General features: G+C 33.7%; 1 protein-coding gene and 2 pseudogenes across 1 annotated transcript; all 3 read right to left on the bottom strand.

Moving 5' to 3' along the window:
• Positions 1–21,143: 21,143 nt before the first annotated feature.
• LOC120157650 lies at positions 21,144–21,723 on the bottom strand (annotated as a pseudogene).
• Positions 21,724–22,158: 435 nt separating this feature from the next.
• Positions 22,159–30,064, bottom strand: LOC120157649 (probable inactive serine/threonine-protein kinase scy1). The gene is given in 20 exon segments (XM_039168720.1): positions 22,159–22,185; positions 22,436–22,507; positions 23,130–23,199; positions 23,291–23,390; positions 23,513–23,588; positions 23,766–23,840; positions 24,190–24,243; positions 25,279–25,368; positions 25,492–25,608; positions 25,750–25,860; positions 25,950–26,089; positions 26,809–26,890; positions 27,495–27,574; positions 28,101–28,209; positions 28,666–28,721; positions 28,724–28,787; positions 29,030–29,102; positions 29,313–29,464; positions 29,676–29,774; positions 29,872–30,064. Coding segments are annotated over 20 exon segments (1,773 nt in total). The 5' UTR covers positions 29,998–30,064.
• Positions 30,065–34,946: 4,882 nt separating this feature from the next.
• On the bottom strand, positions 34,947–36,286 carry LOC120157647 (annotated as a pseudogene).
• Between the last annotated feature and the right edge of the window lie 24,662 nt (positions 36,287–60,948).

Raw genomic sequence — 60,948 nt, 5'->3', positions numbered from 1 at the left:
TCAAAAAGTCAGTTGAATTCAAATGGGGACCACTACAACAAAAAGCTTTTGAACTTCTTAAAGATAAGTTATGTTCTGCCCCTATTCTTCGTCTTCCCAATTTTTCTAACACCTTTGAGCTAGAATGTGATGCTTCAGGCATAGGCATTGGTGCCGTCCTCATGCAAGAAAGACAACCTATCGCTTACTTTAGTGAGAAGTTAAAAGGTGCACAATTGAACTACTCTACCTACGACAATGAACTTCTTGCACTCGTCTGAGCACTCGAAGTGTGGCAACACTATCTTCTCCCTAAAGAGTTTGTCATTCACACGGACCATGAATCACTCAAATGGTTAAATGGACAAGATGGCTTTCTTTTTCGCATGAACAGGTTGTGTATACCACAAAGCTCTTTGCGAGAATTCTTGGTTCACGAGTCACATGCCGGAGGACTTATGGGACACTTCGGTATTCACAAAACACTTGATATGGTCATGGAACACTTCTTTTGGCCGCACATGCGTAAAATAGTGGAAAAGATTTGTGCATCATGCATCACGTGCAAACAAGCAAAGTCAAAGGTAAATCCTAATGGTTTGTATACGCCTTTCCCATATTTCTTCTTCTCCTTGGATCGATTTATCGATGGATTTTATATTTGGCTTACCCCGCACTAAGAAAGGACGAGATAGTATTTTTGTGGTTGTGGATAGATTCTCAAAGATGGAACACTTCATTCCTTGCCATAAAACGGATGATGCCACACATATTGCTAATTTATTATTTCGAGAAATAGTCCGCCTTCATGGCATTCCTCGCACCATTGTGTCTGATCGTGACACTAAGTTTATAAGCCACTTTTGGAAGGTATTATGGGGTAAGATTGGCACAAAACTTCTCTATTCTACTTCTTGTCATCCTAAAACCGATGGATAAACCGAAGTAATAAATCGGATTCTAGGATCTTTGCTAAGAACTGTGGTAGGTAAGAATACCCGTAATTGGGAAGAATGTTTACCTTTTGTTGAGTTTGCTTATAATCGATCCATTCACTCCACAACAGGTTATTCTCCATTCGAAATAGTTTATGGTTTTAACCCACTAACTACTTTGGATCTTATTCCCTTACCTTTAGATCAGGTTGCCAGTTTAGATGGTGAAAAGAAGGCTGCCCTTGTCAAAGACATTCACGCCAAAGCCAAACTCAAGATGGAGAAAGCCTACGAGGCAATCGCAAACCGAGTTAACAAGGGCCGACGACATGTCACCTTTGAACCAAGAGATTGGGTATGGGTTCACATGAGAAAAGAAAGGTTCCCGACACAAAGGAAATCCAAGCTAGACCCATGAGGCGATGGCCCATTCCAAGTTCTTGAACGAATCAATGACAACGCCTACCGCATTGATCTTCCCGGTGAGTATAACGTGAGTGCATCCTTTAATGTTTCTGACTTATCTCCTTTTGATAATTCAGATTCGAGGACGAATCCTTTTAAGGAAGGGGGAGATGATACATGCACCACATGCCCTAAAGCTAAGGATGATGAATTTACTATACCACTTGGCCCTATCACACGAGGCCGGACCAAACTTCTTAAAGACAAGCTTCAAATCGCAGTTCAAGCGTTCATCCGGAAGGGTCTAATAGCAGCAGATTTGAAACAACTTTTTGAAGGGGATCCAGTTGTTATCCGGTCGACATGTCTTCTAGATATACAACCGTCTGTCTCTTATCTTTCCAATGGTTCTTGAATCGCATCAATCCGATATCGGGAACTCAAGATATGATCATTTTACTGAAGACGGTGCATGCAGGAAATCCTATACGGGATTAATATGTTATTTTGTAAATATTACGAATTTTCAATATTTATATTGATTATTTGTAATATAATTTAATATAGGATGATTAATTATCTTTTAGGATCAGATTTATTATTTTATTAGGAATTAAGGTTGGGTTAAAACAATATTTTTAGTTATTATTATTTTATTAGGAATTAGAGTTAAAACATGTTTAGTTTATTAATATTTTATTATTTAGTTATTTAAGACCTTTAGAATTCAGCCCTATATAAAGGAGGCTTCATTCAACTTTGTAAATCAGATTTCTTTGATCAATAATACAACGAGAGTTTGTTTTTGCAAGTGCTGATTGCCTTGTGCCTTCGAAGCTTCTTCTCCTGGAGTTCTTTCAAGTTCTTGTGAGGGAGATTAATCTTCACACTCCAATTTGCCTTTTCATCGCGACTAGGAGGGTTGGTTAGAGCCATATTATCGTGTTTGCCTTTTCATTGCGACTAGGAGGGCTCGATAGGACATTATCCATCGATTTTCCACATCCATCCACGCCATCAATCATCTTTACCGTTCACTTTCATAAGGGAGATCTTTGATTTCTTGGTTATTTTCTCTATTTTTAATTCCTTTATCTTTTGTTTATCTTATTTTAATCTTGTTCCTTTTCTTGTTTCCAGCACCAAAAGAAACCCTAAAGAACCCTAGCTATTACCGTCACCTTCCTCATTCATTCATTATTGTTCTTCATCGAGTCTAGAGCTTTTCTAGGTTTGATTCTTTAACAAGAGCAACGTTCATCAATCCGCCACCGCTTCCCTATCAATTTTTCTCATGAGATTCATTCATTTCTAGTATTTCTTGCGCTTCTTGTTGAATATGAATCTTTGAATTAATTGTACATGATCAATCTTGTAACTTGAGGCTCCATGAGTCACCCATCTTGGTTCAATTTTTCCCTTTTTTTCTTTTTTTTTCAAGTATAATATTTCTTGACAGAATCTGAGTTTATTTGGTTTCTCAGAACTTTCCCATTCATTTCTTCCAAAATTAATGCTCCTCCGGAAAATGCCTATTTTTTACAATATTTGACCCTTCCCAATTAGACATCCATTTCTCACGGAAATCTTTATGTATAGGCAAGATTTTTTTAAACACTAGATCACCCTCTTGGAACTCTATTGGATGTGATCTTTCATCATCCGTTTCTGATGCATATGTCGAGCTTGGATCCCTTCAGCCTCCTCTAATTTTAGCTCCTTTAAGATACAAAGTGATGGTATCTCAAATTGGTATGACTGAACAATAAGGTGTTGCCCCAGTGATGTTTGAACAATATTTTGATATGTATATAAGGCAAAAGGTAGCTTATCGTGCCAATCCTTGTAAGTTTCAGTGATCTTTGTAATGATCATCTTAATGTTCTTATTTGCTCCTTCAACTCCCTCATTCATCTTTGGGCGATATGTCAATGAGTTTGCATGCTTAAACTGTGCACAAAGTTCAGTCGTCTTATACATAAAAGTCTTTGTGAAAAGATATATCTCCAGGGGGATGAATATTCAAGATTAACTTTTATTTACATGAAAATAATATAATTAATGCATCATATATTTATTTAAATCAATCCCTTTTTCTTCTTTGAGTATGCCCCAATCACTCGAAATTATCTTCAATAAATTGATCCACGATGCCTTATCTCGTCTCTTCTTGCAGGAAAATTTACGGATAATTGAAAGTTTGGTTCTTTTGAGGTCATTTGGTTTATGATGGTTTTGTATTTGGAAGGACAAAAGTGCGACTTATGAAGTCGTGTATGTGGTGAAAGGTAGTATCATAAACCAGTAAACGTCTGGAGTTGGTCTCTCAAAAATAGGTAGAGACATTTCTTCAGTCTCATATAATCGTAGTGTCAGGATTTGGTTTTGTAAGGATCAAGTAATTGGCGTTGGATGGGATATGGAAGATATAATTTTACCACTTGCCAAAGATCTATAACTCTTGAAAAATTAAAAGAATATTTAATCTACTTGATACTCAAGAATTTCAAGATTAAAACTTAATTCTTTTCTCATAATCATAAAAGCAACACATGCTTATTTATTGTACAAAAGCACAGAAAGGAACAAGAAAACAAGTTCAAACAAGATGCTGAAAGTAGAAAGGTACTACAGTGGTAGATATCAACTTCCACTTGTTTATCTATCATGCCTCATTATAATGTTAGGTGTGTAATAGGACTAAGGTTTTTGTCCTCATTTGCCCCCCATTTCTTGATCATCTTTTGTGTCAACTTCTTTGGATAAACCCTCAAATGCACAAATCTTTGCTTCTTCCTGATCAGTCTCTATCATCATCTTCTTCTTCCTCGAGTGGAAATTGGGTTCAATTTTATATTCAGAACAGCTTCCTTTGGTGATGAAAGTTTTTTTCTGATTCTGAATGCATCTTGCAACTGTGATTGGAGTAGTATTTACCAGACTCTTTATATTTGCCCACTGCTTCACTTGTCCTCAGAATATCTGATACAAATGTTTGAGGTTTCTTCATAGTTACATTTTCCCATTAATTCTTAAACCGGTAGGCCAATCTCGAATTACCTCTCTTTTCATTTCTTTCTCATTCTTTAGTATCATAGAAGTATCAGGAGTTGAATCTGTCATACATACTTCATATTCCTCAATTTTACCTTTTTTCTTTTCAATATCTTCTGATGTATGATCTTTATTTGCCTTGATCGTGTTAACTTTATTTTGGGGTTTGAATCCCGATTATTTGATCAAAATGGATTCAATGTTAACATCCACTCTTATGATTTTATGAACCAAAAGGTATTGAACTTGTCTTTTGAAGTTACCGTAATTCTCGATGGAGTGTCCTCGGATTCTAGCATGATATTCACAAAAAACTTTCTCATTATACCATCTCGGGTAAGGAGGCAACCAAGGCTTAGCCTGACATGGGCTAATAAGATGGGCTTTGAGTAACTCAGGATATAACTTGCTGTATGAAACTGAAGGAAACTTGGGTAGAATTTCCCCTGACATCACTGTCACATTATAATTATTTTCTTTGCTTTCTTAAAGACCTTGTGACTGATGATCTTGATATTTGCTTTGTTTAGCTTTCTTCAATGGTACTGAAATTTCTTCTATGCTTCTCTTCAACTTGATCTTTGTCTCATCTTCTGGGGTCATATCCGATTTTTGGAGATTTATCGAATTTCCACATTCCCTGGCAAAGTTCTGTTCATTTGTTTCCATTGTATCATCTACATTATTCATAATCCCATTCAAATCTTTCACAACAGGATCCTCTAAGGGTTTCTCTCCATGGATTACAATATTCACCAGGTCCATCAATTTGGTCAGTTGTTCCTTTGAATCCTCCTGGAACTTTTTTACTTGATCAGTCATCTTTTGTTGTGTCTCGATAAATTGCTCTTGTAGTTTCTCGATTCTACCAACCCTTGCTAAAATCTCATTCATGGCTATTATCCCTTCTTTAGGAAGACCAAGTTAACTCCACTTTGATTCTGTCATGGAATTCTGCACGAATTATTCCACGTTGTCATGATTAAATGCATGTAGAATAGTTTGAAATAAAATGTAATTATGCAAATATGCAAATGCAAAAATGAAAATATAAATATAAACTTAAAAATGAAAAAAATGCAAAATGCAAATGTAAATATGTGAATGTAACAAAAAAAATGAAAATTGTGTAATACAAAAGTAAATATAAAAGTATAAATGAAAATGTAAAGATGCAAAATGCAAATGCATGTATGAAAAGGTGTTACTCAAGAGTGATCATCTTAGAACAGATTTCATTGAACACAAAAGTTTTCGTGCATCAAACAAAACTTTTACATGTAGGGGACAACTTTCAGTCCTATCTAAAACTTTACACATAGGGGATAACTTTCCCTCCTAACTTCTCTAAAGCCAAGTTAGTTTCTATTCATGCTCAAAAGTTGAGTTATCAGTCTGCTTTAATTCTTTGTAAAGTCAACTTGGTTTATCAGTTTATGGGTCATATTGCTTGTCTGGGCTGCAACTTCTTCCATGATATTCTGGTGTTCTTTCATCTCCTGTGTCAATTCTCGGAGTTGTTCATTTTCCCTTGTGAGAGAACCTTTGTGTTCAAGAAGTTCTTGGACAAGATCTTTATGTATGTTGCAACTCTTTTTCAGTTTGGTGACCCCTTTTATCCACTCTCTTCTGGGGTGTTTCCTATGCCAGTATTTCGAAAAGCTTGATTGATCTTCTGGAAATCTTCCTGCATGGTTTCCATTTTGATGCTCAATTTATTGTTTTCCATCTTTAAATGACGTATTTGAGCCTCGAACCTCAGTAAATCTTCTTCTTTCTGGGCGTCCCTACTAATACTCTTACCTTTAAAGACTTTTGGTATTAATCTAGTAGGACCTTTGGTCATCAAACTAGGTCAATCATTTACCATAAATTGTAAGGTTCTATGATCCAAAAGACTTTGGACTCGACGTTTGAAGGCAAGACAATTCTCGATGGTATGTCCTTGAACTCCGACATGATATTCACAATGAACGTTGATGTCATACCAATTTGGATATGGAGGTTAGAATGGTTTTATGTAATATGGACCCACTTCTCGTGCTTCAAGTAGCTTTTCATATAACTCCTTATATGATATAGGTATAGCATCAACATGAGAACCGCCATTTGTCTTGGATTGAACCTGATTTTTAGATGCTGGGAGCATAATAAACTTCGATGATTTCAAGTTACATGATTTCTTCTCTTCTCTAGGAGCTTTTACAGTTGTCATCATTTCTTTGGTATCTCCAGACGACTTGTGAATACGAATGATGATTGTCTGTAACTTCTCCAATTGATTAGGATCAGAAGTCCCTTGCATATATGAAATTGCAAGATTATTTTCATTGATCTCTATATCTTTTTGTACAGGAATCTCTTTTCCTTTGGTCAAAACAGATATTCTTTCCATCATCTTGGACATCTACTCTCTTATTTGTCGTATCTCTTTTTTCTCTTCAATGGGCATATGATCTTTGGGTGCATAGCTCTCTTCTATCCTCGGAGTTCCCTCGGGATGCCATTCCTTAACCGCGTCATATTTTGTTCGAACATAAAACTTTTTGTCCATTTATGATTTCTTTCCAATTTGATGAACAATCTTTCAAGTCAACACCTTTTGGTTATGCCATGATCATGCAATGCAGACAAAAGAAATTAATATGAACAAGTTAGAGCAAAATAACATGCAGTAAAAAAGATAAGAAAAAAAATGGTTAGTACAAACTAATGGAAAGAAAAAATTTCTATCTATCAAGGTATAAATCCTAACCTCATGCTTTCTAGTTCCATGCTTTGTTTGGAAAAATTAACCTAATTGCATGATTTTTAGTTCACATGCATTTATTCAGAGAGAAAAATAATAAATTAAATTAAAAGCTAGAGTTTATTTCTCCTTTGTGTACACCTACGGACAGAGGTTCAGTACTGTCTTAGATCAGGAGAATTTCTAGGGTTTACTATATGCAGGGTTTCAGTTCTAGGAGTAAAGGTACTCGAACTGTCCTTGTTAGTGCCCCCTGGGCTGCCAACCCTCAATCCTAGTCCATCTAAAGGGACGAGTTCATTTCTCTATGCCTGACACGGAGAATAAATTCCCACAAAGACATAGAGCATATGAACCCCGAAAGCTACTTGCTAGGTCTAACACGGAGAATAAATTCTCACGAAGACGTCGTTTTCACTCCCACTTAAAAGGGACAAGCTTAAAAAGCTTATTTTATGCAATGTATGTGTTGTGTGTGAGCAGAAATATTCAGACATCTGACAAACAAATAAAAAATGAAATTTAATACCTTTAAATAAAATAAAAACAATCATAAAGAAGAATATATAAAATATTATAAAATAATAAGTATAAAAATTTTAAAAGAAAAGAATTATAAATTAAATATATGAATTTTTAATTTCTAATTAATAGAGACAATTTATAATTCATTTAAAAGCTTGACTGGTCCCCAGCAGAGTCGCCAAGCTGTCGTAACCGGTTTTCGCCCGGGCACGAAATTTTTACTTGGCGGGAAAAGTGATGTGAATAAATGGTTGTAAAATGTTTTAGGAGTCGCCATCGGCCTTTTGGGTCAGGTAGGTCGAATACCTAAAATTATCTTTTAAAAGAGTTTTTAAGAAAACATCAGTTAAAAGATAAACTGGTCTGCGTTTTAACCAAAATTCGTTCTTTTTAATAGTAAAAGGGATTCGTGGTCAATTACGTTTGGGGAAGGATTAGCACCCCACAACGCCCAAAATTGGTACTCATTAATTATAAATTGTCTCTATTATTGGAAATTTAAAAATTCAAAAATATATTTAATTTGTAATCTTGTTATTTCAAATTTATAATTTTAAGAAAATATATTAATTTATATATATAATATATATATATATATATATATATATATAAGATATTTATTATTTAGAATATCATAAAAGGGCTTCTAGGTGCATTAAGACAGCTCATTTTTAATATTAAAAAATAAATAAATATTAATAAAACATTTCTATTAATATATATATAATTGATAAAAGTAAAATATTTATATAAAAATATCAGAAAATGGACATCCAGTTGCTTTAAGACTGTCATTTCTTAATATTTAAATAAATATTAAAAATAATAATTTTCTCTAATAAAACAATATGTTTTTCTGGCTTTTATAAGTAAATATTTATTTATTTTTAAATATCAGAATAGGACATCTAGTTGCTTTAATACTGCCATTTTCTTGATATTTAAAAATAAATATTATTAAAATTATAATATTGTATTTCATGTAAATATTAGTGATAAAACATAAATAAATAAAATACTATATTTAAAGTATAGGATCAAAATAAAATTAATATTATATGGTATTTTATTATTAATATAATATTAAGTAAAAATAATAATGATCAAAATAAAAAGATTGAAAGCAAAATATTAAATTGCAAAATATTAAAACTTATGGTTAAATTTAAATATAAGTGACTAAAATATAAAACTCAAAATCCTAATTCGAAATACATAAAATATGGGTATTAAAAGTATAATTTAAACATAATAATAATATGTGACTAGAATATAGAAAATTAAAACTATAGGTGTAAATAATAAAATAAAAAACTTATGGTAAAAATAATTAATGATTAAATTATAAGCTATAAAACTTAAATGCTCTAACTTGAAATATTATAAAATTTGAGCGCTAACAGTGTGATTTAACATATTAGTTATTCGGGATTGAAATATTAAATATAAAAATATGAGGGACTAAATATGATATTTATCCTAAAATATAAATATTACTGATTAATGACTAAACTATATATTAAAATTTGAATACCAAATTAAAATAAATAAAAATAACTGTTGGTGACTATTTTGTAAAGATTAAAACATGGAACACCGTTAGAAGGGGTTTACCCCTTAGGAAATTACAAAACACCCTCCCCAAAAATGACGTCGTTGGGAAAGGGTATTTAACCCCCAAATGGCTGGCCCTACGGGCCATTCTCATTTCCTCTTTTCTTCATTTCTCTCTAAAAACGAGAGAAGCATTTCTCTCTCGCTTCTCTCTAGTCTCCTCCCACTGGAGGAACGGTGGTCACCGGTCGACAGCCTTATGCCGCCGTTAATTCCGTCGCCAGCCACCGTATCCGGTGGTCGGAAATTACAAAACCCACCCCAAATCGAAGCCTCTATTTTTCTATACTCAAATCTAAAGTTGTTTTAGCCTAAAATCTTACCAAAACACGTAGATCTACCTCCGATGTTTCGATTTCAACGACGTAGGGAGGCTCCGATGAGGTAAATATCTTGGCTTTTCTCTCTTTGTTTTCTGTTTTTGGCTTACTGTTGGATGTGGGTGTTTGTTTATTGCTCTTTGTTTACTCGTTGTTTTGTTCTCTCCGTCGTTGTTGTTGTTGTGGTCTCTTGTTCGAAGGAAACCTCGGTGAGTCACCAAAGCTAGGCTGGTGACTCATCGTAGGGATGGTTGTGTGCCATCTGGCGTTCTGGAGTCTTCCTTGAGGCGGCGGCGTGGCAGCAAGGCATCGGCAGCAGCTGGTTGGACCATCTGGCTTGGGAGGTGTCGGCAGAGGCGGCTGCTGGGAGTTCTTGGAGACTTGAGGCGGCGCCGAGCAGGGCTAGGGTTAGAAAACCTAGCTAAAATGTTACAAACCCTAAAAGGGTTTAGGGTCATCTGTTGAGCCATTCAGTTGGGCCTGGATTGTAAATAGGCTGTGATTTGGGTTTTGTAATATTTAATAAATAATATAATAATAATTATAATAATAATATAATAATAATAATAATAATAATAATAATAAATTTAAATTTAATGGAAAAATTGATGTCTACAGTTCATTTCCTTTTCCCCTTTCTTGTTACAATTGTTCCATTTTGATTTTTCATAGCATCTTCCAAAGAAAATCCATAACAAAGATTAGGAGAAGCTTATTGTATTGCTATTATTGTTGTTCCCTTTCTGGGTTTTTTTTATTAATTGTCTGAGAGAAAAGTTGAAGAGATAATTAAGATATAGTGATTAAGATGAAGAGAAGTTGAAGATATGATCATGCAAGACACATGGCTCTCTAGCATGGCGTCTTATTATTCAAATAAGCTTTTGACGGTCTAGCTCAGGTTCCATCATTGACATTAACGGAGGTTAAAGTCGATTGACTATTTTATTACAAATCGATAATATTAGTGATAAATTTGTAACTTCTAAAAGTTAAGTGGGAAAAAACTTACTCAAAGTTCAGTGACTATTTGTGAAGTTTACCCAAAAAAAATTCAAGTCGTTGCCATCTCTACATGATTTACGCTGTGGTCCATTTGCCTCGAGATTCTCCTAAGCCCTAAACTAATTGGAAAAAATTTCATAATCACAGAACTAAACGTAAATGAGTCGAATTTGATCATGTCAAGGGTATATGATATTTTTCCTACAGCTCAACAATTTCGAACGATCTAGTTAATGTTTAATTTCATGGTAGTCATAAAAAAAGACATCAAGGAACCAGGTTATTTGACAATATTAAGCATTCTTTTTAATAATTCATAGATTAATCAACAAAAAAAACTAGTACATAAAACCCTATGGTTCTGTAATCATTATATAAACTCTCATCGTAGTACGGAAAACTAACTTATCCAAAAACTCAACAAACCCCCAAAAAAAAAACAATCAAAATGAATAAAAATATATTCATTCATATAGGAGAGAGCAGATGAAGCTTTGAACTGATCTGCCTCAGTTGATCTAGGTTTCTATATCGTTGCTTCCTTTGCTAGGTCCAGACGACGGCACCTTGCCGCCCTTGGGAAGCATGCTGAGGTACATGGGACCGTACTTTCCGGCGAGTTTTTGAGTCGGAGACCTCAGAACTCCGACTTCGAAGTTCTTAAATTGAACCTTGTGGTGGTCACATGGCAGAGCTGTCGACTTAGGATCTTGGTCGGGCTTGTCGGAGCCTTCGACGGAGACAGGAAGGCCGAGGTTCAAGGTTGGCTGCGCGGCTGACGGATTACCACCGAGAAGCCTAGATGAAAGCGAAATAGATGAGAAGGAGAAGACGAGGAGTGCTGTGATGAACTGAGAATATTTGTGGGTTTTGTTGGAGGTCGCCATTAATGGGAAAGTTGTGATATTTGTTGGCGATGGATGAACCAGAGGGGTACACTTTTTTATATACAGAGGGGAGGTTGAATAGTTGTCTGTGGAGTTGACGAAGTCGGTTAAGTTGGAGTTTAGGGGTGCTTAAAGTCATCGAACTGTGAGAAAAATGCATGTTTACGCGCTGATTCTCATTCTACACGCTAATACTTGACTTCACTATTATTCTTCCATCTTTATCTTGATTAGGTTTGAATTTATGTTTTTATTAATTTTTTCATAATATTTTCGTAATATAACAAATTATGCATATCATGTCACATATGAAAGTCGTTAGAATATATACTAGGTTTGAATATGTATAATAACTTTATAAAATAATGAAACTTTATTTCACAAGTAAAATTAAATATAATTTTTACAGTTTGTTTGTAAATTAATTTTACTTTTTAGTTGAGATTTGAAATGGTAATTAATGTAAAGAAGAAGTTGGTCAATAATTTTCTAAATATTTGAAGCATGTCCAGTTATCATTGAAAATGGATCAATGGACAACAGAGTCAAATTAAGCAAGTTCCAGGTACTAGTCAAATGGATAAGATGGATAAGGATTTTTAAGACAAATGATTCTAATTGGATTTTTAAATATTAATGTTCTTTTATTAAATTAAATTTAAATTCAGATTAATTTTTAAGGTGATTTTTTTTATTTTGAAAGATGAGGAAATGAGATGGAGTGAGTGAAATGAAATGTAAGCTAAGATGGCATGGACAGCTTTGTTCCACAATTGAACAGACTTGATGCGTTAGGTTAGGCATTGAGCACAAGCCTGTTTCCCACGTTATTCCAACCTCATCTTCCTTGAAGTTGCTTTGCCCCATCTCTTCAATATAATCATAAATATGCTAATTTAGGGTCCAACAACTTCATTTGCAGTTTACAAATCAACCGATTCAATCCTCAAGTAGCCTCGGTGGTTAAGGGGAGTGTTATTCTTTCAGAGAACCTGAGTTCAAGTAGTTGTGTCTATAGCTGTGTTGTCAATGATTAAAAAATTCATACAGATACTACCTTATAATCACCCTAAGAATGAAAAGATTTTTACTATTTCGAAAGGCGTTTTAAAATTTAATCATAAAAATATATTTAATATATATATTTTAAATATGAATTATTAAAAAGTCAAAATGGTAAGCAGTTCAAAATATAACCGTATGTATGTATAGTTATTTTCAACATGTAAGGATCATATATATATATATATATATACACACACACGTACATATGTATGGTAATACATATGAACACTGAATCAATAATAGTACATCTAACAAATCAACACAAACAAGCAAAATAATTATATGCTCTACATCACTTCATGAATTCATACTTTAAAGCCGTCGAATTTGGGGAAAGTGACTAAATGAGGTTAGGTGTACGAAATTTTCAATTATACAAAATTAGGGTATAAAATTTTAAAAGATATTAAATTAAATTATCAATATAAAATATTGTTATTTGATAATTTAAAATTTTAAAGAATTTATTTATATATTTAAAAATAATTATAATAATATATTTTTTTAGATAAAATATAAATCTAAAAAATAACATATTATTATAATTATTTTTAAATATATAAGATAATTGTATTACTATCTTGGATCAGATAAAAAAGTTATTCTAGATCTGAACTCGATAATAACTCAATTTTTTTTCTAAGAAAATCTGATATTACCAGATCAAATTGAGATAAAATCCATCGAACTCGACTCTCAGGACCATCCCTGATCACTCGGAGAGAAACACAAGGAAGATGAAAGAGTTCCATGTACATTTTATATATTATTTCGTAATAATTAATCTAATAATTGTACTTTTAACTCTCAACATATATATATATATATATATATATATATATATATATCACATCGTGGTCACTAACGGGGTTGGTTCAAGTGGTAAGTAACTTGATATGCTTAAGCAATGTCTTATGTTCCAGTCTTTGTATATGTAGAAAATCATCGTTGGGAGACTTCACACCAAAGTCAGATGTACGACCTAAATCGGTCCAGATTAGTTAAAGCGAAGCCTTGGAATTGGAAGGCACAAAAAAAATTAATAATCACATCGTGATCAAAATAGAAGGAAGAGAATATTCCAATGACATCTAGTATTACATTTTTTTTTATACATTTGGTTCATAATAAAACTAGAACGGAGAATAAATTGACAAAGTCCATTAGGCAAGCGAATGAGTTGTTCTATTTGCCTCTCGATGTCCATAAGACACTTTAAGGTTCGAATGATGTTTGAGGGTGTTACGAGCTTCATTGAGCATCAGTTAGATCACCAAAATATCTTCTTGGTTGTGTGATAATCTTTTAATATCTCGTACGCATCTCCTTTAATAACTGCAGCAGTCCATCATTTTCTAGGGCAAATTTTATGCCCTAGGTGAAAGCTTTAACCTCAATTGATTCCAGGGTGTGACATCATTCCAATCTGCGGGCGAAACCACCAAAAACCAGTCCATGATGTCCCTTGCCACAACACCAATGGTTGCAGTTCCAGATCCAATCAACCAAGAGTCGTCCATATTAATTTGACTCTTCTCACTTCTGGTTTGATCCAGAGATGTTTTGGTCTTTTGTTATTTGAGGAACTAGTTGTGGCCATATTCCCATTCACTTCTTGAATGAGACCCAAGAACCCATGAGATATTCACTACTGCTCTTGAATCCTATAGTTCTTCATCGTGAACCCATATGTTGTTGCGGTTCCATATACTCCAAAGAAGGTTGAAAAGGTTGGTAAATCTTCCTAGGTCAAGCGATTATGATACTTTCCAATCGGACTTTGCAGGAGGAAGAATGATCCGTAATTATTGCAGCGTTGAAACCCGAAAGGGTGAGAACTTCTTTAGACATTGCACCATCCGACAGACAGCTTCGGGACAAGATCCTTCATGAGGCATATTGTAGTCCCCTTTGTTCATACGGGTAGCAACAAGATGTACCAAGAGCTCTGACCATTGTATGGTGGCTGAGCATGAAGAGATAAGTGTTCAAATTTTGTTCCTAAGTGTTTAGTGTGCCAACAAGTCAAGGTTGAACATCAGGTTCCCTCTGGATTATTACAGCCAATTCAGATCCCGCAGTGGAAATAAGAGAGAGTAACTATGGATTTCATAACCGGTCTTTCAATGACAAGATTCAGGCATGACGTGGTATGGGTTATAATGGACCATCTGACGAAGTCTGCTCATTTTCTCTCGTTTGTATGGACTACATGTTAGAGATTGGCTTAGTTATACATCCGCGAGATTGTGAGATTGCATGGAGTCCCATCTCAATCATTTCTGAAAGAGATCCACGATTCACTTCCGGTTCTAGAAGGCACTGTATGGAGTCTGATGTACTAAATTACATTATAGTATCACTTTTCATCTTCATTTAGACGGATAATCTGATCGAGTTATTCAAATCTTAGAGGATATGCTTAGGTGCACCATTTGGATCTTGAGGGTAGCTGGGAGGATCATTTTCCTTTGTTAGAGTTTGCGTACAACACAACAACTTCCAGGAAAGAATTCAGATGACTCCGTATGAAGCCTTGTATGGGCGCAAGTGCATAACTCCTTTGTGTTGGACGGAACTCAGTGAGGGCAAGATAGTAGGTATCGACTTAATCTGAGAATCAAATAAAAAGTTTAACTGATTCAGAGTCATTTGAAAGAGGCTTAATATAGGCAGAGATCGTGCGCCGATCTAAAACGCAAGGATATTGAGTTCACTATAGGAGACAAGGTGTTCTCAAGGTTTCCTCGTGGAAAATGTACGTCAATTTGGAAACAAGGGTAAGTTGACCCGCGATTCATTGAACCATGAGGTTTTGAAGAGAGTTGGGCCAGTAGCTTATCATTTGGCATTACCTCCAGATCCAGAGCACATCCATAATGTGTTTCACGTCTCCATGCTTCAAAGATACCGATCCGATCCGTCCCATGTTATTCCCTTGAAAAAGTTGAAATGAGGTAAGACTTAACTTATGAGGAAAAACCAATCTGGATCCTTGCCAAGGACGTCAAGGAATTGTAAAACAATATGATATCGTTAGTAAAGGTCTTGTGGAGGAACCATGGCATAGAGGAAGCGATATGGAACCCGAAGAAGGTATACAACTTCATTATCCGCACCTTTTTATTCAGGTAAATTTCAAGGACAAATTTCTTCTTAGAAAGAAAGAGTTGTAACGCCCTAAAATACGGGTTAGGAGTTTCGGGTTTATTTGATTTGGACCTTAGAATAAATCCTCTTAGCCTAAGAAGATTTTGACCTAAGTGGCATTTAATTTGGTCTTGGGTTGAGCCAACAAGTAATAAAAATGGTGTTTTTAATCTGGACTCTAATGTGAAGGGACTAAGGAAGTAATTAACCTATTTTTCAAATGGAAGGTTGATTTCCCAATTAATGGGATGATATCATGTATGAAACCCCTACCTCTTTTTCATCCCATGCTTTATCTTCTTCCTCTCTTATTCTTCATCCTTTTCCCTTGCAAGTCAAGCTAAAGCTTGAATATTTATGAAACTCAAGCTCATTAGAGAATTCCAAGGTAAGAACTACAACCCTCATCTCCCAAGTTTCCATTTAAGCCATCTTTTGCAAGGTTTGGGTAAGTTAACCAAAAATAGGTTTTAGAGGGGTTTGTGGAATCTGGAAGTTTATCCGTTTTTAGGATTTTTGAGTTGTAGGATCGTTTTAACACCTTCCTAAATTTTAAAATGAGTTAACAACTTATTTTCCATGGTTTGATTAGTGCAAGAGCAATGAGAGAGCTCAAAGGCTAGAGGCAAGGAAAAGTTGGTTCTTGGGGTGATTTGAGAACGTTTTTCAGTCACCTAGCTTCAAGGTAACACATTTCTAACTTGACTATAATGCATGTAAGTCATTGTGTGTGCATTTTGGTATGTTTTGGTTCATGTGAGCATGCTAGAGTATTTTCATGGCAATATTGTATTTGTTTTTTGTAAGCATGAAAGTTGATAACTTTTGACCTTTAAGACCTCAAATAAGACTTTAAAAACATTTGCTAGTCTTAGGATGTGAATGGGAGAGATTTGGGTATGTTTTCGTGCTCAAAATAGAGCTTCTAGTCTGTCAGTATCGGTACAGTAAGAACATTACTGATATTGTTCTTCATGAAAGGCTAAAACCCAACATATTATAAGGGCAATATCGATATCCCTTCAAGGAGTATCGATACTCAGGGTCCAATATCGATACTTAGAGGGTAGTATAGATACTGAGACATTTTTGAAAACATCGAAGCAAATTTTGGTATCGATACTCAAGTGAGTATCGATACCCAAGGGGTGAGTATCGATGTGTTGGTCCGGTATCAATACTTACGTAGATTTTTGGACAATTTTTGTTAAATTGTTTGAGTGTTTGGGCTGAGGTGTTTTGAGTCCGTGTAAGCTACAAGTATCCAATGCAAGTGAAAATAATTAAGATCACTAATTTCTCACCTAGAAAACAAGCAAGTTAGGATATTGTAAGATTTGCCTTGTGTGACGCTTGGGAAACGGTTTTGACACCCGAGTTACTCTAGCATTATAACAATCGTCCTTTGTTTGTAAATAATTTGGATAATGTCTGATAGTACGCATCCGATGCACGTAAATTCCAGATCGTATCGGTACGAATTCTGATGCACGTAAATTTTAGAATTGTACCTTATGCTCTACTAGGTTCGAGGTGTGAGTTTTCGATACACGTAAATTTCGGTCCTCACCCCAACCTCTCGACAGTCTGAGGTAGACTACGGGCTATGAGTTTCGATGCACATAAATATTTGTTCTTACCCGAAGCTATCACTTATAAATAGGCTAGTGTGTTGTCCGAGATGCACGTAAATTCCTCCGACCTCACCGCTCGACCTATCTCATGTTTGTTATGTACTTTTGCATGTTTATGACTCTACATGCCAGCATGTTCATGTAATGAATGTATGTAGTATTGCATAGTTATTCTCGTGGCACTGAGCTTGTGAGCTCAGCGTATGGAATGTATTTTCGTGCGCAGATTAGAAGGGGATCGTTGAGGGGCCTATCACATCCGTACATTTCAGACCAAAAGATTTGCAGAGTATGTCTTGAGTATTTGTAGAGGTATGGTTGTGATGTACGTATTTTTATGTCTTGAGTATTTGTAGAGGTATGGTTGTGATGTACGTATTTTGGAGGACTCCTATATTTTGTAAACGTTGAATTGATTTCCACTGCAATTTATGATGAATTATTTTGATGCTTACAAATGTTTTAAAAAGAAATTTTCGAGTTGACCATTTCGGTGGTTCTGTGGCATCGTAATTCATGGATCTTCAAGTCAGACTGGATTAGGGCGTGACACATAACATAAGTCAGGAGAGCTTGTGCTACGATTTAAGAAATACCTCACGACCACCAAAGGAGAAAAGGTTTTTCGTCCATCCATTGATTCTCTTCACTACTTTGTCTCGAATAAAACCAAAAACATTAGCTTTATTCTTCCCTACAATAAGTGGGAGGCCAAGATAATGGTCGGGGTTGTCTTCTTCCTGAACACCAAGTATCGTAGTCAAAGCTCGACAATCTCCAGGTCTTCTGTTGGTGCTAAAATAGATCATCGATTTGTGGTGGTTAATTTTTTGCCAAGACGATTCTTCGAAAATATCAAGAGCCCTTTTTAGTTTGCATGTTTCTTGTGGGGAATTTTTGATGAAAATGAGGCTATCTTCGGTGTAAAACAAGTGGTTGATTTGAGACCCCCTAAGACTTGCACGAACTCCTTCAATTAATCCTTGTCTTTGTTCAGCCAGGAGCGGCGTCGAGAATCCCTGAGAGAAAAATAATAAAAGGGTATGGGGACAAAGGGTCCCCTTACCGCAACCACCTTTCGGGTTTGAAAATTCCTAAAAGTTTTCCGTTAATTCTTAGGCAGTAATAAACCGAAGGAATGCAAGACATGGTAAGGCAAACAAAATCGCATCACATATTCAATGAAATTCCATTCAACTTTATCGTACGCTTTTTTCTTGTCGAGTTTTAAGGCAACCCCTTTGTTAGGGCCAATTTTAGCTCTTTTAAGGTAAAATTTCGTGGGCACCAAGGAAATTATCCGAGATGTGTCTACTCAGAACAAATGCACATTGATTTTCTTATATGCACAGAGACATAATAATTTTAAGACGGTTAACGATGGTTTTCGACACAATCTTGTAGATGACAGAGCAAAGGCTAATCAATCTAAAGTTTTTCATTAACGGTGGGTATTCAACTTTAGGAATCAGTACAACGATAGTTTGATTAACAGACTCAAAAGACAACTAACCCCTAAGAAGACTAAGACAAAGGGGTATAACATCATCACCAATAACATTCCAAAATTTGCGATAAAACAACCAGGCATACCGTCAATACCGAGGGCTTTGTTCAGGTTGATTTGGGAGAAAGTGACTCGAACTTCCTCAGTTGTGTACTCTTTGCAAAGTTCTGCATTAATCTATGGGGAAATGCACACATCAATGGCATCAAGGATAGCATGATATGGTTCACAGCAGGAAGAATGGAAAAGAGATTTGAAGAAGTCCGTAGCAACGTTGATAATATCTTCGAGTTTATCCACCTAGTCTCCATTGTAGTTTTCGATCCCGTTCACCCAATTGTTTTTCTTTCTTCCGCTAGCTCTTGCATGAAAAAGTTTGGTATTTCTATCTCCACTTTTGAGCCTGGAAACCCGTGATCTTTGACACCAGTATGCTTCTTCTTTATACACGATGTTTTTAAGCTCGATTTATGCCGTAACAAGCTGTTGCACAGTATCAGGTGTGATGGGCGCCGATGTGAGAATGCCTATGTTGTGTCGCAGCTCCTCTCTTTTTTTTGCTTTCGATCTTTTGTCGTGCTGCCAAGACTTCAACCTAGAGCTTACTGCCAGTAGCTTTTCCCATGTCGTCCCATGCGTGTGAATCCAGCGTTCATTAACCAATCTTCCACAATCCGAGTCCTCTTCCCAACATACGTTAAATTTGAAATAATCATCTCTTGCCCGTCTTTGCGCGTTCGTTGTCTGGTTTGTCGTCTCCAAGAGGATAATCGCGTGTCTCCAAGAGGATAATCGCGTGGTCAGATGAGTTTGCATGTTCAGAGGTAACTTTGAATCTTGGAAAACGCGCACGCCTTTGAGGGGAAGCTACATAACGGTCGATCCTTTCTCTGATGTGATTATCAACCGTACGCCGGGTGGACCAGGTGAACCAGCCGCTACTTGGTTTCAAGTCCCAAAGATCACATTTCCTTAGGGCTCTGAATTCTTCCATATCCCGGCGTTCCTTCCCATCTTCTCGTTGTTGAAGAAGATTTCATTAAAATCTCTCAGACGAGCCAAAACAGGTTAGAGGCCAACTTTAGGCATTCCAACATAAGCCAATTTTCTTTCTTCCTTGCACGATCACACAACCCATAAAAAAACCAGTACAACGAAACTGCTCCTGCTTCCAAGTGATTTCAGCATCTATATGAGAGTGAGTAAACCGATGAGATTAACTTGGAGGTTTTCTTTCCACAACATTAACAGCCCGATACATATCTTGTTTTTCCGCAGCAAAAACATCCTCATGCCCAAGCTAATCTTAAGCTTTTCTGCTTTATTCTTCCGAAGTCGAGATTCACAAACAAAACCAGTTGGGGGCACTTAGAGGAGACAAGTCTCCAAAGTTCTCTGATTGTCGTCGGGTTCCCAAGCCATGACAATTCCAGCTGGGATTATCAAGGCTCTCGGTGGGGCTGCTCTGCAGCCTCCACCGTTTGGATGGGCAAGACAGGAGGGCCACTCGCCTCAATGGCCAGATCAGCTTCTTCCGAGGTCCCTGTGCGGGACTTTTTGGAGTCAGGGTGGGTGCTATTCATGCCTGCAGGTCTCTTGAAGCGCTGTGCTTATATCGGACGTATCATTTGACTTTTTTGCTGTTACCATTGCTCCCGTTACAGATAGCACTCGCTTCTTCAGCTTTGTCTTCTCTGTCAACTTGTTGTTTGATGGGTTGTAGGGTTTGGATATCCTCGCAGATACCGAAGTAGCTGGAGTTTGATGCTATATCTTTAGCACAACCACTTCGATAGGATTATTGAATCAGTTGTCATCAATCAGGTTGGTAATGTTGCTTGGGAAACAATCAATTTCACTAAATGATCTTTTCTCTAGATGCTTTCAATCGAAATGATGTTTCTCTTTTCATACGATGGGAGTTCAAATACATGTACATAAACATCAAAGTCGGTTATAGCCACTGAAACTTTCTATTATTCTTTCAAAGGAATACTTCTAAATAAAGCTTAGTCATTCTGTTCCCTACACAAAATACATTTGCATGATCAAAAATACATTTGCATGATCAAAACTGCACACCAGTCTTCTCAAGCACGCAGCACATCAGTACACATTTTGTGCAAAAGAATTGTTACAAATAAAATAATATGTCACAGTACTACTTGCACGCAACATTTTAATGTGAAACCAGTCACCAGATGAAGAAAAGTATACACAACCTTATCTTTTTCTCAATTGTGTTCTGTTCTCTTATGATTTACATCCCAGTTGAGGATGTACGATTATGTCGGCCAATCTGGAAGCAGCTGCTTTAGCTCCTCTGCCTCTTCTGCTGATAAAGGCTTGCCTTGGTTGTTGGAGGGGGAGCTGCAATAGCTGCCCAGGGATCATCATCGTCAACTGCCCCGGCTGTTTTTACATTCAATGGTTTAGAAGCAGATTTTGGAGGAGGAGCTGCTATTGAACCCCATAAGTCATCATCTTCATCTTTATTCACCTTCACTGTACTTTTTGGTCTCAAACTCGTAGAAGCTAAAAAAAAAAAACAGACGCCGAAAATTAAATCTTCAAATTTTCGTAAATATCTGCTTTAAAAGTATTTCCCATCTAGGACCATAAACGTTAAGACTAAAAAAAACTCATTCCTACATTACACAATTGAATGGAGAATACTACCTTGTGGTTTAGGCTGAGAAACTGCTTGTAAAACGGGACGCTTCTGAGCTGCCTGAATATTTGCCAAAACTGGAGATGGCTTGGCTCATCAAGGGGTTCAATATCATCCCATCCATCTTGTCACTGTCATGTTCTTCATGAATGCCGTTTTCAATTTCGCCCCAGCCGTCGGTTGAAGTAGGAGATGGAGGCATGGGTGATCTGCAAAATCTGTACTAGAAACTTACACGGTGGACTGGCACTGTACTTGGAGTTCTATTAGTCCTAAAATGTCATAGAAAAGCAACATTAGAGATGGAATTATTTTTTTTATAGGAATAATAGGCCTCATTAAAAACCTTCCTCTTAGTTAACTCTAGGAAAGAGTAACTAGCGGAAGGAGGAAAAGAGTGCCTTAGTTTATTGAATAGAGAAACTATTACAATAAAGTACACCAATACATTAGAGATGGAATTATTAAATGAAAAAACACATAATCAGGCAAAAGTAAAGACCAAAAGTGCAGAGCATTGTATTAATAATTTCCAATATAATAGGCTCCAAATTTATAACTTGCATAATACAAGAAATACCTGGGCTGGATGTAGATGTTATAGTTGCAGCGTGACGGAATTGGCAGTAGCAACTGGAGCTTGATCAGAAGCTTTGCCTTAAGAGTCAAGGAACTCAAGGCCCATCTGCAAGGTCAGAATCTTAACGGTCAACAACCACAATACAGCCTTGTCAAAGAGTACATCATCCATCAAAGTGGCTATGAGTTTTCGGGACCTTCCTTTATAATTCATTTAACTAAGATAGCTGCTTAAAATTTAATGCACCGTACAAGCAAACAAATTGTAATATAAAAAAGGTCATTGATTCCATCTGAAGCATATTGTAGCATTATAACAAGCAATATTGCCAAATACAGCAAATATTTCAACTAACCCAGTAAACCAGCTTTCCTGGCATTGATGAAATCCCTAAACTTCCAGCATCAGCTGTATCTCCCGCATTACTCTGTGAAGAACAATAGATAAAAAGCATTAGTATAAGAAAATACCATACCAAAGATGATATTGAAGATTTCTTAGAACAGCTGTTAAAGATTAAAATATATAAAAAAAATTATGTTGTATAAAGATAATATGAGTTTGATACTGATAATGTATACAACAATGTTTGATATGCCTACAGTATTGACTAAACCAAAACATCCACACTAAAACCTAAGACATAGAACAACAAAGATGAGAGATAAACGCATAAAAGAAGAAAGACATATTTTGAATAAAAAGAAGAAATAATATTTATCCTGTTCAAACATAGCCATACACTGGTTAAAAGCAAATGAATGAAACCATATCAATCCTTGCAGAAACGAGAGATAAAATCGTTTTTGATAACTACAAAATGTTTTACTGCTTAGAATCTACAAACCAAGAGTTACAAAATGTTTCGTTAAGGATGGAAAATTTTATATTGAATGCATTAGAATGCTGATCAAGAGAAGAAGTAAATGTTATAGATAAATAAATGAAGTATTATTTTTTTCTGTGCTTGATAGCACTGAAATTACATTAAAGTTTGCATTTGCCTAAATTCAATGAAATGAGAGAGATGAAGGCATCTTAAAGCTGACCTTCTCGTTACACTGCTTCACTCTCTGTAAAAATTGATCAACTGCTTGAAATGCCTTTGACCTTACATCACTGTTAAAGAGTCGAGAGCACATTCTTCATGTACACTGATGGTGATAATAAAAAGTTGACAATAAACAAACCATTCAAGAATAACAATAACCTGTCAGGATCAATAATGAGTACAACAATATTCGGAAGAATCCGAGTAGCAATCTCAGTCATGTCATAATAAGAACTGGTGGCACATAAAGCCATAACTCCTGCCACAATATAATTACATGTTAGTTTGATGACACCAAAACCCCAAGAACACGTGCTTTGAAAATCAAAGAAAGCATTTTAAAAACCAAGAGTACCAGAAACTAGCCATAAACAAGTATACCTGCTCCTCGAGCAGGAGAGAAAGTATCACGCAATGCACGAACCGTAAATGCATTTATCAAAACTCTCTTCCGTGTCTACAATGTTAGGGGAAGAGATGACAATTTTTCAACAGGAGACAATTAATTGAACTTTAACAAGGAACATATAACTAGACACTAAAAGAAAGAGGATCACCACTAAACACTACTATCTCAGATGTCAATGTTAGGTAACTCAAAATCTAAACAAGGATTGGACTAGAATCAACTAACCCCTTCGTTTAGGTAGCTTGCAATGTTTCCCAGCAATATTGTGGTATTTGTCCTAATTGCAGGCTCTTCATCAACCTGCACAACATTGTCAAATGTATAAAGAAAATTATTTTAGCATGTGAGAGAACCTCAAACAAATTAAATGAGAACTTAACATTCTCAAAATAGTAATATATATATATATATATATATGGAGAAGCCTTGGTGATTTTCATATGAAAAATTAGACACAATTCCGCCACTAATATACCTTTTTATCCATTTAGATAAAGTACTTTACTGCTATTATAAACTGGTAATGCAGACCTAAGGTTATAGGATTAAAAAACACTTGGTTGTTTCTGTTATTCCCTTTAAGTCACAGATATGTAGCCTGACCAGAAATAAAATAGAACACTACAATGCAATACCATATGATGCATACCTGTAACTTGGAAAGATATTTCAATAATGAGCCTGACAAAGTACGCTGCGAAAGCTGCAATGCAGAATAAGACAACACAAAACTTAGAAAAGATCCAATTGCATTTTTACATAAATAAATAAAAATATATCACGAAGCTGCAACAAAATAGACAATGAAACAAGATAGCAAGACCATGGAGATAATATAGGATTAAAATCACAAACTCATATCAAACTCAACCTCTTTGGTTTTTCATTTTTTTTCCATAACACTTTTCTCCATTGTACTTGAGGCAACATAAATAAGCAATTGAACTTTGCATTCAATAAGACCTTGCACATTATTATCCTACATTGTCAACATCCAAAAATAGGTAAGACCATTGGCATATAACAAGGAATTCATTACTTAATTTATGTATTGGCACTAATCTGAAGATCCTAAATTTTAGCAGTGGTCGCTAGGGAATGATCCCATACCACTCGATGGATCATGATTAGTTATGGAAAACATCTTCGCTTTGTCTCCCAGTTCCAACTATCATTTGACTATCTTATAAAGCCAAGTGATCAAAAGTTTATAAACTCTGCCAGTTCCTTGTACATTCCCGTGAATAACATTGCAAGCTAGCTAATAAGAGTTGAAAAGTAACTTGAATAAGTCAACAACATGACTAAGAACACAATAGACTCTTGAAAGAGATACGACTAACCAGAATGAAGACATTAAAACACGGATTATAAGCTGAAAGAGAACACCCTACTTTCAAAACTTAGCTAGATGGTGCAACTAGGACTCACAACAAACATAAAAAGTCCAAACATCTCTTCCAATATTTTACACCAAGGTATCTCCTATTAAAACAATCTTAATTTCCTTTACTAAAATGGAGTCATGCTACCCAACATTGCACACTCTTGGTTCAGGTGTTGAGCATAGGTGTGCCCAAGACAAATATGTTCAATTCTTTTTTAACTCTTCCTAATTTTTAGGTTGTGTATCTGCAAAAATAATCAAGTTGACTTGTCGACCATGATATTGACATAGATACATTAGGAAATAATAAGTCTAAGTAACATGGCTGCTAACAGCAATAAACGAACATACCTTAGGAGCCAATATAAGCATGGACTTAAGAGTCAATTCTCGGAGAAATGCAGATGTGTCTGCAAATCCAGTAGCAACATGGGGGTAGACCTAGTTGTACAAATTTAAATCAACAGTTAATAATTCGCAATATTATCAGGAGTTTGAATTAAGCAACTAAATCTTCTTGAATGAGGGAGAAACAAAAAAACCACTTTCCCGTGGATTGCATACTTGCTCATCAACAACTTGAGCTAATAAAGATTCCCCATATTGATCAATATGCTGTAGGAGAGCAACCCGAACGGCTCGGTCATTAGACGCAAAAAGTTTCACAACTGTAGGCAGTACCTGCAAGGAGAAACGAAAGTGTTATCCATTCAGCCAAAAGTAATAGAGAACAAGTTACATATTTAAACAGAGTCGGAATCTTCTATTTAAATCAAACATAAAATCATGTCTAAAGTATACTGAAACAGGGAGTAGTATGACCTTCAGACTAAATTCTTCAGCTGAAAGCCAAGAACCCATTTTCAACAGTGCAGTCAAAGCAGTGGCAGCAGCAGAACCAAATTCAAGGGAAGAGGCTAACAAAGAAAGTAACTGCAAAGCAAATTATGAAACCATAAATTGGCGGTTGAAACCATGGATGATTGGTCTTAACTTATAACACTAGAGCTCAAAGATTGTACCTTCTTCAACACAATTTGGCGCGGAAGCTGCTCTGCTAAATTAGGAAGCTTACGGAAGAAAGTATCCTTCTCAACGCTGTCTTTCAAACTAAGAATTTCCATAAAATGTATTGTGTGCACCAACTTGTTTTGAAAATATTCTGTCAATAAAAGCATTTAAGAATACCGTATCAGCACAAAGAAAAAATTTGACAGAGAAGGAATTTCAAAACAAATAAGCTATTAGTGGAAACATAAGCAAATAAGATTGTATACATAAAGAGAAAATGAAACATCAATGATTTCACAAAGCACACTTCAGAACTAAAAAGCCATATGAAACAGAGAATTCCTGGTTGAACCTTATGATAAAAGAAAATTTATTACAATAACAAGGAACATTGAGATCGTTTTTATAATGCATAAAGCTTTCAACATAACTTCACTTTCAAAAAGTGTACTGTCATCTCAAATCATCACCCAAGACAATCATAATCAACCCCTTCCAGCTGCATATCCCTTTTTACGAAAACTTCCCATTACTCAGAATACAGGTCCTCATTTTTTCTATTGTTTCTCCCTATTTTCTATGGAGAGGGGATGCGTTCAGAAAACCTATTGCCCTCTCTTATCTCCCAATGCTTCCCACAAAGTAGTAATAATAGAAACTAAAAGGCTATATGTGGATAAAATGTTTCAAGAACAGAATAACTTCTGTTGCAAGAATAAAGAACACTCCATGCCACTCCAAAGAGATCAATCATTATGTGTAGTTGGTCCAAGAATTGAACATAAAAGGACATGCTTATAAAGCAGATTGTTTTGCTGGATTTCTAATACGTTTGGCACAACCACAAGAGACTCAGCAAAAGGCATTTACCACTATTTTCAATAAGCTTTGATGTATTCAACCTGCGGGAAGGCATGGAGCTCAATAACCGCTGATAATCTGGAAGCAGAGACTGTGAGACGAGAAAATAGGAAGATAAATAAAAAACAATTAACCTTGCCAAGGATCAAAAAGGAAGCACATATAAGCAGTAGCGAACAGAGGAATGCAACCACAAATAAAATAACTCAGGATGGCAGCAAGTGAGATATCTGCAGATTTTGAATTATTACATTCTGAATCCAAAATTTTTCTTAGAAATCCGAATCCATTTTAGCAGAAAATTATCCGAGTATCACTATCCAAATTAGAACAAAATATTATTATGTACCAAATATCTGACTCCACAAAAAGAACGAATTCAAAATTTTAAATCATATGTCAAATATTTGAATCCACATATCCAAATCTATTAAAAGTTAGACCAAGCTTCAATCCCATTATAAGCAAATAAATTATCCATTTTCAATTCCGGTGTCAAATTCAGATATCCAAATCCGCAATCTGTATCTGCATAAGTAATGTGGATTCAGATAATGAATATTTGAGGATGTCTATCAATATCCTCTCCGAGTTCACAACAAATAGTAATTTTAACATCCAAATCAAAAAAAACGGATATCTGCAAATATCCAAATCCACAATCCGAATTGTTATCCCTAATAATAACCACAAACCTTTGGAATAGAAGCAGTGTTGCGCAGCTCCTCGGTTTTTCCCAACTTTGTGCCAGAGAAAATCTCATAAATAAGGCATCCTACCAAATTGAACAAAAGAGTTCAGATTGCACAGAAGATCAGATAGCAGAAAAACAGAAAATGAACCGAATTACATAAATGTAATTATTATTATCTCCTTTTTCACTGGTCCGCATTAGATACATGCATATGTGCATACATTTCCTGAAGTCATTGTAATACACAGAGCACATAATACAGTTGAGAAGATTTTTGAAAACTTCGAAATAAATCTAAACTTATAAACTTAAGCAAATGAATGCCGACTAGAAGCATACAAATGAACATCTAAAGCTAAGAACTTTCTGCCCCTGCGTCCCTCTCAGTCAACCCTAGAGTATAAAAGTGATGAAAAACAACCGGTATCAACTCTAAACCCAAGCAAGAAATATCCCTCTTGTCCGAATAGAATTTCATGATGTAAATACACCTAAGAGATCAATGTGAAAAGAAACTGATACTCAAAGAATTAGTACATATTAAAAGTTTAATCACCAACCCATCTAATTTATTACACCAAAATCAAAAGAAACAATATGAACTCACCCAAACCCCAAGAATCAATAGCCCATGGTGGTGATTTTCTGATTGTGGCCCAGTCAGAGTTTGCCAGCTCCATTGGCTTGTATTGTAATCCAACAAGCCATTCATATTGCTGATGAAAACAGAGGATTAAATTGAATTATCCACAGGAAGGTTTGACAGCAAAGAATGGAAAGTTGACCTTGAGAGTCCCACATAGATGGAAAGACAACAATTTAATATATATAACAAGTATAATAAAGAAAGCGTATGAGAATTGAATAAAGTATTTTAACTATGCAAATCAGATGCAGAAAAAATTACATAGATTGCAAGTAACCTAAATTTAATACATTAAAATAATTCCAATGCCAGAGAAACAACTGCATTTTATATGCCCTATCAGTTTACTTTATGGATTACTTCTCTAAGGACTTGCTCAGAAAAAAAACTTTGTTCTTCTCTAAGAAGATACTCAGACATCATTCCATAAGTACCTACTTGAGTTTGAAGATAAATAGTATACGTATCATATTGAGATTCAAAAATAGCTCAAAACATTTTGCTCGCATCCAAGCACAAGCATTACCAGAATTGGCCCTGTAGCAGTTGCATTTGCCCTGTCAAATTCCGATAGAACATCAAAGCATGTAACTTCCAGTCCAACGTCTGAGTTACAACAACACTTGACATACAAACATTGCCATGAACCTGTACCATCCAATGCTAGTGAAAAGAATGATCTTGAAAGACATAAGCGGCTTAAAACTAAGGAAACCACAATATCATATTCGGTGACTAATATTCAGTCTATTTAAAGCAGTGCAATTTCCCTAAGATATGAACTGCTAACTGCTCACTCAAGTACAAAAAAAAACATGTGTCAGCGTGACTAGAAGTGTTTAGAATTTCAATGAACGAAGATCTAAATTGAAAAAGTTTGAAATACTTACAAGTTTGCAATCATTATTTAAAAAGCTAACAGCTTTAGCAACTTCGTGCAGCCCCCAAGCATAATACTCATCCCTAACAACATAAGAAATCACAATCTAAAGCTATTATGGCATTATCAACAAATCATGTTCTCAAGTTTCTATGTATGATGGCATTGGAATCAATGGGGGAAATAAACCTTCAAATAAGTGTCAGAAACTAAAATGTACATCCATTCTGGGAATCAGAACAAGCAAAATAGTAAATACAAGAAGGGGATTTAGTAAAGTTGAGCGGCTATACCTTTGTTTACCTACTAAACCGAGTTCCTTGATCTTCTCTGACAATGGCATAACAGGCTCCGTGACAATATAGATTGTAACTTTCGGACTAGGATCATCAAAAGATTCAACCTCAGTACTATGAAGAAATGACAAGATATTTGGATGCCTCACCTGTAAAGAGAAGCAGAAAACTCATATCAATGTCCAGAATCCAAGTAAAAATCCAATCTTTCCGGATCAGGAAAGCAAGAATTGACCAGTACACTAAACAATTATAGGAACTAAGAGTAATACAATTTCAAACACTGGATAATTCTAGCAAAAGCAATTGGGATTGAAAATAATTGGGATTGAAAAGCAGGGAGTAAGATGAAATAGTCACAGTTCGAAGACGTTTGACACCATTTCGACCAGCAGCTAAATGGCCATCCTGAGGATTACTTCCGTTAAGAGAAAAGATAGAGACCGGTGATCCATCGTCCTGAAAACATTTAAGAAAGAAAAGGAAGAGATTTGAAGGTTTAAAAGAGTTCAAGGAAGAGATTAAAGAAAAGGTTAAAGTAGCGGGAGAGAAGTACCTTGGAGGTGCCGCGAAAGTGAGACCAAGAGCCCCAAGCAGAAGGGTAAGGATCTCCAATATCGTAAGGTAGATCCTTGAGCCCAGTTCCAGATCCGGCTACTACTCCTTTCAAGAATTTCAACATCTTTTTGCTTCGATGATCTGTGAAGAGATACAGAACAAGAGGGAGAAGGCCCCTAATTCGATTCGATCTGCCAAAATTTTATGTTTTATTATTAATGTTTTAAAATTAAAACCCTATTATGTACTCTTCAAAATATTATATTCAGTGGATGTTTCAAAGAGGTTTGATTCCATGGACCGCGAGTACTGATTCACATGATTAATATAAATCTTTCTCATGTTTGTTTAATTTAAACGTTATGTGATTTGATACCATTTATTTTATATTTCTATTATATATGTAAACTCTAAGAAAATATTTAATATTGGATTATTATCAGAACTATCAGATTACTAATGATGTCTGATAAATTGGAAAACAATAAAAGCAAGTAGTAATTTTCATTTCCACAAACTATGAAAAACAGAAGCAAAAACTCTCGCAAAATGTTTCTCAATAATGTTTTCTCTCCTTTCCCTCTTTATATATTCTTTTAGAAAGATAAAGACGAAAACCAAAAGCCATAAAATCAATCTAAAATTACAAACCATCTAAACTTGGCATAGGGTTTTGGGAGAGATGAGTTTCCCTCAATCAACTTGCTAATCATTGAAGGACTCAATGAATGTCTGTATCGGTTGGATCCTCTGGACCTACAGATATTTTACCTAAATACTAATTAAATATTTTCCTTAACTGTGTGATCTCCTTCTAATTTAAATATTAATATGATATGACTTGTAATTCATGAATATATTCTATTAAAACGGTATTAATTGATTATTTTTAATTTTATTCGGAAAATAAGTAATAGTCTTACTTTTCAGAATATATTGTTTTCAATTCTTATCATATTTGTAAATATTATAAATACCGTGTAAACTTACTAGGTTTGACGCAACTCCAAAACTCTTCTATTTCTCTCTATTTTTTTGTGATAGTCTCAAACAAGATATAATTTGTGATCATTGTAGTTGTGCTACTGTATCGTAATTATCTTGTTGTTGTATCCTAGGAGACAGAAGATCAAAGATTTCGAACATTAAAGAGTAGTCAAAAAATTGTATTAAGGAAACATGTAACACCTTTAACCCGTATACGTCTCGATATACGAGTCAAATATGTCACATCAACTTAAAAACATTTACTGAACTGAAATTACTTTAAAAAAAATTAATTTGAAAACATTCATATTCTAACTTTAAAAATATAAAAGTATATATCAACCTTTAATTTATTTATTTGTCGCATGAAAATAAATTCATTTGTAAATCAGTAATTTTACTAAATCATGTCTTTTTGTGAAATCTTTTAAAAACATAATATCGTAATATATTCTTTTCATACATAAATACTGATAAAACTAAACCAAGTAAAATAAACTAAAATAGTTCTAGTTTACTATTACAAATTATTAAAAAATAAATACGATAAATAGAAATCACTGACATAATTATACATGTCACTATAAGTCAAAAGAAACATCATAGATGTCTTACTAATACTGATGATATGTATGTCTTTCCAAAAAGATGCTCCTATAGCTATTTACGGATCATACTTATCCTTATTAAAACTTATGCATGAAAATCATCACGCGTTAAGTATAACTTAGTGAGGCAATAATACTAAAGGTGAGAAAAAATAAATATAATATCAACATATATAATATCATTAAAATAAAACAGACTGAATTTTTTTCAGAACGTTCAAACCAGATATCTCATGCTAAACTTTATCATAAACCTGAAAAGAATCATCTGATAATTTTCACAAGATCATAATAAATCAGATCAGACAGAATAATCAGTCCATATTCCTTTGTAGTCAAACACTTTTCAGAACTTCCTTATTTCATTTTTATAGCCCAAAGTATATTTTAAGAGAATATAAAGTACGTGAGTCAGACGAGTGTGCACAATACAAATCTCATATCATCAGAGTCGGAACATATAAGCACACACAATGCTATCACATCGGAAATAACAATATGCACACCAAGTGCATTCAGATCAGAATATATATATACTAGTGTACACTCCGATACACCACAATATATTAGAATCAGAACATATAATCACTCCACCTCATGGCATGCCAATTGTACCATTGACTCTCAATATAACATACAATGGGCTTTTAGTTCATTTCGTAATCATTTGATAAACATCATATCAGAATCAGAAATATATTTAATTCACATTCGTAAAATATGACATGGGCAGTTCATACCCAAAATCATTCATAAAACTTATTAACAATATTACGGATATAATTCCATAGTCAAAACATAATTCATATATTTGAAATAAATAATGCGAGGTTGACTTATCGCAAGTCATCCTCGATCAAAATAATTAAATAAATAAACTGCACTCACCTTTGCCTCACTACAGAACTTGTATACATAATACTAGTCATAAGCTTTGTCATTTCCTTTTAGATCATTCGGATTGCTAGTTTTATTGTAATATGACAATACCAAATTATAACACAAAATGTTTAAACTACATATTAGTATGGTTCTAACATAAACTCATTTTGACATTTGAAAATCTATAAAATAAAATCGATAACTAAATCGATATCAACCTAACTCATAACTCCATTATAACTTCAAACTTCTCGAAACACTTATTCAATTCCACAAATAATTATTCCCAACATGATTTTCAACTTTTACCAATTATAAAATCAAACCACATATTTTAAATTCTTTCTAGAATTAAACTCAACTTTTCCTTTAATTTCATAATAGCTCTTCACTATTATGATCATTTCCCATTAAATATATAAAATTTCCAGGAACTAAAATAAAAGTTCAAATCAACACTTCAATACTCAAAAGCTTACAATTTCATCCTACTTTCTTAGATTTTTTTCAATTTCAACCTTACAACTTGATAAACTTGAAATTCAATCCCAACTTGATATTTAAACTCCAAAATTTCAGCACACTATTCTAAATTTCCAGAAATTCTAACACAAATGGTACTTTCATTTAAATTTCTTCATCTTTAATTCATTTCTTTAAACTAAAATTTTCCAGACAATGCCTATTTTTAAAGAATCATATTTTATATACACACTGGAATTTAATTCCGTTTATTTCTTTGAAAAGTAGACTCGAATACGAATCTATACATATAAAGAACTCCTTCTAATTCATTCTGTACAATTTATGGTGAATTTTCAAAGTTGACCGACAAAATCTGTTTTGTGCATAATCTGCTGCCCGTTTTTTCTGACCTTTCATCGGTTAAAAAGTCATATCTTTTTTTATACACCTTGAAATTGATTCCTGTTTGTTTTAAACAAAACTCACTGCCAGATTCAAAATCTAAACTATTTTCATTAACTCCATCCTCAGGTTCTTCATCAATTCTTACAACCAATTCTTAAAATCACTTAACTCTTCATAACACCTAAAACACAAGAAATCAGCATCCCTTCATCGACTCAAGATGAACTTGAACATAAACCCTAGTGATATTCATGTTAAAACGTAGCGAATTGAACGTAGAACATTTTTCCTAACTACACCGAAGTCTAATTCTCAAAAAAATAGCTTCAAAAATAAAAATAAAAATCCTTACCTTGTTAGGACTTGAACTTTCGACCAAATGAAGGAAGAAGCTGATAATGCTCAAGTGTCTTGAATATTCTAATGTTAATTAGCCTTAACACATGGCTAAATACCAATAAAATGAAATTTTTTATTCAATTATTAAGAAATTTCATTTTTTCCATTAATGAAACTTAAAAATTACTACTTGCCATTGTCATCTTTTCTAGCAAAATATTCCTTGGTCAAATATGAATCAACTTGACTTTGAATTTTGAAATTGGCCATGCAATTTTAAAAAATTGCATTTTAGTCACTAAAATTCCACTGTTTCGGACAAATATGAAAAATTGCACTGTTCTGAGCAAAATTTCTTGATCTAAAATATGAAATAATACTTCCAACCATTTCCTAACATCCTTCAAATTTTCGTAAAATTTCGATTCGATCCGATCCGATTATCCGATTTCAATACAGAACTTTGCTGTTTTCTAGCTTTTAACATAATTCTCGTATCAAAAATATGTTTCTCACTAAATATATGTTTTAATCCAAACTATTCATTTATAAGCTAAAATATATAACTTTTAAAAATTATAATTTTGGTCCTTAAACTTTTCAAAGTTTATACTTTAGCCACTAAACTTTTAAAACTTATATTTTAATCACTAGACAAAATTTGGGGTATTACAAAACATACCTCAACTATTTCGAATTTCTTATTTAGTTTACAATTGAGTTTTTCTTCTAAACTATAAATATTTTTTATTAATAAAATTCATCTTTTTTTCTTTCTTTTATTTTCCGTCTCAGATTGTTATATTATAGCATAAACAATACAACACAGTCTTCATCGATCTGTCCCTTCTGCTCAGCATTAAGAATGTTATGTATTTGGCACATGTTACGTTTGCCTCTACAAAGGGTCGTTGATTTGTCCAACAATATTTTATTTAAAAACAACAATTTCCTATTATTAATAGATTTAAAAAAAATATTAGCAGTCTTTTTTTTATTTAAACAAGTAAATTCATGTAAATAAAGAAGTTGATTCATAGCAGTAAAACTAAATTATATAAAAAAAGATTATTTGTAATGAATCCAAGGTCTAAAATTGATTATCAATTTTGGCATGAGCTAAAAAATAAAAATATCTTTGCAATTATCTATGTTGACCAATACCCCATGTCAAAAATCCTCAGGGTTACTTCATTTTATACGTCATCATCCCACACTATCTTCTAGAATAAGTTTGACTGTTCATATTTGTCAGGGTAGAAGGTACCTATGTTCATAATTGAAGACTACGACGGAAAATACATGCATTTCCACACCTTGGAAAAGGTTTCAATGGTGATACAATTCCACATTACAGATTACAAGTCACTTTACAATATACTTTAGACTACACGAACTCACTTTCATCGAACTGAAAATCATTTTCAAACTCAACAGGCTTAATCACAAGGTCCAACTCCAAGTTGTGAGAAGTGATTTCAGTGCTCGAATACACGTTAGACATCACATCCCCATAATCGGCACCGATTATATCCTTCCACATGATAGCCGAATTCATGTCCGTAACACCACTCGTCGTCTCCTCCTCCTTTACGGTTGAAGTGTAATTAGATGGAGTGAATTGAGGATCATGCAACTTTTTGCTTAGGCTATTGTAAGGTTCCCGAGATTCCCAATCTTTGGTGATTTGGGATGAGTCTGGTCCATGTATGGGTTCCGATATAATTGTTCTGATACATTTGGGAACCATCGTCCGTTCTTTGGACTTGTTTAATGCCCTACAACCTTGATCAAACCTAGAGTGCACCTAAAATAGCCCCTGTTCCATGATAATTTGGACCACTTGATTGGCTTCCTTTTACAAGTTCCGTTTTCTGGAATGAATTGCAGAAAAAAAAATGAATACCTTGGGTGTTTAGAATTCAGAATCTGCTTTTGTCCATATTTCCTCCATGCGTGACCATCTTCCACGGTTGAAGAAACCACCGTCCATGTTTGTCCAGCTTTCCTGCAACCCAAAAAACACCCGATCTATCAACATTACAATCTACGTATGAACATCCAATATTCAACGTGTCGTGTTCTTTTTTTCAGTACCTTCTCTTGTAACAGCCTCTCTTTTCCTTAGATGCAAGTCTCTTCTTCTTCCTGCTCTCAGTGGAATCGTCATTTGCCTGATTGCGAAAAACCTCGGCAGGTTCGACGACTCAGCAAACAAAGTGAGTGATCGAAAGCTGTGAGGATATTGTGCACAGTTGCTGAGCCGAGAGACGCACACTCTTTTCAGAGGGATTGTTGTTGAAAAGAATCTGAAGCCGAGTGGCACAGTGTTTACCATTAACACTACAAGAAAATATATCTTTAATGACACACGAACGATGACACACGCTAATTTATGATTTGCAAAACATGTGTGTCATAAAAAATATCATGTTTCTTAAAATCTTAACGATTTATGACTTACAATAATGTGTGTCATATTTAATAGTCATAATCTAAAAAATTTAGCAAAAAACGGAGTACACTTTTCATTGTATGTCATCTCTAAATGTCGTCTTTTAATTTTCCCCCCATAATTTTCATCTTCACTTCTTTTCGGTCTCTTTTTCCAGTTTGTTTCCCTATCTCTACGTACCCTTTCAAACTCTTCAAATACCAGCAAAAAATGCCCCCTCCCTTCCGCATGACCATTCTCTCGTAGCCCTTTCTCTTCTCTTCTCTTCTCATTTTTCTTCAAAATCAGTTTCCTTTGTTTCGTTTCTGGGGGTTCTGTTCAGCAATGGCGAAGGCTAATGTCGAGAAGGTGAAGCGGCTAAGAGCTTGGGTTCAAAAATACGATTGGGAAGATGTGGGACGGAAGCACATGTGGCGAGGCTTTTGGCTTTGAATTCTGGGTCTGAGATTAAGCCTGATAGGCCATATGTTGAGTTTTGGATGGGAACCCATGACTCAGGGCCAAGTTTTATGGTTGATGACAATGGAGAAGGTGGGAATTTGGGTTTAAAAGATTGGATTTTGAAGAATTTGAATGTGTTTGGTCATAAGGTTTTGAAAAAATGGGGGTATGATCTTCCTTTTCTGTTCAAGGTTTGTTCTTTTCTTTTACACGTATTTCTCTACTTTCTCTCTGGGGATTTCTTTTTTTTTCCTCTCATTTCCTTTAATTACTGGGAAATTGATTTTTGATTTTTGTGTGCATGTGTTTGGAATTGGGTTAATGAGTTTTCTTTTTCATTTTAATGGTAATGGCCAGAACTTTTGCTTCAGTATTCATGGAAATTGAATTCTCACCATTCATCTAAAATTTCCATTTTTACCATTTTTGTGATTTCCATTATTATTTCCCCCTCTGCTTCTTTTGGTATTTAGAAGTGTAAAATTTTACTTTTGGGTTGTTTTCATCTCAATTTAAGTTTAGATCAAAGCGATCAAGATAGAAATTAGGGAACTAGAATGGATCTTGGAGATATTAATGGAAAAGAATTAAGCTTGACAGTTAAAAATGGCAACCAACATAACTTTAACTACAATATGAGCATTTTCTTGTTCTAGTATTTATCTTTTGCAAGTAAAATTCCAACTTGATTTCTTGTTTCATATGCTTTAATATAGGTACTTTCAGTGGCAAAACCCCTTTCAATACAGGCACATCCGGATAAAGAATTGGCCAAAGAATTGCATAAGTTGAAGCCAAATCTCTATAAGGATGCTAATCATAAACCTGAGATGGCTTTGGCCATAATAGAATTCAAAGCCCTTTGTGGTTCATTACTCTTGAGGTAATGCATGAATCATGCTCGGTTTTTGGTGGTGGAACTTCCCTTTCCTAGTTGTCTTCTTCGAGTGAATTACTCTTGCCTTTATGTTTGATAAAATTCTTGGTAGTCACATTTTGCAACTATATTTGTCATCTATGCTGTCAAGTTATGATTATGGAAATGATATGCATGATGAAACTTTGAGTCCAAATCACATCCGGAATCTAGACATAAGGTAATCTATATTGACTTTCTGTGAATCCACTGTCACCTTTTCTGGTTGGTGTTGTTTTTGCCTAAATCGCCTAGGCATAAATATTATACTTGCTATCTTTAGGTGAAATTTAATGTCACCGTGCCATAACGTTCTCATGTTTATTGATATTAGAGGATTATTAATATTTTTAAACTTATTTTCTGTATATATTATGATGCTCCAAGACAGGTACCATCACATTATAGAAGTTTGATACCCAGTCTAGCAATTTCATAGAATTTCTGCATGCTGAGGAATATAATATTTTAATTGTGGAAAAAGATAAATATTCGAGTGTATTGTTTACTATTTCTTTGTCATGTACTGCTTATTTTCTGTTATTTCCAAATAATCTCTGAAATATCTTTAGGATTGTTGCAGGTTGCCAATATTTGTTTTGTATTAGTTGATGGATGCTTCTTGTTTGTACTTACTGTAACATCCTCAATACCGGGTTAGTGACTAGATTGAAAAATTTCAGAAATTGGTGATTAAAGTGTGATAATTAAATAGTTTAATGACTTACTTGAAGATATTTCATGCATCATTGTTAGTAATTATTAGATGAAGTAAAGGGCAAAATGGTCATTTTACATGAAAGATTTTTATTTTCCTTATAAGATAAGGAAGCCCATGTGGAAGAGAAAAGAAGGTAAAACAAACTTCCAGAATTCTCTTCTTCTTCAGCTGTGAGTCACCATAGCAAATGTGAGTTTTGTGGTTAGTTGATTATTTGTTGAAATTAAAGTTGGTTTATGATTATTGGATGATAATTAAGCTTAAGGAAAGCTTAAATTATCTTAAAGATAAAGGATGATGGAGTTATGAGAGATTAAAGATTATGAGCTCTTGAATGAAAACTTGGAATAAAGTTCATAATTAGAATTGGAAGTTAAATTTGACTTGTCATCAATCTAATTAAGAGATATGAATTGATAGAATTGGATTTAGAACATGTTGCAAATTTGGTGTAATTCTTGAATTACATATGGAAGATAGGATTTTGAGATTTAAAGGGATGATAAATGAGTTCAAATGAAATTAAGTATGTGTATTTGAGTTTAGAATATGAAAAGGGGATAGAACATAAAGAATTAAAGTTGAAAAGAATGAATTTTCGGGTTTAAATATGAATTCTAGACTAGTGTGCATTGGTACACATTCAACATGTACTGATGCATCAAGGGTAAATTTCCAGAAATTGTTCAGTGTGTATCGATCCACATGAAGAGCATCGATGCACCCCTTAAAAATGGAAACATCGAATGCAAATTGTGTATCGATGCATAGTTAATGCATCGATGCACATACTACAGAGTGTACTGATGCACTTCAAAGGAAAAATAGAAGTAGATCTTTCTTATAGATTAAGAAATCAAGGATCGAATCATAGTATTTAGAATGCTAATATGTATACATGATTGTGTAGATATTAATCGAGAGCAAGTTTTGTAATGATTGAAAGGTTAGAATTGATCAAGAAGAGAAAGTAAGACATAGGAGTAATTGATAGCAAGTGAGGCACAGGTGAGTGCATACTATTGGAATATATGTATTTTTACATGGGAATTAGACTTGTGATAAGTATGTTCCCGATATTTGAATATATGATAGCATGAGTTGAAGCATGATTAGGATTATGTACTATGTGAAAGTGTCATGCTTGCATTACATGAAATGTGGTGTGCATTTATGTTTATATGATAATGATCTATGAAACAACACAAGAATATTATCTGAATTACTTGATAATAAGTCATAAGATGGCATGCAAATGTAATACAAGTTATAAGATGAGAAAATATGTATTTATATGTATATGAGAAGATATAAGAACAAGAAACAAATCAAATATCAAAGGAATATGAAATCGTATGAAACATGTTATAATCTATGTGAATAAATGAGAAATGATATGAGCACATGTATATGTGATTATGAATTACAGGAATATGAGAAAATATATGTGTGACATATGAATTATATGGAAGTGAATTGTGTGCCTATGTGATAAGATTATGTGAAATGATATAAAGATAATGCCCATGTTATGTGTCATGAGATCTAGAGATATAGTTGGCATGCCAAGAGTCGAGCGATGTACAGTGGTCCTTCAGGACATATACAGTAGTCCTTCGGGATAAATTTCACATGCCCCTAGTGGGACCCTATACGAACTATGGTGATAACATAGTGCACAACCTCAATAGACTTACATATCTATAGTTCTCACATATGTACATGGGCTAACCAAGAGATAATAATAAATATATGATATATGATATGTATGTTTTTGGTCAAATAAATTATATTATATGATTTAAATGATGATATGTATATTATGTAGTTAAATGAATCATGTTGGTTAAAAACGTTAGGCATATAAAAATGATATGATTACAAGATATAAATGATAATTATATTGATAATAAAATAAGGTTAATGATGGAAATGATGAATGATATGTATATGTGTATAGTTGATTATATGTGATGTTATATTGTTGTGGGTGATAGTATGATATGCTATGTATATACATGGTTAAGTAGTTAGAGTTATTTTTATACGTTAATGCCACACTAAGTCATAGACTTAGCATGTGATTGTTTCACACGTAGGTTGCATAAGCGAGAAGAGAAGCTAAGAGGAACAAGATAGGTCAGATTATCATTTCCACGGTTTTGATCAGAAATGCATTTAAATTATATGTATTTTGTCATATGAAATGTAATTGGCATGTACGATAAAAGATTAGTATTGGTTACGCTCTGATCAAATTTGTAAAACCACATGTTTTATACAATAAAGATTATTTGGGTTTTGTTGGAATGTTAAACTGCATTTTATTAGATTTTGGCAAAGTAAACATTTTGAATAGTCAATGTGACACCTCGGACTCGTATCCGAGTTGGGTATGAGTTGAGGTGTTACATTTAATGGTATCAGAGCTAAGGTTTAGACGATTCTAGGCTTAAACATAAGCCAAATGAAGTTTAAAAATGTGTACATGCCAACTCAAAGTGGAAAATTTTCTGATATAATAGTGTAAGGAGTATGTTGTCTTATTAATAGAATACGATTTGTATGATATAATAGAAACTGACTATAGAAATTGTTGAAGTGAATCAATAGCTGACAAATCTTATGGTGATAGCAATTTACCTGCCCTGGCCAGACAGGATGAAGAGCGGAAACCTCAAAAAGTGTCTTATAAGATTAAAGGTTAATTTCAGAAAGTTGAAATCATCTCTGAATAATGATAGAAAGTTTTCACTATTTTGAATCGGAAAGGTGATATGGAGTTGTTTTATTATTTAGTGGATAAGATAGAATATGGTGAACAATTGTCACCATAAGAGCGTTAAAAGATCAAATGATGCAGTGAGAATTGGTAGAAGAGTTTAAGAATGGATATGTAGATGATCAGTTTATAAGACAAAGGAAGCCAAAATGTTGAGTTTGAACAACGTAAATTACAGGATGTAAGAGAATATAGGTGAAATTGATAAGGTAAGTAAACTAATTTTGAGATAATTTCGATTGGAAAGGATGTATATGATTGATTGATTAGGACTTGTGCTCTAGATTGAACAAATGTTATTGACTAGCTGTTAGAGTAAAGGTGATAGAGTTATAAGATTGTAAGAAATGATAAAGTTGAATTAATAAATTATGATGTGGATCTGAATATAGTTGTGTATTCTGATCAGATAACTATGATGTAGATAAGGAGAAAAGTAATTGTATGGAGATTTAAGGAAGAAAAATACAAGTATAAGAGATGGTAAAGAATGAAGTTCTGTATAAGTAAATTGGATTATCAAAGTTACGAGGATGCAATGAAGATTAGTACAAAGAGATGAGTATAGGTGATGAGGAAAGAGTATGTAAACATCAAAATGAAATATATGATTTGTGTATAAGGAGATTTCGATTTTGAGTAAATAAAGGAATAATGGAATAAAGAAATGAAAAAGATTGGGTTTAAAGGATCAGATACGATAAAGGTTATATGGAAGTGTAAATGATAATTTCGATATAGAAGTAAGAAAAGTGTGCAAGGTGATGTGAAAAGATTTTTTAAAGTGTATGTTTAAACATAGTTAAAGAAGATTTAAGGTCGTGTTCTTGGTCAAATGATGATGGAAAACAAGTTTGGTAATTGTTATAAGGTAATTAGAGATGGATTTATGAGGTTGAGTGATGAAAATGGATGTTATCGTCTACGTGATGAGTGACATTATATGAAATTTTAGAAATGGTCAAAGGAAAATGCAGAATAGAATGAGAGAAAAGACAGAAATGGATTGAAATTTCTGGTTACTGTTTATATGATAAGCGATAGTAGATGAATGTATAAAGAACGAATGTGGAAAAAGAGCATGAGAAGATATGTACAGGAAGTACACTTATCGATGTGTGCAGAGAAAATTTGGGGACGAATTTTCTTAAAAGGATGGGAGATTTGTAACATCCTCAATACCGGGTTAGTGACTAGATTGAAAAATTTCAAAAATTGGTGATTAAATAAGGATAATTAAATAGTTTAATGACTTATTTGAAGATATTTTATGCATCATTGTTAGTAATTATTAGATGATGTAAAGGGTAAAAAGGTCATTTGACATGAAAGATTTTTATTTTCCTTTATAAGATAAGGAAGCCCACGTGGAAGAGAAAATAAGGTAAAACAAACTTCCAGAATTCTCTTCTTCTTCAGCCGTGAGTCACCATAGCAAAGGTGAGTTTTGTGGTTAGTTGATTATTTGTTGAAATTAAAGTTGGTTTATGATTATTGGATGATAATTAAGCTTAAGGAAACCTTAAATTATTTTAAAGATAAAGGATGATGGAGTTACAAGAGATTAAAGATTAGGAGCTCTTGCATGAAAACTTGGAATAAAGTTCATAATTAGAATTAGAAGTTAAATTTGACTTGTCATTAATCTAATTAAGAGATATGAAGTGATAAAATTGGATTTAGAACAGTATATTATGTAGTTAAATGAGTCATGTTGGTTAAAAACGTTAGGTATAAAAAGGATATGATTACAAGATATAAATGATAATTATATTGATAATGAAATATGGTTAATGATGGAAATGATGAATGATATGTATATGTGTATAGTTGATTATATGTGATGTTATATTGTTATGGGTGATAGTATGATATGTTATGCATATGCATGGTTAAGTAGTTAGATTTAATTTTATACATTAGTGCCTCACTAAGTCATAAACTTAGCGTGTGATTGTTTCATACGTAGGTTGCAGAAGCGAGAAGAGAAGCTAAGAGGAACAAGATAGGTCAGATTCTCCTTTCCACAGTTCTGATCAGAAATGCATTTAAATTATATGTATTTTGTCATATGAAATGTAGTTGGCATGTAAGATAAAATATTAGTATTGGTTACGCTCTGATCAAATTTGTAAAATCACATGTTTTATACAATAAAGATTATTTGGGTTTTGTTGGAATGTTAAACTGAATTTTATTAGATTTTGGCAAAGTAAACATTTTGAATAGTCAATAAGACACCTCAGACTCGTATTCGAGTCGGGTACAAGTTGGGGGTGTTACATTTAATGGTATCAGAGCTAAGGTTTAGCCGATTCTAGGCTTAAACCTATGTCAAATGAAGTTTAAAAATGTGTACATGGCAACTCAAAGTGAAAAATTTTCTGATATGATAGTATAAGGAGTATGTTGTCTTGTTAATAGAATAAGATTTGTATGATATAGTAGAAATTGATTATAGAAATTGTCAAAGTGAATCAATAGCTGACAAATCTGATGGTGATAGTAATTCACCTGCCCTGGTCAGGCAGGATGAAGAGTGGAAACCTCAGAAAGTGTCTTATAAGATTAAAGGTTGATTTCAGAAAGTTGAAATCATCTCTGAATAATGATAGAAAGTTTTCACTGTTTTGAATCGGAAAGGTGATTTGGAGTCGTTTTATTATTTAGTGGATAAGATAGAATATGGTGAACAAGTATCACCATACTAGCGTTAAAAGATTAAATGATGTAGTGAGAATTGGTAGAAGAGTTTACGAATAGGTATATAGATGATCAGTTTATAAGACAAAGGAAGCTAGAATGTTGAGTTTGAACAACGGAAATTACATGATGTAAGAGAATAGAGGTGAAATTGATAAGGTAAGTAAACTAATTTTGAGATAATTTCGATTAGAAAGGATGTATATGATTGATTAATTAGGGCTTGTGCTCTAGATTGAACAAATGTTATTGACTAACTGTCAGAGTAAATGTGATAGAGTTATAAGATTGGAAGAAAGGATAAAGTTGAATTAATCAATTATGATGTGAATCTGAATATAGTTGTGTATTCTGATCAGATAACTATGATGTAGATAAGGAGAAAAGTAATTGTATGGAGCTTTAAGGATGGAAAATACAATTATAAGAGATGGTAAAGAATGAAGTTCTGTATAAGTAAATTGAATTATCAAAGTTACGAGGATGCAATGAAGATTAGTACACAGATATGAGTATAGGTGATAGGGAAAGAGTATGTGAACATCAAAAGGAAAGATATGATTTGTGTATAAGGAGATTTCGATTTTGAGTAAATAAAGGAATAATGGAATAAAGAAATGAAAAGGATTGAGTTTAAAGGATCAGATACGATAAAGGTTATATGGAAGTGTAAATGATAATTTCGATATAGAAGTAAGAAAAATGTGCAAGGTGATGTGAAAAGATTTTTTAAAGTGTATGTTTAAACATAGTTAAAGAAGATTTATGGTCGTGTTCTTGGTCAAATGATGATGGAAAACAAGTTTGGTAGTTGTTATAAGGTAATTAGAGATGGATTTATGAGGTTGAGTGATGAAAATGGATGTTACTGTCTATGTGATGAGTGACATTATATGAAATTTTAGAAATGGTCAAAGGAAAATATAGAATAGAAGGAGAGAAAAGACATAAATGGATTGAAATTTCTGGTTATTGTTTATATGATAAGCGACAGTAGATGAATGTATAAAGAAAAGAATGTGGAAGAAGAGCATGAGAATATATGTACAGGTAGTATATTTATCGATTTGTGCAGAGAAAATTCGGGGACGAATTTTCTTAAAGGAGGGGAGATTTGTAACATCCTCAATACCGGGTTAGTGACTAGATTGAAAAATTTCAGAAATTAGTGATTAAAGTAGGATAATTGAATAGTTTAATGACTTACTTGAAGATATTTTATGCATCATTGTTAGTAATTATTAGATGAAGTAAAGGGCAAAATGGTCATTTGACATAAAAGATTTTTATTTTCCTTTATAAGATAAGGAAACCCACGTGGAAGAGAAAAGAAGGTAAAATAAACTTCCAGAATTTTCTTCTTCTTTAGCCGTAAGTCACCATAGCAAAGGTGAGTTTTGTGGTTAGTTGATTATTTATTGAAATTAAAGTTGGTTTATGATTATTGGATGATAATTAAGCTTAAGAAAAGCTTAAATTATCTTAAAGATAAAGGATAATGGAGTTATGAGAGATTAAAGATTATAAGCTCTTGAATGAAAACTTGGAATAAAGTTCATAATTAGAATTAGAAGCTAAATTTGACTTGTCATCAATCTAATTAAGAGATATGAAGTGATAGAATTGGATTTAGAACATGTTGCAAATTCGGTGTAATTCTTGAATTACATATGGAAGATAAGATTTTGAGATTTAAAGGGGTGATAAATGAGTTCAAATAGGCTTAAGTATGTGTATTTGTGTTTATTATATGAAAAGAGGATAGAACATGAAGAATTAAAGTTGAAAAGAATGAATTTTTGGGTTTAAATATTAATTTTGGACTAGTGTGCATCGGTACACATTCAACATGTACCGATGCATCAAGGGTAAATTTCCAGAAATTGTTCAGTGTGTATCGATGCATAGGAAGTGCATCGATGCACCCCTTAAAAGTAGAAACATCAAATGCAAATTGTGTATCGATGCATAGTTAATGCATCGATGCACATACTACAGAGTGTACCGATGCACTTCAAAGGAAAAATAGAAGTAGATCTTTCTTACAGCTTAAGAAATCAAGGATCAAATCATAGTATTTAGAATGCTAATATGTATACATGATTGTGTAGATATTGATCGAGAGCAAGTTTCGTAATGATTGAAAGGTTAGAATTGATCAAGAAGTGAAAGTAAGCCATAAGAGTAATTGATAGCAAGAAAGGCACAGGTGAGTGTATACTATTGGAATATATATATTTTTACATGGGAATTAGACTTGTGATAAGTCTGTTTCTGATATTTGAATATATAATAGCATGAGTCGAAGCATGATTAGGATTATGTACTATATGAATGTGTCATGCTTGCATTAGATGTTATGTGGTGTGCATTTATGTTTATATGATAATGATCTATGAAACAATAAAAAAATATTATCTGAATTACTTGATAATAAGTCATAAGATGGCATGAAAATGTAATATAAGTTAGAAGATGAGAAAATATGTATTTATATGTATATGAGAAGATATAAGAACAAGAAACAAATCAAGTGTCAAAGGAATATGAAATCGTATGAAATGTGATATAATCTGTGTGAATAAATGAGAAATGATATGAGCACATGTATATGTGATTATGAATGACAAGAATATGAGAAAAGATATATGTGACATGTGAATTATATGGAAGTGAATTGTGTGCCTATGTGATAAGATTATGTGAAATGATATAAAGATAATGCCCATGTTATGTGTCTTGAGATCTAGAGATATAGTTGGTATGCCAAGAGTCGAGGGATATACAGTGGTCCTTCGGGACATATACAGTGGTTCTTCGGGACAAATTTCACATGCCCCTAGTGGGACCCCATACGAACTGTGGTGACAGCATAGTGCACAACCTCAATAGACTTACATATCTATAGTTCTCACATATGTACATGGGCTAACCAAGAGATAATAATAAATATATGATATATGATATGTATGCTTTTGCTCAAATAAATTGTATTATATGATTTAAATGATGATATATATTATGTAGTTAAATGAGTCATGTTGGTTAAAAACGTTAGGTATAAAAGGGATATGATTACAAGATATAAATGATAATTATATTGATAATAAAATAAGGTTAATGATGGAAATGATGAATGATATACATATGTGTATAATTTATAATATGTGTGATGTTATATTGTTGTGGGTGCTAGTATGATATGCTATGTATATACATGGTTAAGTAGTTAGAGTTACTTTTATACGTTAATACCTCACTAAGTCATAGACTTCTCTTGTGATTGTTTCACACGTAGGTTGCAGAAGCGAGAAGAGAAGCTCAGAGGAACAAGACAGGTCAGATTCTCCTTTATGCAGTTCATATCAGAATTATATTTAAATTATATGTATTTTGTTATATGAAATGTAGTTGGCATGTAAGATAAAAGATTAGTATTGGTTACGCTCTGATCAAATTTGTAAAACCACATATTTTATACAATAAAGATTATTTGGGTTTTGTTGGAATGTTAAACTGCATTTTATTAGATTTTGGCAAAGTAAACATTTTGAATAGTCAATGTGACACCTCGAACTTGTATCCGGGTCGGGTACGGGTTGGGGGTGTTACACTTACCATTTTCTTTGATTTTGCCAACTATTGTCATATATATGAAGCAAGTTTTTTTCTTCTTTGTAAGAGCTTCTCGGTCAATCCACTGATTTCTTGTGTACACTCCCGGATGGCGATGACATATTAGTTTAAAATATTGTGTGCAAAATAAAATCTTTAATTTTTGGTATGTTTTTATTTCAACATCTGTATATTATTAATTCTGTCCCAACTGCAAGAAATAGAAATGTACTAACTTTTTTTGTTTGAATCATGTTGAAACAGGTTCTACTTGGTACCATGGAATCGGATCAGTCTTCGAGTCATGATGAAGACTCTAAACAAAGAGGTCCGACAATAAAGGGAAAAATTACTAAAGGAAAAGTTAGCGTTACTTACAAAGCATGCTATTATTCTTTCATTGTAGATGGTGGATTTTACTTGGCTTTGCAATACTAGAAGCTATTATAGTTGCTTGCTATTCTCTTCCTTGTTCAATTTATGCAGCCAGTTACAGGTACTTTAGCAATATAAACATGAAAGCAACAATTTCTGATGCTTTTGTTTCTCACAAGAAATTGACAAGATATGACACATATTCAGCCTTTTCCTGGAATAAAACTTAAACATAATTTTCACATGTTCTCTATTCATTTTTTCCATATATGCCTTATATTTGAGCTTTTATTTGTAAACTAAATTCTTATGGCTTTTGCAGGGTTAAGCATGTGATGGTGACTGCTTTACTTTTGGTTTGTGGTGCAATAACTATGACATGGATCTGTGATAAGATATCAGAATCCGGATTTGGTATCATTCTTATTACATTTATTCCTTATTTATTTCAATTGTTACAGACAAGTTTTTAATTTAATAAGAACAACTGAGTAATTGGCCGAATAAATGTAAAGCTAGTGGTTATTTTCTCTAGAATCTATTATGAGGAAAACTCTGGAAATAGAGCTTTAAGCAAAAGAGTTTATTCGATGTGCAGAGACCTTATGTTGGATTGGAGGAAATAATAGGAAATAATGATATTCTTCTCATATGTTCACCTTGAGACGAGAAATATGCTTTTATCCAAGATTATAGAAGTTATAGAAATTCATTAAAAGTTTCAGCCTTTCACCTTGTCTAAAGTCAAGGAAAATTCATATAAAATTGGTGTGTTTTTTAAAGATCCTATTTTCTTATATTTTGAAAGTGATGAAGCTACACATTACTGCGATTTTTTAGTATTGTGGCCTTCTTAATTCACTGCTTGTGTATTTCAGGTCAAGGTTCGTCTCTAATTATATATGTTGGAATATTAACTGGATACACAGATACGCTGTACGAGATGTAAACTCAACTCTCAGGTATGCCATATGTTGACTCAACTCTCAGGCAGTGTCGTGAGTTGGTGGCCGTACATGCTTGCTGTATTAATTGTTTTTACTGTAGTAACCATGTGGGCAGTTGTTGTAACTGAGGGTTGTAGGAAAATAAAGTTACAGTACTATGGGTTTAAACTAGCATCTGCTGCAAGGTAAAGTCAGTGCTACTTACCTAGACATTAAATGCATTTGGTGGAAAGACATAGGCTTTGATTTCAATTCTTCTTTGTGCAGTATAGATAGTACAATTCATGGCTAATCCGAGCAGGGAGCAGTAACTAATTTTATGTGAACTAGGACTACTATTGTTGAATTCATTTAAGGAGATTTGTAACTTTTGTTTATTAACTTCTAATAATGGTTATATGTTCTTTCTCAATGTTATATTTTCTTTGTTTTGTGTGTTGGATAGGGAAGATACCCTGATCATTGAAGTAGAACCCTATATTCCTTTTAATATTAATCCATCAGGAACACAGCTTGTTCTCACTACCACTTATCTATTTGCTTTTCCAAGTATTGTTGCAAGGTAATTGTTGTTTGTCTTATCCTACGGACTTACCTTAAAGCTATCTTTTTTTGAATGCCCAAAATGATCTTAACACATTGCATTATTGATAGTATCCTTGGTTCACCATTTTGGGAGCATGTTAAGGAGATATTGAACCCTGCAACATCTGTTAAAGCAGAACCATGGGTTTACTATTCAATATATGCGTTTATTGTTTTTTTTGTTTAATATATTTGACATTGTAGGTGCTTTTGAACCTCTGTGATTCTAAGTTTCTGATGATTACATGCTTATTGTGTGTTATTGCTATCTAAATTTCTTCTATTTTCCTATTTGTATACATTGGACTAATCTTTCAAATCTAATAACCAATCCTTGAATTTGTTTATATGATGTGTTTGTTTGAAGAATTCTGTAATTCTGGATTCTATTAGTTTATCCACTACTCATTGCTTCTTTTTGTTTGCTGTTTGTGTGGAAACTCTTGTGCAGACCAACGTACCGAAGGAAATAGCAGATTACATGAATAAGATGGTTGCCAAGATACCAAATATAAAGCCAGGGAAGGCTACTATTGAATATCTCTCAAAGGTTCAGGCATCAACACGTTTTTGGGGTACATTTCTATCTGAAATATAATTACAATTGTAGTTGGAAGCTTATGCGCTATATGTTGAACCTACTTCTCATTTCTTTTGGGATTCTTGGCCCTTTTTTGTCATTTTAGTACTCTTTGATAGTTATATACTTCACTTTAAATAAGTATAAATTATATACTTATTTCATATTTTTTACTTAGGTTGGCGATGAGAATGAAGAATACACGGATGATGACATTGATGATATTCACAAAGAATGGGTATCTTATGTGACAAACTTAATTATGCCGTGATATTTTGTATCGACATATGATTACAATATTTTCGATAATTTAATGTTAATATATTGTATGCAAATGGATTGCTTATATATAATATGATATATATATTTAGTATTGAGGCATTAAATGTGATTTAGTTTGATTATTTGTCAATCTACAATATATATATATATATAATTTACGACATACAATCATGACACACGAATGTGTGTAATCTTTTTTAATGACGTGTGCTTCAATGACACGCAATGTAAGTCGTAAATGCGTGTCATAAATTTATGACACACAAATGTGTGTCATCTTCATTTATGACGGTGGCTTCAATGATGCGCAATGAGCGTCATAAATGCATGTCATAAAAGCACGTCATAGATTTATGACACACAATTGCGTGTCATCTGAGATTTATGTCAGTGACTTCAACGACGCGTATTTGTGTCATCTGCACCCATAGATGACTCGCAATGCGCGTCATTAAAAGGATTTTTTCTAGTAGTGTAACAAGCTCTTCTATCACCCTTTCCTTATTGCTTGACAGTGTTTCAGACCGAGCTGACTCAGGCCCCATAATTGTCAGTTAATGAAGGTAAAAACCTGTTGTGCTTTGCTTACTGTTATAGATATAGGAGCAGAAGACATAAGATTGAAAGACATGAGAAGGTAGCGAAGAGGAAGGGGAGAAGCACATCAAAGGAAATTGTAAGGAAAGGGAGTGACGTGGGAAAGGTTAAATATATAGAAAAATTCAAACCCTATCTTTCTCATTAATGATGACAATAACCAAGCTGACGTTTCTACATCCTGGATTGGAACTTTCAAACAGCAATATCATTTGGTCATTAATCATGCAATAAACATATGTATATATCTTTATATTTATTTGTTCATTATAAACATGTATATTAAATAAGAACTGATATGTTATACCTCTTATTTTTATCAATTTAATTATTTTATCATTAAACTTTTATTATATTTTTCTTGATTCTTAATTTTTTTATTGAAATTAATCTAAATATAATAGAATAATAATTATTTTTTGTCTTTATTAAAATATTAGCGTTAACTATTTATAATTTTTATCAATCATAAAAGAATTTTAAAAAAATAATTAATATGCCTTTATAGAAATGTTGTTATCAATTATTTTTATCATTTTAAATATTTTTTGAACTTCGTGATGATGTAGAAGAAATTGATAAAAGTATTTATATATTTTAAAAAATGACAAGATAATGTTACTAAACTAAATATATTTATCAATTTAATAAAAAAACAAAGATTAAAACTAAAACTCTATGAGCTAGACAACAAAGTCTACTAAAAATCCTAATCTCTCTTCCCCTCTTTTTTTTTCTTTACTACTTGTGTCAATTTTTATAGATCAAAGCAAGTTTTTATTCTTTGATTTTGTTTAGCCAATGGTGGTATTGTTTAGCTAATGACGGTATCGGTTTTGCCGATAGCCGGTTGTCTTTTCTCTTTATTTTTTTTATTTTTTAATAAGAATATTTATGTCTTTGTGACATATTAATCTATGCATTTATGGCACGTTTATCTCTAATTTTGGTAGTTTTCAGTGATTTGACAATTGTTTTCGTTTATCTTTTTCTCAGAGTTGGATTTGACATCCCCACTGCTGATCAAGATAGAGCTTGTTTGTTATCATGTTGATCTTCCATGCTTTGGACCCTTAGATTGATTTGGATATGTGTTTTTGTGCTCATGGATAGTTTTCTCACGTCGCTTGACTCTGATTTGCGCTTTGTTGATGGTCTTTCAGTAGTTTCATTCCCTTTTTTGGTTCGTTTGCCGACGCAGTCGGATTTGTTCGTATCTTTATTTCATTCGAGCAAGTTAGGTTTTTTAACATTTTTCTTTTATGGTCATTGTTGATCTAGGTGACTAGTTTTTGTGTCGATGGTTATAGTAAAATGTTCTAATTATTATTTAGTTTACGTTTACGGTTATACTCTTTAATCTTCATTGTAATTATGGATATTTTCTAATTTTAATAAAAATAATGTCTTTATGTCAAAAAAATCTATGAGTTATACTAATTAAATTGAGGGGTAAAAGGATAATTTTGCTTATTAATATTATTTTATTAAAAATATTTGAAAAGGTAGGGAATGGAATAAACCCTGATCCTATTTCCTTTTGTAATTACCACCATTTGATTAAAAATGAATAAAAGAAAGAGAAATGGATAAATTTAGAAAATAAAATAAAATTAAGGTTATCATTGGCCATACAAACTCAAATAATAGAAATTTGAATTTTCAACTATATTTGGAATTGTTGAGTTAATCGAATCAATAGAATGGCCAAGAAGGGGTGAATTGACAATTAAAAAGAATGATGGAAGCTTTTTGCAAGAAAATAAAAAAAATTGACACAAACAATTTTAGAGTGGTTTAACTTCTTCAATGGAGTCTACATCCACTACCTTAGCTTCCACAGTAAGGATTTCAACGAATTCACTAATTTGTTCTAACCTTTTAGGACAAGGTGTAACCTTACAACACACTTAGACTTATACCCCAAAGTCTCAAGTGTACAACACTTCTAAGAAGAAATGACAAATAAGCAAACTTTTGAATATCCTCACAAGATAAGATGTTTGCAAAATGAAGCTCTCATAAACCCAGGAACATTAAAATGAAAAATACAAAGAATGGAATAGTGTTCTATGTAAGAAAGACAAAAATGGAATAAAAATTTGGCTTTAAATGCTCTTTGATTGTTGGAATAGCTTTCTTGTCTTTTCTTGGTTGTTTGAAGACCCTTTTTATATGCTCACGTTGATTTCTAACTGTTTGGGGTTGTTATAGGGAGTTTGGAGCCGTTTGAAGCATTAAATTTACTCATTTAAGGCTACTTGCAGACTAAATTTTGAAACTATGGGGAAAGTTTCGAAGTTCTTCGAAAGAGGAATTAAAACATATGACTGATGGACCCAAAGTATCAAAACTTTAATGAAAGTTTCGAAACTCTAAAGGCTACTGTCTACGAAAGTTCTAAAACTTTTGGTCAATGCTTGTTTAAAAAGATAGTTTTTGACATTTTTTTTAGAAATATAGGACTTTGAAAATTGTTCTAAGTATTTGAATTATATATTTAATATAAATTGAACTTAAAAGACTCATTTTAAGGCTTTGACAAATTTTAGGGACTTAAAAATAATTTTACAAAAATTAATACATTTTATGTTATATCAAAATCATTTATGTTTATCAGAAATTTTATTTGGGTGGAAGTTAATGAACTACTTAGCCACTTTCCATGATTTTTCCTTTAATTTTTATAATTATGGGATGAATATAGGGTAATATTTGTTCAAAGACTCAACTCTTTGATAATGAATGTCCATATCTTTGCATACACGATGCTCAAATCTGAGACCTTAGGGGATAATAACAAGTCCCTTAATTATTGAAGTCACTTGGTTCATGTCCACTTACCTGTTTTATTTTGAAGTTCTAAAGGTATAAGTCCAATTTTAGATCAGTTGATTTATGGGGAATGAAACATTAAATTTGTAAAGGCTCAATTTTCTCAAGTCAATGTTCGTTAACTCGAGTTAATAATAGATAATTTATTTTGGGTTCAGGTTTTGTTGGGATTAATTTGCAAATATTTTGGACCTTTTATGAGAAAATAAGGATTTTGAGAAACTTATGTGAGGTGATGGAAAGTTGGATGGCCTAAAGAGTATTTTACCCATTTTTTAATAAAAATAACTCCCAAAATGTTATATATTAGGAAGTGAGTCTTATATTCCTATAACCACATGTAAGTCTAGTTTTGTTTAAAACAAAGACAAAAGGGTAACTTTCCCCCCTGTAGTAGACACAATTTCTATCGTATTTCGCATCAATTAAGCCCTCAAAGTTGCTTAATTACATCATCTATAACCCTACCCTAACTTAAAACCCTAAATTATAATCCTAAACCATAAATTAGAATTTAGGGTTTTAAGTTAGGGGAAGGGAATAGAATAATGCAATTAAACAACTTTGATGGCTAAATTGATGCAAAAATACGATAGAGGTAAAAATGATAAATTTGGTCTACTACAGAAGCAAATGCAACCCTTAAGCTTAAAACAAATGATGCTTGATTTCGAGTTATATATTAAAAGTTATAAGTTTTTGAGTGAGTAAAGGTTAGAAGATAGGGCAACATACTACTTAGAAAAATAACAAGGACAGTTACTTCCAAAATTCACCATAAATTGTATGAGTTAAATTAGAATCTTTAATTTATAAGGTTGGAAAGATTATCGAATCTAATTTCTTATAAAACCAATAGTACATGATTTGGAATTATACATTATTATTCACCCATTTTTCTTTAAAGGTAGTACAAATTGTCATATTTGAATGATTAAGTCATGATTTATGATTTGTAAAGCTTAAATAACTGAAATATACCCAAACATAATATACTTTGCGAGTTTGGAATAAGAATAAGACTTTGAATGCCATTGTATTATACTTGTAATTATTTGTTTGATGTTTTATTTGCGCACAACCTTCGAGCTCTAACCTAACTAGAGGTCGTGTGTGGTGCTCCAGAAAATAACTCGGACATCCGAGATTATTTGACTAGTTGTGCACTCGACAGAACAATTCGAGCACTCGAGATTGGTTTGATTAGCGACCATGAGTGACACAATACTAATCAGGTATCCAATTATTTGAGCATATGTGCATTCTACCAAGTTTGACAAGTTTGATCAATCTAACAAGTTTAACCAATTTGACAAGTTTAATATGCAAGTGGTTTGTTTATAAAATTTCGGTGACTTGTGATTTGTTTGTTCGTTGCTCATGTTATGCTTCTATGTATACATTGATTTGTATGTTTATATTTATAAATTGCCTGAAGTATTCTAGATTAGTTGTGTATCATTGATCTTGTAAAGCTCAATCTTCGAATTATTTTTATTTTCATATTACTAGACTTTTGTTCGTGTCTAAGGAGCATCATCAACAAAGAATTTTCAGCATATTATATTTATAGTACAACATCTTATCTCTTAGTAGACACTATATTTATAGGGTCTCATTTGTATTTTGGAGTTTGTAAATTTTTTATTATTTTGGGTATTCGATTATTTTGATATGTCTGTTCTTTGGGTACTTTTTATTCAAGATTAGGGTGTTACAAAATTTCTTAAATAAAGTCAGAGGTTCAAATCTTAACATTATAATTGAAGTAAATTAGACTGGAAGAGTCCCTATATTAAGTCAATTCAATACCCAATTCGAATTATTCAATCAATAAATAGAATATTAATGATTATACCAAAAAAGATAAAACTAAAATTTAATATTTATTTTAGTATAATTTAGTTATTTTATGGTTAATTTTTTATTAGACTAGTGTGATTATGAGCTAGTATATGATCGAAAGACTCAATTATTTGTTAATGAATGCTTATATAACCCTGCAAACTTCGTGCTTAAACTTAAAATTTTTAAAAATAACAATCATCTTGTTAACCACTAAAACCGTTTGGTTTTATCCTTTACAATGGTTAACTTGAAATGCTTGATAACATGGAATGATACATGCTATATATTAGTTTCTTATAACAAAGGAATGATGATTTTTTTTGGCCTAATAAGGCAAAAAGGTAAATTATTAGGGAAATTAGAGCAATCAGACGTTTATTTTAGGATCTGCGATATTTTCTACAGTGTTCATGGAACTCGTAACATTAAGGTAATGAGTTCTAATAAAAAATATTTTTTTATCCAAACTCGTCACCTCAAGGTGATGAGTTCTAATAAAATATTTTTTTATTAAAATTTATCATATTGAGGCAAAAAGTTTGAATAAAAAATAGTTTTATTAAAACTCGTCACCTCAACGTGACAAGTTTCATGTTACGGTCGAAAATATCGTAAATCCCAAAAAAACGTCTACTTGCCCTATTGGGCTAAGTAAAAAAAACCTCGTAAATCGTATTGGGTCAATTTTGCCTAAGAATGACAAGGTTGAAGCATTTGGGCTGTTCTTGGATTGGGTTATAGATAAAATTCTTAAATCCAAGCTGCAATTATAACAATGAATAATATATACTTTTGTTTTTAATCAGCCGCCGCCTATGACAATCCCTAATCCTCTTACACGAAATAACATAAATCAACCGCCGCCTATCTATGTGGCTCTGACAACCTCTCGGAACGTTGGGAACGTTGATGGTAATTTCATGGGGCTGAAGTATTGGCATTTTGTAGTTGGAAAGGTTGGGTTCTCTCTTCCTGGACGATAATCAACGTGCGACGAAGAAAGTTCGTAATAAGGAAGAAGTTGACTGTATGGAGGAAGACCAGGCTGATTTGGCCTATGCTAGTACGGTAATGGGCAACTCAAAGACGACGATAGATGTGGTTTCGCTCAAAGTTATGGACGAGGTGGAGATCCTAGATGGTGAATGTATTGTAGACACCAATGGTCCGTATCCGGTGATCTACTTTGCATACCAAGTTCACGATAGAATTGATTATAGCATGCAACGTTCGGTGATAGTACGGCTTCTCGGACGTGCCATTGGTTATAAAACTTTGTTGAATCGTATTGGAGTTCTATGGAAACTGCAAGGACAATATCAACTTATTGATTTAGAAAATGACTATTTTCTAGTGAAGTTCGAGATGGAACAAGATTATGTACATGTATTGATGGAAGGACCGTGGACAATATTCGAGAGCTATCTGACGGTTCAACCATGGAGTCGTTCATTTTCCACTATGGAAAAACATCCATCGCAAGTTATTGTTTGAGTGAGATTACCAGGTCTTCCCTATAGATATTATTCCAAAGCGATATTTCGTCGTATTGCTATGGTTATTGGTCAAAATTGACTATAGTACGAATTCGGGGGAGAGAGGCCGCTTTGCTTGCTTGGCAGTATTGGTGAATTTAAATAAGCCACTAATTCCATGCATTAAGATTGATGGCTCATGGCAAAAATCGAGTATGAAGGTTTGCAGTAAATTTGTTTTCAATGTGGAGTGTATGAGCATTCGAAGGAAAACTGTAATTTTGTGGAAGGGAACACAAGACAAGAAGGTATAGCAAATGAGCCTAGCGCGATGCAAAACAATTTGTTAGGAAGTGAAGACACTGGGTTTGGACCTTGGATGATTGCTGAAACACGTAAAAGGAGATCGAAGAAAGTTGCGGATCAGAACACATAGAAATAGTGATGAAGCTAGAGGATCTCATTTTGCTATATTAAATGAGATAAATAATGGCCATGAAGATGTCACTACAGTAGTTTTAGATGTACCAATGGAAGATCATAACAAGAGGAATGGTGAGGTTCACGCTCCTAGGGTGGAGCAGCAGGCGAAAGGGAAATGTGTTATGGATAATGTACCAATAGAGGCTAGTTCTGGCAGGCGAATAGATACAAACAGGAAAGAGGATATTGGGGATAGTCAGACTCTTAACCAGATAAGTGTGATAGCAATGGAGGAAGGTGCGACTCCTTAGGTCACAAAAAGTCGACATGTTACAGCTGGTGGGAATCATTCAGTGGTTACAATCTCGGATGAGAGCATGAATAAAATCTTTAAGAGGAGTAATCGTGGTAAGGGTAGTCGAAGAGATGTGGGGGAAGGTAATAAAGGACTCAAAGTGAGGAAGAATAAAGATTTTAACTACTCCCCAACAGTGCTAAAAGAGTGGCTAAAGACTGCTAAGTTTAATATAAAACATGACAAGGTTACGCTGCATGATGAGGGCTCGTCAATTCCACATGCAAACGAACAGGAGGAAACACTCTCACATGCAATGGTACCTGAAGAATATATTTATCTCGAGATGGAGAATGTCAATCTGAACCTCCCTCAATAATTGGGGCTTCTCGCTTTTATATATTTATGGTTAATTTTCTTTTCTGGAATTTCAGGGCATCAGAAGCCCTGAATTTAGACGTTATCTACGGGAACACTATCGGGAGAGTCGACCTGAACTAGTAGCTTTACTGGAAACTCGGATTAGTGGTACTAATTCTAATAAAGTCATCCGGACATTGGGATTTCAGAATTATTTTAGAGTTGAAGCACATGGGTTTAGTGGTGGTATTTGGATTCTTTGGAAAGACAGGTTAGACATGGAAATTTTAACCATTTCAAACCAATTTATTCATGGTAGATGTTGGTCGGATAATGAAGATAGATGGTTGTTCTTTACTGTTATTTATGCTAGCCCGCAAGTAGAGAAGCAAAACTTATTTGGAAACACCTTATGAACCTTATTCCATGTGAGAATGAAGTGTGGATGCTGGGGGTGATTTCAACTCCATTTTATGGGTAGACGAGAGGGAATATGGCTCAATCCATGGTTTAGGGGTAAGCCAATTGTTTGCTGATTTTGTTTTTGAGATGGGTTTATTTGAGGTTGATTATCGAGGGTCACAGTTTACGTGGAGAAGAGGTAATTTATTCAAATGTTTAGACCGTTGTCTTATGAATGGTTGCTGGGCTAAAAGTTTTCCTGGTACGATGGTGATATATCTTGATAGAGTGGGTTCGGATCATTGCCTCTTGTGCTAAAACCTCATAGTAATAGGAGATTTCAGTCGACTCGACCATTTCACTTTATTGCAGTATGACAGGACTATCCTCAATTCAAGAGTTTTTTGGCTCGATTAAGGGGTATAGATAGAACGCTTATCACTTGATATTCACAGCATTTGTTGAATTATTTGGAGAAGAGGAATGATTTGGATGCACTAACTAACGTGACTTCCTTCCAAATAAAAGCTAGTGAATGGAATTTGAATGTCTTCGGGAACATAGGGAGGAAGAAGCATGAACTATTGGCTCGATTAAGGGGTATAGATAGAACGCTTATCACTCGATATTCACAACATTTGTTGAATTTGCAACACATGCTGAAGTATGAACTAGAACAAGTTCTTCAACAAGAGAAAATTTTATGGCTACAAAAATCGAGAACCAATGGGTTTTTCATGGTGATAAAAGCACAAAATATTTTCACGCTTGTATGATGATGAGGCGTAGGCGTAATCATGTGGGGGCTCTTAAGGACATGAATGGGAACTGGGTGTCAGATCAGGTAACTCTTTGCTCGATGGCGGTTAATTTCTATAAGGAATTATTCACTAGTAGTAATGAAGTTGACAATGGATATCCGTTTCAGGGATGCTTTCATGTTCTTTCTAATTCCGAATTGAATGGACTCGTACGACCACTACTTAATGAAGAGATTCGTGAAGTCTTATTTAGTATGAGTCCGTTAAAAGCTCCGGGAGTGGATGAATTACATGTGTTTTTCTTTTAGCGGAATTGGGATATGGTGAGCTCAAGCTTATGTTAATTGATTCAAAGTATTTTTGCAGGAGGATCTTTCGATAAGGAAATTAATCGAACACTCCTGGTTCTAATTCCTAAAGTTAAAGTTCATGAATCCTTCAGTCAATATCGACCTATTAGTTTGTGCTCGATGTTAGACAAACTTGTTACGAAGATAATTGTGAATAGGCTTAAATCTTTGATGAAACACTGGATATTAGAAAATCAAACAAGCTTTATTCCTGAACGGTCGATCATGGATAATATCATTGTAGCGCAAGAGGTAATTCATACCATGCGATTGAAGAAGGGTAAGGTTGGCTTTATGGCTATCAAGATCGATCTTGAGAAAGCCTATGATAGTCTTGAGTGGTTATTTATTGAGGACACGCTAAGAGAGTTGCATATTCCAGAGAATCTTAGGAGACTTATCATGAGATATGTAACTTCAGTCTCGACGCAGGTACTTTGGAATGGTGCTATGTCCGAATCTTTTAAGCCAACTAGTGGGTTACGCCAGGGTGATCCTTTATCGCCTTATTTGTTCGTCATGTGCATGGAGAGGTTGACCCATGCAATTTCCATAGCTGTCAGGAATGGGCAGTGGAAACCTATCTGGTTATGTCGTAGTGGTCCTGATCTTTCCCATCTATTCTTCGCAGATAACTTGGTTATGTTTGCTGAGGCATCTATTGAGCAATGTTCTGTAATACGGAGCATTCTGGATCTCTTCTGTAGGTTCTCGGGTCATAAAATAAATATGCAAAAAACAACTATTTTCTATTCTAAGAATGTGGATTCGGGTGGAAGTTCAAAACTTGGGAAAGTATCTCGGAGTACCTTTGCTTCTCTCTCGGATTACGAGATCTTCGTTTAGCTACATAACTTCGAGAGTTCGAGACAAACTCACAGGATGGAAGGCAAAATCTTTATCTTTGGCGGGAGGATCACTTTGGCTAAAGCAGTATTATCGACAAACCCCTTCTATTCAATGCAGTCTATGAAGCTACCTAAAGGGATTTGTGATGAGATAGAAAGAATAATCCGGGGTTTTATTTGGGGTCGTACAGAGGCTAGAAATGGCATATATCTTGTAAATTGGGAGAATGTTTGTAAACCGACAAGTAATGGTGGTCTAGGCATGAAGAAATTAACCGATCAAAATGATGTTTTTCTTATGAAAATAACATTTAAATTGTAGCAAACTCTGACCAATTATGGATTAAAGTATTGCGATCTAAATATAGGTGGAGGAATGATTTACCCGAAATAATTAAAAGTAAGAGAAACTCACATGTTTGGAAAGGAATCTGTCACGTGTGGAGAGATGTGAGACAGAGTTTGGTTTGGAACATTGGTAACGGACGTAATGTGGACTTCTGAGGGGACCCTTGGCTTAGCGATGTGGGGCCTTTAAAAACGCTTGTAGCTAATCAAATGGAGAGAATTGCACTACCAAATAGGACGATGGCCTCTATGGTTGATACTAATGGTCAATGGTGATGGGAGTTAATATCTAATTTAGCACCGAGCAGTATTCAACAGAGGCTTGCAGCAACAATGCCACCACGACAAAGCAGTAGGAGCTATACGTTAGGCTGAAAATGGACCGTTGATCGCTATTTTTCAGTAAAATCAGCATACGACATGAGACAAGTAATTCCGGATGCTA

This window comes from Hibiscus syriacus, unplaced genomic scaffold, assembly GCF_006381635.1.
Source record: "Hibiscus syriacus cultivar Baekdansim isolate YM2019G1 unplaced genomic scaffold, ASM638163v2 tig00111273_pilon, whole genome shotgun sequence".
Classification (NCBI taxonomy): Eukaryota; Viridiplantae; Streptophyta; class Magnoliopsida; order Malvales; family Malvaceae; genus Hibiscus; species Hibiscus syriacus.
Note: the sequence above shows the minus strand (reverse complement) of the source record. Positions and strands in the feature narration are given on the sequence as shown.